Source organism: Protopterus annectens, chromosome 14.part0 (assembly GCF_019279795.1).
Source record: "Protopterus annectens isolate FY-2018-M chromosome 14.part0, PAN1.0, whole genome shotgun sequence".
NCBI classification, from domain to species: Eukaryota; Metazoa; Chordata; order Ceratodontiformes; family Protopteridae; genus Protopterus; species Protopterus annectens.
Window position 1 is genome coordinate 337,999,611 of NC_056748.1, and position 72,089 is coordinate 338,071,699.

Here is a 72,089-nt window from a genome sequence, read left to right on the forward strand (position 1 = left end):
CTTTGACACCAGGTATCTGTCTCAGTGAGGCCCTTTTGTAGTATGTCCACATTGTTAGGAGTTTCAATTATGGCTCCTAGTTTGCAGTCATCTGCAAACTTTGTTAGCCAAAGACCTTCTGTGTTAGCCTGTACTTCAGAAAGGTAGATACCAAACAGGAGAGGACCCAGTACTGAACCCTGTGATACTCCACTTGTCACTGGTCTGAAGTCGGATTTGGAATCCGCTACTTTCACAGTGTGGGTTCTGTCCGTGAGCCAGTAGGCAACCCATCTTGTGACATAGGGATTTATACCTAGTTTAGTGAGCTTATCTATAATTCCAGAGTGAGGGATGGTGTTGAAAGCCTTGGCGAGATCTAGATAAGCTGTGTGAAACACTTTACCCTCATCTATGGCTTTGGTGACTGCTTCAAAGAAGTCAATCAGGTTTAGGAGACATGATCTGCCTTTTACAAATCCGAACTGGGTAGGGTCCAGAGTTTGGAGATTACCAATGTCTTTGTTTATGAGTTCCATGATGATACATTCCATGGCCTTGCAGACCAGGCTTGTCAAGCTAATGGGGCGGTAGTTCCCGGGGTCCGTCATGGCTCCCCCTTTGTGGAGTTGGATAACCGTTGCGGTGAGCCATTCAGTGGGCACAAAGCCAGAGGTGAGGCTATGACTGAACATGGTACTTAGGTAGGGTGCCAGTTCATTCTGTAGTTCGTGTAGAACGCAGCCTGGGATACTGTCAGGTCCCATGATTACTGTGTTCTTGGCTTTGGAGAGTGTGTTTTCTACCTGTGCAGCTGTGATTACAGGAACTTTGCATTCTTCCAGTATGTAGATGGGCCCTCTAGGGAGTGAGAGGGGGGTAAAGTTAGCACTGAACCTATCTGCCAGGATGTTGGCAATATCAGTTGGTTCTGTATATTGAGTGACATTGTGCTGTAACTTAGAGCAGATCTGAGTGTTGCCATTGAGATTCTTGACATAGCTATAGAATGCTTTGTGGTTGTCTTTAGAGTCAGTGCAATTTTGTTTTCGTAACTAGCTTTGGAGGATTTTACTGAGGTTGACCAGGGAGTTCCTCCAGTCATGGGATTTTACTCTTTTTTGCAACAGTTCCTTTCTTCTGTTGTAGAGCTTGTTTATGGCAGAGGACCACCAGATTGGCTTCCTTTTTTTTGGAGGATAGCATCTTGGTTCTATTGGGGATAGCATGATCCATGCACTCGTGTAAGTGCTTATAAAGTGCATTTGTGTAGGATTCAGCAGCCATACATCTATTTTCCATCTGCATGGGTGCATGAAGTTTGCCACTTCTGTCTTAAGAAGTGTGAAGTTGGCTTTGGAGAAGTTTTTTACAGTAGTTTCCCTAATTGGGGGTGGGGGTGGGATGTGGATGTCTAGGGTGATTAGCTTGTGGTCGGATCTGACGAACGAGGAATTGACCTCTGGTGTGGAACACTGGTTGCCTATGTTGGTAATGACCAGGTCTAGGATATTGCTGCCCCTGGTGGGGGTGTGAATAAGTTGATCCAAGGAGTTGGGATTTATGAATTCCAGAAAACTTTGAGCAAAAGAGTTGGTACATGAGTAGTTTTCCCAGTTAATGTTGGAGTAGTTGAAATCGCCCATTATTATGGTGAAGGGATATACCGTAATACTTTCCAGTGTATCAAGAAATGAGGAATGGGAATCCTGGGGCATGGTGGGGGTCTGTAGCAAGCTACAATTTGGATTGCGGTCTTGCCGAGAGTTAGTTGCACTTGGATAATCTCAGATGCATTATGCTGTGCAACTAGCCTGGAGGTGTGGATATCCTTAATGAATATGGACATACCTCCACCTTTAGTGCTTCATTCCGGGTTAGGTAGCCAAAAGGTGTGGTATGAATTATAGCCTGGTAATGCAGTGGTGCTCTCTGGAGCTCTGAACCAGGTCTCTGTCACTACACGGATGTTGATGGTCTCCATTTTAAGGAGTGCCTCAAGTGAGTGCATTTTGAGGTTTAGACTTCTAGCACTGAGTAGCATTACCCTCAGATTTTGCTTGCTTGTACCTGTTATGGTGGTGAATTTGTCATTTGAACCTTGCCTAAAAAAGGCACTATAGGGGTGGTAAGAGCCTTAGCCAGTATCTGGGATCCCAAACGTGACAGGTGCAGGCCATTTCTGGCAAAGCATCGTGGTCTGTCGATCATGTTGTCCCAGGCAGACAAATACTGGATCCCCTTAGAATGACACCAGAAGCTTAGCCAATTGTTGAAGTCAATCATTTTGTCCTTGTACTGTGGTATCATTCTGGGTGATGGCAGGATGCTACTCAGGGCTAGGGTCATACCTGCCTGGGCTACAAGATCAGAGAGCTCCTCCATGTCTCTTGTCATGTAGTCCAGGGACGTACATCTCTGGTCATTCACACCAACATGGACAATGACAGTGTCATATTTGCACTTGTCATGGAGTGACCTGAGTGTGTGCATTATGTGGCGGATCCTGGCACCTGACAGGCAGCAGACAGTAACTTTCTCCTTGTTTAGCCTGGTGAGTGGAACATCAGTGTGCCTGACTATAGAGTCACCTATGACTAGAGTGTTGGGTACATTGTTATGCCTTATGGGCTGTGGTTGATTGGCACACTGAGTTTGTGGGCTATGTGTCATTTGGGTTGTGTTGGGGGTGGAGTTTGCTTGCGTTTCTGCTTTGGAGGTCCCTGATTCTTGGGCAGGTTTTTATTGAGAGCCTCCGTGAATGTAGGTGTGTGTTTTGTCTCTTTATGTGTGTGTTTTGGTGGTGTAGGTTTTGAGGGACTATGTGATGAGTGTGGTGTGGTGCAAGTGCTTACCTTCTCCTCTTGACTGTCTAGTCCAGACTTGGGTGAAGACAGCTTTGCTTCCAGTTTGGCTATATAAGTGCATCTCTCACAGGTTGTAGTGTTGGGTGGTAGGAGGAGAGGGTTGTCTGTGTACATGAGGTAATTGCTGCATTGCCCCAAGATGCCCAGATTCATCAGGTAGACAGGAGAAATTACCGTGAGCTGACTCTTAGACATGCCTGGACAGGTGCTTATTTATTAAGTACTAAAAACTGCTTTCCTCTAGACAAGTGAGGAAAGTTGAGTGCTGTAGTAATTTGCAGCTTATTTAGTGCTTACGAGTTCTGAACAAGTGCTGAGTTCAAAGAAACAGATTTGAGTGCTGAAACTAGGAAACTGGCTAGTTCTAAAAAACAAAATTAAGCTAGAAGGGTTCCCTCCAACACAGAAAGGCTTGGGGGCTCAGAAGCCTACAAACAGTCTAGACCACTTACAGGAAAGGCAGGAAACAAGCTTAAAAATTTTTTTTTTATTTCCCAGATGCTCTCTTTGTACTCAGTAGGAGTGCCTGAAATCAGAATATGATCTCACTGCACTCAGTTGAGTGAGCAAATGAGATGGGCTCAGAAGGAGTATCCAAACACAAATTTACAAGAGGGGCGGGCAGTTTCAAAGCCACCAAGATTAACACCAAAACAGAAAGAGGGAGGGTGGGTGGAGAAATAACTGAAACAACAGAGTCAAGACTTCCAGTTCAGTTAATATTCAATGCAACACAAATAAATCAATTAAAATGTTGTATTATTTGAAAAAAGTGCAGATAAAAGGTACTTAAATTCTCTTATACATCCAGTTGAATACAGCTAGATCTTAGCCAGCCAAAGCTGAGGTTTTAAGCAGAAAATATTTCAAAATGTACCACTTAAATAGGCAGTGACAGGATATCAATGATTGAGACTATCTCCCACCTGCAATCACTAACAGGCAATAAAATTCTAGCAAGCACTAACTGAAAAAACAGAGTCAAGACTTCCAGTTCAGTTAATATTCAATACAACACAAATAAATCAATTAAAATGCTGTATTATTTGAAAAAAGTGCAGATAAAAGGTACTTAAATTCTCTTATACATCCAGTTGAATACAGCTAGATCTTAGCCGGCCAAAGCTGAGGTTTTAAGCAGAAAATATTTCAAAATGTACCACTTAAATAGCCAGTGACAGGATATCAATGAATGAGACTACCCCCACCTACAATTACTAACAGGCAATAACATTCTAGCAAGCACTAACTGAAAAACAGAGTCAAGACTTCCAGTTCAGTTAATATTCAATGCAACACAAATAAATCAATTAAAATGCTGTATTATTTTAAAAAGTGCAGATAAAAGGTACTTAAATTCTCTTATACATCCAGTTGAATACAGCTAGATCTTAGCTGGCCAAAGCTGAGGTTTTAAGCAGAAAATATTATCATTGATTCAAACATCATAGATACCCATATTATCATTATTTCAGACATCCTAGATAGGGATATTATCACTGATTCAGACATCCTAGATAGTGATATCATCATTGATTCAGACATCATAGCTAACCATATTATCATTGATTCAGACCATTGATTCGGACATCCTAGATAGTGATATTATCATTGATTCAAACATCATAGATAGCCATATTATCATTGATTTAGACATCCTAGATAGTAATATCACTGATTCAAACATCATAGATAGCGATATTATCACTGATTCAGACATCCTAGATAGCCATATTATCATTGATTCAGAAATCCTAGATAGTTCAGACATCATAGATAGCCATATTATCATTGATTCAGACATCATAGATAGTGATATTATCATTGATTCAGACATCCTAGATAGTGATATTATCATTGATTCAGACATCCTAGATAGTGATATTATCGGTGATTCAGACATCCTAGATAGTGATATTATCAGTGATTCAGACATCCTAGAAGCCATATTATCATTGATTCAGGCATCCTGTATAATGATATTATCATTGATTCAGACATCCTAGATAGCCATATTATCATTGATATAATCACTGCATTGAGAGCACATACAAAACTTGGTAAAATCCTGAAGTTAGAGTTATCAAAAAGTAAAACAGCTCATTTAAGAAATGGTAGATATATCTCAATGCAGTCACAAAGAGATTACAAAAATGTGTTTAGAGTCAATAATGAGGGGGAGGGGTATGAGTACTACACACTGATACAATGACAGGAACTATTTCAGGCACTGTGATGGAAGCAGGATTAAAAGAAAGTAACTAGAGAAGGTAACAACTTAGCCTTAAGTTACCAAAGCTGTCAAGCTGATATCACTAGCAGACTGGTAGATGAAATCAAAACTGATATAATGTAATGGTAAGCAAAAGCATCAGAAAAGGTAAGGGAAGAAAAAGTTTTGTTTGTTTTGGTGCCTTTGATTGACATGCTGCTTCAGATTGCAGATAACACATTTACTGGCTCAGCTGGTCAATGAAAAGTACACATCCTCCGTTGCAGCTATATGTATTGCAGAGCAGAAAATACTTGTCTACAAAAATAACTTTGTGTTTCCAGGTGTTGTGTACCTGCACAAAGCTAATTTCCTTTTTGAGAAATCATGTTTAGAACATTTGTGTATTTGAGGGAATAGTTTTTTGCAGTTAGGGTTGAACAGGTGTGTTCTGAGGGGCCGCGGTTTGAGGTTTCTAGATAAATAGATATAATAAGGTGCCTGCCAATATTCTGAAGATGGGAAGCTAGGAACTTTAAATGCAGAATACTGAATATCCCATTACAGAATTATTAATGTTTTAATTTGCAATGTTTTGCACACTGGCAAAGCAGTTTATGTTTTCGCCTCACAACAAAAGGTCACCCAGTTTGATACTTATCTGGGATGCTTTCTGTCTGGAGTCTACATGCCCCCCCCTGTGTTCATTTGAGTTTCCTCCCACATTCCAAAGACATGCAGTAGATGGTCTGGAGACTCTGAACTGGCCACAGGTGTGAATGTGTATGCAAGTGGGTGGTATGGAAGAAAAACTGCAGCATGGTCAGCCACCTGGCAGTGTGATCCTTGGCTCTAAATGACAGTCACCATTGAAGTAACATCCCAATCCCATATGCAAAAATGTCAGGGTGTCATAATGGATCAGTATTACATTCATACGGTTCAGCACAAGGATAGAAGTTACAGTGGGACCAAAGAATGTTAAAAAGTGACAGTTGGGCCTTACCCCTCAATGTTGAGGGTCCATAGAGTTAAAGAATACAGGAAGAAGGTCTCCACAGAGGCACTGTAAGGGGTATTGTCCCTATGCAAAAGCACAAGCTGTTTCATTTTGTTTAGTTTATTTATACTGACAGCCAGTAATATATACGTTTGAGGTATGAAAAGAAGATTGGGGATTGGATTATACAGCACAAGCAGAACCACAGAAGTACACAATATGGAAAAATGACATTTGTCTATCAACCTCATTGTGGTGCATCTGTGGAGTTAGTGCATGTAATGAATCATCAATGATGAGACTGATAGAAGGAAAACACATCAAACAACTTTATCAGTGATAACCATTATCACAGGTAGAAACACTCTGACTAAAGTGATCACAAAAGTAAACCAGTGTGCGAGATTTAAATAAACAACCTCCAGCATCACACAATCATTGAGAAAGGGAAAAACATCTTGAATTATGGTGCAGTCAACCTTCTGCAATTTAGCTATAAAACAATTTGACTGATTTTACCACCAAAACAAAATTTGTTACAAATTCAGAACATGATAAATAAGTTTACTGATCAAGTATATATATATATATATATATATATATATATATATATATATATATATATATATGGATTCACTTCAGAAGCCTGAATGACCACAAGCCTGAATTTCATAGGCTAGAGGACCAAAAGCCTGAAATTTCATAAGCCTGAAAACTCAAAAACCTGAATACCATAAGACTGAAAACAGATAGAATACATATACTGACTGAAGACAACACAAAACAGATTATATTCCACCAAATATAAGCAGGGGGGCAAGCCCCCCTGCACCCCCCATGTGGGGGCTGTGCCTCCACACACCCCCTTCTACACACACATATATATATATATATATATATATATATATATATATATATATATATATATCAACTCCAAGATTGCACTTCACTACACTTAAGTGCAATCTTGGAGTTGTTGTTCTTCTTTCGGCTTTTCCCAGTTAGGGGTCGCCACAGCGGAACTCCAGTCCGCTAATGATTGGCAGTTGATTTTTTTTTTACGGGTGCTAAGGTGCCAGCTCGATGCCCAACTTTCAATGAAGGCACGCCCATTCTACGCATGTCTTTTGAGCACCACTAAACTGCGGGAAGGACATGCAGACTCCACACAGAAGGCACTCCAGCCGAGAATCGAACGAGAGAACCTGTTGCTGTGAGGTAACAATGCTACCGCTGCACCACCGCTGCTTAAAGTGTAATCTTGGAGTTGATATATTTAATTAGCAGGGGGTGTTGGGGGTGTAGGGGGGCTTGCCCCCCCCTTCTCATACTTGATGAAAACTGCTATCCTTTGTCTTGTATGTGTTTTTGTGTGTCATTTTTTGTGCTCTGTATATTTTCAGTCTTATGGGATTCAGGCTTTTGAGTTTTCAGGCTTATGAAATTTCAGGCTTTTGGTCTTCCGGCTCAGACAATTCAGACTTGTGATCATTCAGGCTTCTGAAGTGAAACCATATCTATCTATATATATATATATATATATATATATATATAGATATATATATATATATATATATATATATATATATATATATACACACACACACACACACACACACACACACACACACACACACACACACACACACACACAGATATGTGGGGTCTGCAGGGCTGCAAAAATATGTGTCTGCTTCTGTTTGGGTTGACATTTAGATGTTTACAGTGTTGTTTTCTAAATTTGTAATTTTTAGTGTTGCTAGTTTTCAGATATTGTCAGATCCCCTAAATAATATGGGCAGAGTTAAGTGATCCCGCTGGAAAATGTTCACAAAATAAAAGGAAATAGAAAAATAGAAGTTGAACTGTAAGACAGGTTAGTCCTCTTCAAAGTTATTAGTGTATTATTGTATGCATGTCTACCCTTTGCAATGTCTCTGTATAATATTCTGGTTGTCATTAAATGTTTCCAACATTTTCTGAGAGTCTGATGTAAAACTAACTTGCAATTATTTAAACCACTCAAAGAATGCTCTAATATTTTTCATAGAGAAATCTTTTTACCAGGAAATTATACTTCGTAAGGTGTCTAATAATAATACCATAGAGAGTGAGGCTTGAGAGAGTATTATTGCTATACAACTAATGAATTATAAATTTCTTGGTAACTGAGAGCAGGCTAAAATTAATCTTAGAACATCATTGGCTTTTCTCACAGCACAAATTTTAAGACTGCAGGAGAAATTGAAAAAGAAAGTTTTTTTTGTTTGTGTTTTGTTTTTTTGTTTTCTGGAAGTTGCCTATATTTAATTGCTTTACTTCCTTTCTCATTTTAACTGTCTTTTATATAGAATTGCTTATTCATCAACTTTAATTTAAAATTCTAAAGTGAAATTACTGATGCTGACTTTTAAAGCTGGTGTTTGTTTTCATTGGCATACCTGCTGCTTGTTTTGGCATATGTTTAGGTGATTCCTAGTGTCATTACGTTGTGCAGTGTACATAAACAATGCAACCTAACAAGCTGTGTTACACAATCAAATCAGCATAACAAGTCTCCAGCCCTTTAGGCTTTGTGATACAATACAAGCCATTCCTGTACTATGTAACTTAAATCGTTTCCAGTGACATTAAAGTATGTTTGCAATATGGCTGGATAATCATCACAGTGTTTTAGTATGTCCTTCAGGTGACAGATGAATAGGTATTTGTTCTCACTAGATAAGCCCTCACAATGTCTTAATTTGTTTCCAGTGTCAATTCACAGTTGTACCCAACAACATTTATTACTTTACCTTCCTCAATTTATTTTGTCATAATACTCACCAGATAGTCTACATTTGTTTCCAGTGCCACTTCATAATTCTGTCCAACATGTATTACTTTATCTTCCCTTTGTTTATTTTGCAATAATATTTACCAGAGACTACCATTTTCTCCAAGTCATTCAATACCTCTTCTACTTTCAACTTTACACTTATATATCATTAAGGAATGCCTTCTTTGTACATCATGGGTGATATTTCTAGTCACTTATGCAAATGCGATATGGGTATTCCTGATTCTTAACAAAGGCATTCATAGAGGCCATTTACACTAATGTGAAAGGTCTAAACATAATGCAAATGAGAAGTGTTGTAAAGCGTAGTATGCTAATAATGCGGTTTTGCAATTCATAGTCCAATATCCCTGTGGTACTCACATCCACTGTTAAATCTAGTGCCTCGCCACTGATATTAGAATTGCAATCCATGAACTTGTTTGTCTAAGTATGCAAAAGCACTTCCCTGATACACAAATGAATGATTTTCCCCCAGCAATCCCTTCATTAGTTTCTTCTATGTATTCCACAAGCATTAAAATATCACAATAAATGATTTTGCCCAGTGATCACATCCGGAGTCTAACCAGGTATGCAAAAGTGCTGACACACAGATTAATTATCTCCTCCAGTATCCCTTTTAGTAGCATTTTCTGGTATGCACAAGCACTGAAATGGGGCATTCTCCCAAGCAACCCTACAGTAACATGACCCAGAATACACAAGCACTAAACTAAAACATTTCACCCAAGTGACCCCTTCAGTAGTTTTTCCAAGTATACACAAGCACTAAAATAAATATATCACCTAAGCACCCCTTTAGTAATATCTCCAGGTTTGCACAAGCATCAAAATAAAACATTTACCAAAGTGAATCTCTCCGGTAATAATGTCCAGGTATGCAGAAACACCAACTCAGCTTTCCTTGCATCTCCATATTTGACTAAAAATGGCCCCTTTCTGGTGTAACTTCAGGGTGATTTACACACTTTATATGCAAATGAGTTCATTATAGATTCATGTCTACAAATCAAACTCATGCACATTTTGTCTGATTCCACTGTTATATACATTTCCATAATGTTTCAATGAAGGTACCTTTCTAAAAAGAATCTTTACTGGTAATCATTAACATAGTGCTAGCTTAAGGTGGGCAGTCAAAGTGGTATATCAGAACAAGTGAATCTGTCTAGCATATGACTGGGAGAAGTTTGGGGCTGGTATCATGCTCTGATTACTACTACAATGAGTGAGTATTAGTGTGATGTTATGACCTCCAATAACATGATCACTAACAAAGTGTGTGTGTGGGGGGTTGTCTACATGGGTGCTTATGTGGGTGTTTGAGTGTGTATCTATTGTCTGTGTGAATGTGTTTTGTGTGGGTGTGTGGCAACACTATGGGTGGAATTTAGTGGAGTTAGGCATGGGACTTCTGACTACTAATAAAAAAGGAAGAGAAGAGATTTTAATCACTTGGGCTAAGGGGCATAGACACTCACACCAGTTTATAAAGAGAGATAATGGCTCCAACTTGTGGCACTGCTTTTGAGGAAATACTGATCATTGCCAAGATGGGTAGAAGTGGAACAGAAAACACATTACTTCCAGTATATGACAGATTCTGAGAGTAACAGTCATTGTCAGTACAGGGAGGATGGATTATAGTAACTGCAACTTCTTGCCAATACTGGAGCTGCGTGTGGGGATCAGTGTGTACGTCAAACTGAACTGTGGGCTACCCTTAGTGAGGAGTATGCAGGGAGAGATTTGTATACCAAGCAACTCTGGCATAATCTGTCAGATCCTCTGCCAACAATGTAAATGAACAGAACCGGAAACCTCCACCTGTATCATATGCTTAAAGTTCATTTGTATTCTCTTAGTGCAGCCACTACAATGTATATCTAAAGGTTGTCTCTGGTTTTACACCTGGCACAAACTTGAAGTAATGGACTTTTGCAGGAATATGGAATTTGTAAATTTTAGGCCTTCTGTTCTGTGAGAACTATTATAAAATATGAGATTCTTACTAAAGTCCCCAAGTTGGATTAATTTGATGGTGATAATAAGCATTACTAATTAGACATAAGCACTGATATATTTTTGCAAGAACTGCCAGGTAAGAAATGAAATAGACAAATTATTTACTGTACCCATATAAAATCCCATATTCCTGATGCTTAATCCACTCTTTTCTCTTCGACATGAAATAGTCTCCCTATATCTGTCTTCTAACTTATTCCATTTTTCAGCTAAATAGTCTTATTTTTACTATATCTTCTTGAAACTTTTTTCTCGAATACATATTCAACCTTATATAAGCCTTCCAAAAAAATAATTCTTACTGCACTTTTATAAATTTTGCTGTTCATCTTTTTTAACTTTCTTCTCTTGCAGCATTTCATAAAAGATAAATAATGGTATTTTATAAAATTGCTTCACAGGACATCTGTCTGTAAGGGTCCTCAGTATACTTTTCAAATGCAATGATACAAGAAAAATTATGGCTTGCACCATATTCAATCTTCCTTCCATTTCTGTGGCATATAAATTCCCTTTTTTGTAAAATGGCTAGATTTTTATGTGTCTGTCTATCTATAATACACACACACACACACACACACACACACACACACACACACACACACACACACACACACACACACACACACCATCTTTGGTGTAGATGGTTGTGGGTTCTGTTCCCACACTGTAGTGCAGCAAAAAAATAAAATAAATAAATGTATATGTGTGTGTGTGTGTGTGTGTGTGTGTGTGTGTGTGTGTGTGTGTGTGTGTGTGTGTGTGTATATATATATATATATATATATATATATATATATATGTGTGTGTGTGTGTACATATGGTGCAGTGGTAGCATTGTTGCCTCAAAGCAAGAGGTTCTCCAGTTTGATTCTCGGCTGGAGTACCTTCTGTGAGGAGTCTGCATGTCCTCCCTGCATTCATGTGGGTTTCCTCTGGGTGCTCCAGTTTCCTCCCATATTACAAAGACATGCATATGGAGTGTTTCTCCCTGGGACTCCACTTAAAATTTGCTTCATTCCAAGTCGAACTTTCCCAGTAAACAAATATTAAATAAATAAATAAGTTTATATACATACATGCATATATACATAAAAAACTAAGGTGCCTTATTATATAAATACATTATGTTTACATTTATATGCTTATTAAATTATTTATACACTTGATCAAAAAAAAAATGTTTGCATAGACCACATCCCAGGGATTCAGAAAGAACTCCATTGCTGTCTGCTAGAGCTGCAGCAAAATGGGGTGATTTATACAATGCAGAAAAGTGTTTTAAGTGACAGATAATTTGCAATCAGGAAAGACCACATTATCAGCTAATATGCTCTTCTCTAAATCTCCCTTTAGTATTGTGAGTGCATGTGACACCCACGCACTGGTCCAGTAATCAAGGAGCCTCAATCCTCTGCACTAGCACCAATGAGGGCATGCACGTTGGGAGGATAACAAGTATACACACAGTAAAGTACAATTTCCGTTAAAAGCACACAGAGATCACAGTCAGCCTGGGACTGGTTTCTCCCTTTCTCTCCAAATCCCCAATAAGACTCCCCACTGGCACAGCTATAGGGTACAGATCTCAGCCTAGTGGTCAAGCCAAAACTTCCAGCACCCTCTCTGTCCCACCAGTGCGTTGTGCCCCTGCTCAAGTAGCTGACACACACACATACTTTGAGATATGAGTTATATACAAGCACACAGGCACTCCTGGTAAAGGCTGGCACAGGCTTCCCAGCTATGTTCCCTTCTCTCCAGACTATAAGGTAGAAATCACTGCCACCAACTACTAATATCAGCTACTATAAGGCCCTTCCCAAAGGGTAAGCAATTTCACTGTGTCATATTCTTGTTATCCAAATAGTAAGTGTGACTAAGCAGCAAGACTATTGGGGTAGCTTGGACAGTATCACCAAATACTGGAGGTACTCTCTAATAGCTTAAATTATCTCTACACAAAACAGCCACAGTTGAAAGTTTTAAATATATTTAATAATAGATAATAAAAACACAAGACAAATCTCATCAATTCAACACAGTGCTAATCAAGAGTTCAGAGATCACAGGAAACTTTTAATACAATATTCTAGGATAGTCTAACATAAATAAAGAAAACAGACTAATCTGGCTAAATTCCTATCTAACTCTATGAGAAATACTAAAGTCTAAGATCCTACTTACAGAGCAAAGCAAGTGCTGGTGAGCTGATGTCAACTTCAGACAACATCCAAAATGTTCAATCTTTCTCTCCGAGAAAGTCTTAAATTGAAACACCCAGTACTGCTGAGTCATTTCACATTATATCATTGTTGACACCTCTGCTGAAGTTTCACAGGCTCAGAGAACTTAAAATTTAACATTTGTTTGTAATCTTGCACCTGCCAGGAAAGCACAGCAATAAAGGACACTTTACATATAAAACCTAGTAATTAACTCTTGTCCTAATACAATAGAAAGGATTTCTTAGTCCAGACATCCTGTCTCCAAGCTTGAGATCAGTCACAACATGCTGCACGTATCAGCTTTCTTCCAGCAGGGTGCACTGTGGTTACATTTTTGAAGGTCAGAACATATATCACAGTTTTCTTACATTTAGTTTTCTTTACATTTGTAAAACAAGCCTGTGGATTATATTAATATTTACAATGACACAGAATTATCTACAAAATTCCAGCTAGCTAGGCTGGCAGCCTTCACAGTGCAAATCAGCAATTCTCTTCAGTAGTTAATACTGGCAGCCCCTGCATAACTTTGGAAGAGACACTCCCTCATTTACTCTCAAACACACAGACACATTCAGAAATAGGCATTCAGGTACAGGGTTTGATTTTGTAAGTGCCTTTAACACACAATATGAAGAGATTATACCTGGTGTTTAGAGTCTCCACCAACCCCCTAATCTTTAATGCTGCAAAACTGAAAATGTAATAAAAATACATTGCAAGTGGTTTTAAGTCACAACATCAAGAGATTATTCCAGGTGTCTATTGTTCCTTTCCCGATGTTAGAGGATTTGCTTGTTAGTCTAGTGATATGTGGAGGTATGAGAGTACTCCCATACATGCATTCATGTATACACTACAAACACATACACAAATATTGACACACACAACCCCCTTTCCTAATCACACTCACTATTAGAATCACCCACTCAGTAATACACAAACACACACACACACACATATATATATATATATATATATATATATATATATATATATATATACACCTTACCTGCCCTGTAGGTAACCCCTTTCTACTAACCCTGAGGCACACATACACTCATACATATACACCCACATGCAGTCTCACACATATACACACACACCCATAGACACCACCAATTTTGCCTGTTTGTTAAACTCCCTGACATTTAACTCTAATGTGATGGGTGAACATGAGTTTTTGGTCATGTTCACTAACACAGGTGGTCGATGTTTCCTGTGCATCTCAGCATAAATGCCTTATCGCAGGCATTTCTGAGAGACAGCACATGGCTAATTATCATAGGTCACTCCCCTGGAATGCCTCATTAACATTTGTGGTAGGCCACAGGGACACATCACCATGGTGCTGCATGTCTTCATGTTGAAACATCATGGCAGGGCTTTGCCTTCATAACCAAGCCATGGTTAAATCCAGCATTACCCACACCCAGCTACAGGTTTTTGCTATAATATTTATCGACATATTACTTTCCATATGGACCACAACAAAGATACTGATATCCTACCTACTTTTTACTTTGTCTCCAGCATTCTTTTTTTCTTTATACAATCTAGTCTAAAGCAATGTTTTTTTAACAGTACATTTTAACTATTTTAGCAATTTTCCCAAAATTTCCTTAAACATTCTACAAAATAATCACAAGTGTTTCTTTCATATTACACCCTTTTCATGTATGTAATCTTTCTTCATAACATTTATATTTCATATGTCTTTAGTTATCTCCATACAAAATCTGTCCATGTATACTCTACCTGCAAACACCTTTGTGTCCCTTACTTCCGGTCTTCTTTTCCTATAACTTTTCCCAGGAATCCACTAAATAGTAGTCCTCTTTAATTGTTTTATAACAGTCATTTCTTTTATCTTTTAAACTATGTATTTTCAAATTATTTTTTTCTTTTTCGACAACTTAGCATTTATTCTATATTTTTCCTTTCCTAACCCCAAGCCTTCCCCATATTACAATTCTTGGTTACCGTTACCATAAGCTTTCCAAGCAAAGCATCTGTCTATTTCAACACATCCTTTAATACATAATGCATATTTATAAAGCTGGGAAAGCAATCAGATTTAGTAAATCCAAACCTCCTTTCTGCCTCACCTTGTACATTATTCCTGTTAAACTTAAAGCCCATATAAATGTAAATATCTTTTGCAAGAATTTATTTTTGTATTTTCTCTTGGAACTCCTCCATAATAACTTAATATGCTTTGCAAAATACCATTTATCAATTAAATTATTTTAGCAAAAGAAAGTGTAGACACTTTCCATAATTTAATCATATATTTAACCCTTTCATAGAATTCTTGGCATATGTTCTTTGTCTTCTCCTATGGTCTATACATAACATCCAGTACTATTACATTCTCACTAAACTAAATTCCTGCTACTTGTACCTGTTCTCCAAAACCTTTACTTTTGTACTTATTCAAAGATACTCAGTTTTTAACATCCCCCACTGCTTTCACTATTGTTTATCTTACCCATCCCTTGTTTTTGTCAGTTAAAACAAATTTATATATATATATATATATATATATATATATATATATATATATATATATATATATATATACACATATATACAGTGTATATAAAAAGTGTACACACCCCTGTTAAAATGCCAGGTTTTTGTGATATAAAAAAATGAGACCACAATAAATCATTTCAAAACTTTTCCCACCTTTAATGTGACCTATAACCTGTACAATTCAAATGAAAAACAAACAAATCTGTTAGGGGAAAAATATAAAAAACGTACAATATGCTGGTTGCATAAGTGTGCACACCCTTAAACTAATATTTTGTTGTGTGTGCACACCCTTAAACTAATACTTTGTTGAATCACCTTTTGATTTAATTATAACATTCAGTATTCTTGGGTACGCACCTGCCATCACTCTGATTAACTCCAAATAAACTTCAGCTGTCCTAGTAGGATTTTCCTGAGATTTACTCAGTTGCCTGCTACAGCAAAAGCCATGGTTCGCAGAGAGCTTACAAAGCATCAAAGGGATCTCATTGTTGAAAGGTATCAGCCAGGAGAAGGGTAAAAAAAAATTTCCACAGCATTGGATATACCAAGTGGCACAGTGAAGACAGTCATTAAAAAGAAGAGAAAATATGCGACAACAGTGACGTTGCAAAGAACTGGACGTCCCTCCAAAACTGATGAAAACAGAAGACGAAAACTGGTCAGGGAGGCTGCAAAGAGACCTAAAGCAACACTGAAGGAGCTGCAGGAATTTCTGGCAAGTACTGGTTGTGTACAACATGTGACAACAATCTCTTATTCTCCATATGTCTGTATGTACTATGGGGTAGGGTTGCAAGATGGGAGCATTTTCTTCCACAGAAAAACATCCGGGCTCAGCTAAAATTTGCAAAACAATATATCAAGCCTCCCAAAAGCACGTGGGAAAATGTATTATGGTCTGATGACACCAAGGTTGAACGTTTTGGCCACAATTCCAAAAGGTATGTTTGGTGCAAAAACAACACTTCACATCACTTAAAGAACATCATCCCCATAGTGAAGCATGGTGGTGGCAGTACCATGCTTTGGGGTTGCTTTTCTTCAGTTGGAACTGGGGCTTTAGTCATGTGGGAGGAAATTATGAACAGTTCCAAATACCTTTCAGCACAATAATGACCCCGAGCATATATCCAAATCAACAAAAGAATGGCTTCACGAGAAGAAAATTAAAGTTTTAAAATGGCCCAGCCAGAGCCCAGACCTAAATCCAATAGAAAATCCTTATGTCCCACAAACTCAGCTATATTTTCATCCATTTGTAAAATATGCCAGTTCTTTCTGGCAATATTTATAATGTCATTTGTGTCACTGCTGTAAGTTAATGTAAAAGAAAAATTGCTATTTACTATTTTGTAAATACTTTATGTCTTTTATAACCTGCACATCAAGATAATCAATGCATGTGGATAAATTTCAAATAAATATCCTAAAATCTAGGAGCATAGGGATATAGCTGAATTAGTGGGACATAAATATCCTAAAATCTAGGAGCATATGGATATAGCTGAATTAGTGGGACGTAAATATCCTAAAAATCTAGGAGCATAGGGATATAGCTGAATTAGTGGGACGTAAGCCAATTTTTAGTTATAGAAATAAGAAGTCCCTTAAAAGACAACTATGTTATCCAAAAAAGAATTTAAATATGATTGGTGGGGGTATCATGGTTATGAGAAGGTGTGGAAAATATAGATATTGTGATTTTATAGATGAATCACTCTTGTTTATTACATCTGGATACTGGAAAACATATTAATATTAATACAGCAGCAGATTGTAATAAAAGAAATTTAGTATACTTGGCCCATTGTATGTTATGTAAAGGATTTTATGTGGGCAAAACTAATAGGTGCTTATGTGAACGTATAAGAGATCATTTGTATTTAATGAATAAAAGTTTAGAGTACAGTGCATTAGTGAAACATAATAAACAAGAAGGGGAACAACATAAGTTTCAATTTCAAGTTCTACAGGTGATACAGGAAGGTATAAGGCTGGGTGATTTAACAAATGTTACTAAGCATAGTGAGACACGCTAGATTTTAAGATTAAGGGCACATAAAGGGTCAGGTTTGAATGACATAGTACCTTTAAAACCTGAACTAAGAAACAGACCCTTGAGGAAATACGATCTATGTCAGGTTTTAACATTGTACTATATAAGTTAGTACTTGATATGTATATTTAATAGGCTTTTATTGTAGTTTTATCATGTGACTTTTACAGTGAAATGTTGATTGGATGGTTAGTTAATTGACTCTACCTGTAAAAAGTATTTAAGTGATTTTAGAGTACTTGGTTGTTGGTCTAAAGTAGCAATTCATAATTGTGAAAGCGCTTACCAGTCCATTAAAGTATGTCTTTATATTACGCTTGTTTGGATACATCTTTTCTCTCAGCCATGGAACAGTGCTCAGTTTTTCTTTTCTTTTCAGTAAGCATGTTGAAGAAAGCTAGAGGAGCACTTCAGTGTAAAATGTGCATTGAAACAGTACGCTTCATAATACCTGGTTACTGCAGCTAAATGCATTAAGCATTCCACTTTTTCCTTAGTTCTTGAAAAATGGACTGAGTTACTTGTTATATATTTTGAGTTGCAGGTGTACTGTATTGCAGTCTTAATGTGTGGTGTAGAAGCTTGGGTACAGTCTTTGGTTACTGGTTGCTATACAAGTTACATAGCCACCTGAGCTGCTTGTTTCAGAAACATTTCAGCTGACGACATTGGATCTTTAATTAAAATAATGGTTATTCCTATGAGAGGGAATGAAAATAGAAAAGCCATATTTTCAGTTATACCTTCATAACTGCATACATTAGTAGACCTCACAATCATCTCATTTTGTTTGTAAGAGGGGAAGGGAGAGGAAAGACAGAAGGAGAGAAAGGAAGGAAAGGAAAAAAGGGAAAAAAAGGAAAAAAGAAAGAAATCATTTCCATTTGTAATAAAAGGCAATAGTTGTTTAAACTTATATACTGAAATACATACCAGTAAATGAATGTCTTGGCAGATAACATTCCACAGTCCAACAGATAGTTTCAGTGCCCTGCCTACTAGTTTCAATGTCCTGCCTATATGAGCTATCAGTAAGTTAAGTGCATGCTAAAAGATTCATGGAAATATGGAAAGAAAGAAAAGAAAGGAATAGAGAGAGAAAAATGAAGGAAGGGTGGGAGGAGGAAATCGGCTCACATCCTCTATGAAAATAGGTCATATAGAGTTATGTAGGTACCATCTTCAGAACCTTTGGGGCAAACTCAAAGCTTTGTCTCTCTGAGTGTTCATTTTATATAAAGCTGGTTTCTGATTTGCATGTTATTACATACTAGTCAAGACTCAAGGAGTTGCTACAGGGATTTTACATGGTGTATGGGGCCGTCATTATGATACTGCCTGTTTCTGTTGTGCAGCTCACTATAAGGGATTTCATTTTCAATATATGTTTCACAACTGAATATGTGTTTTGATAATAATATCCTATTCTTATTCCTTAAATTAAAAGTGTATATACATCAAAACTCATTCTCTTTAAAGGTGATCTAATACTGAGAGTATGTTTATGCAAACAGTACATGCTAATATAGAGATAGATAGATAGATAGATAGATAGATAGATAGATAGATAGATAGATAGATATAGATTCATACACTAGTGTGTGTTTTATTTCAATGTTCACTAAAGTGTTTTAAAGATGAATAAAAAAGCTTCATAATGTAAAGTGTAATTGAAATTATGTGACGTCATGTAACTTTCATTTATGTGCTTGAATAATAGTTTTATTTAAAGCTTATAATATTGAACTGTTTTCCTTGATGAATTTTATGCTGTTTTTCTTTAGGTGTGAGACACTGTTACTATTTTATTTTTTATTGCTATCTAAATAAAAAAAAGAAAAGTAAGTCTTTATACTTAATAGATTACATAGGTAGGTACTAGGCTATTGGCCCTGGGGCCTATATAAGCCTTGCCAAAAAGGTTCCCTGGCTTTTGCCACCCAAGAAAATGATTTTCCTGTGATCCTGTCAAGCAGTACGACACAAGTGATCCTTGGGGTGAATTTTCTATTTCCCATCCAGTCAAATTTTTTTTAAAGAGGGCCAGTGAGGAGCTTTGCTTGACATGAATGGGTAGCTTGTTTCAGAGTATGAGAAGTCTCTGGGACAGGAATCTATCCCTTAAGCATGTTCTGTTTATTGTGGTGACAAGGTTTAGGTCCCTGGAGTGTGTGGTTTGGAGAGACTGGGATTTCTTTAAGTGTAGCATGTCCAACAGCTCTGGGTTTGACATAGCTTTGTATGTTAGGCAGAGATGGCCTCTGAATAGCTGATATGCAATGGAGTTCAGCTGGAGTTTTTTGAGACGGTCTGCGTATGGCAAGTGTCTTAATATAATAATGATTTATTACAAAAAAGAGTATCTTAAGATTCTTAGTTGAAATATAATATGAAGTATAAAATTGTTTTTAAAACTTAAAAGTGTGACATTATTGTAAACAGAATATCATTTATTCTTATATTTAGAAATAGCAGAGGATATTCTTGAGGTTTTTGTTATCTTTTTCTTTTTGGATAGCATAGATGGGTGGATTAGTTTGGATGGTCTTATCATTCAAACTAGGAGTTTTAGACTCTATGATGGGAAAGTCAGTTAAAAAGTAATGTATTACTTATTTATGCAATCTATTGTTTCGTAATGGTGTCTACAATGGTTACTAATATTTATTTTTTTATTACTAACAGATATGCATCTATGAAAATGAATAGGCAGAACAAACAATATAAGAGTGGCATAACTAAATTAATGCATTTAAGAGTTAGAAACATATCTACTGTTTTCTTGATTTTTAATGTAATATGACAACAAAAATGTATACCTAGTAATATTAATTAACTAAAAATGGTTGCAAAAGAAGTAATTTAAATAATTACCTATTCTTACATGTATCACAAGTTATTTTCCTAAAAGAAACACATTTATTACAAGATGATATAAACAGAGGGGTAACAATCTTTTGGAGAAATTCATTACCAATGCCTGGTATAATAAGTACATATAATGATGATAAGGGCATGGTTTGTTCAGCAATAATTTAAATTAATGGAATTCTATACACCCTTTTTAACATCTACTAGACAGCTGGTATTGGTGCTAAAACAGTTAACCAACAATTAGAAACATAATACAAGTCTTGAAAGGTAATATCATTCTGGCAGATGACTTTAATTGCATTCCAAGTGATGAGGACTCTAATTCAATTGGAAACTGAAAAGTCTTGAAAGGTAGTATTATTCTTGCTGGTGATTTTAATTGCATTCTAAATTATGAGGACTCTAATTCAATTAGAAAATGAAAAATATCAGCTTCAGTGAAGGAATAAAAATGTAAGTTCATAGAATCATATCAGATTAAAGATATAAATTAATTTTCAGATTCAAATTCCCTTTTTACACATTTCTCATATTGACACAAAACACAGTCAAGAATAGATAGAGTGTATATTTCCAATAATTTAATATCTAAATTGAGTAAAGATAATCTCATGTCCATTATCAGATCATAATGCCATCATAACTGAACTAGTATTAAACAGTAATAAAAACAATCTATAAAAAGGATCCCAGCCTACATAACTAATTTAAAAGACTTTAATATCTATGCATGTTTGATTTTTTTATTATAAAATTATTTAATTATACAAAAGACATATCTGAGATTTATGTATGGGATGCCTTAAAAGCATACTTAAATTACAGAACTAAAAACTGGTATAATCTTAAAAACAATGGGATAAGGACTTGTTAGAAATACAAGAAAAAAATTGATAGATTAAACCAGAATAGTAATTTAGGACAAGATAATATGATAAATGAAATTGATGAGTTAAAAAATATCTAAAGATCTTAAATCATAAAACCATGATAAATTTGGAAAGGTTCAAACTAATTAATTATTCAGTGAATTAGCCTCCAGAACTAAAATGATTAATAGAGCTAATTATATAAAAAAGGTACTCACCAGAATGTAAGAAAAAAGTAACAGATGTAGATGATTTTTTAAATATTCAGAAATAATTTTAATAAAGTTAACCAGGAAAATGTTGCAATGGATTCTCAAGAAATAATAAAAAATTCATTAAAATACACTATAAACAGGTTAACAGAAGATCAGAAAAAATAATAGATAAACCCATATCAATGGCTGAAATTAAAAATCAGATAAAGTAAAACCCATCAACTGGTAATAATGGCATAATCTTGGAATTATATAAGCTATTACCCAAGGAAGCCTTAAACATACTACATAAAGTATTTTTAATAGTCTAAGAATTAACAAACGTGTTGTCTTGGAAGTATACACTTATTTCTTATATACTAAACTCTGATAAAATTCCAATAGAATGTTCCTTATATAGACCAATTTCACTTTTAAATATTGATTATAATATATTTATGGCCATATATGCTTTTAGGTTAAAACAATTTCTATCATATTTGATTAATAATGATCAAATGGGATTTATAACAAACAGAAATGCTTATGATAATATTAAAAGAATATTAATCACCATAGATTATGCAGATAACACAAAACAACATTTAACATTGTTAAGTTTAGATGTGACTAGTATATTTGATACTGTCAATTGGCAATATTTATTATTGGTCTTAGAGGAGTATAATTTTTCAACATATTTTCACAACTCATAAATCTACTTTATGATAAATCTTTGGCTTGTATTAAAATTGGTTTTACATATCTGATTCGATTTCAGTTTCTAAAGGAACTAAACAAGGTTTCCACTTTCACCTCTGTTATTCACTCTGGTTATGGAACCCTTTGCTAATCTTATTAGATCAAGAATAGATATTAAAGGAATACAGAAAAATAATAAATTAAATTCCAACTGCGGTGGTGGTGCTGCGGTAGCATTGTCACCTCATAGCAAGAAGTTGTCCCGTTCGATTCTCAGCTAGAGCGTCTTCTGTGTGGATGCATACATGAATGGGGTGTGCCTTCGTTGAAGGTTGTGCATCAGAGCTGGTAACCCAGTACGTAAAAATCCACTACCAATCATTAGCGGACTGGAGTTCCGCTGTGGCGACCCCTAACAGGGAAAAGCCAAAAGACACAAACAATAAATTAAATTCCAAAAGATTATTATTTGCAGATGATGTTCTCGTGACTCAAGGTTCTCTTAAGGTTGTATTTAATGTTATAAAAACCTTCCAAAAATCTAGGCTTACATTTAATGACAATAAAACAAAAATATTACTTATAAATGAAAATATTAGTGATATGGAAGAAAGATGTTCTAAGTATGTAACTTAAGAAAACAAAATGACATATCTGGGGGTAATATTAAAAGGAAATATCAAAACACAATAGAAGAGAACTATAAAAAATAATCTGGATACCACTACAGCCCTCATTAATAAATGGAGTAAGTTTTTTTTTTATGGAAGAAAGACTTTAATAAAATGATTATACTGCCAAAAGTTTTACATTTAATGCAATTTCTGTCATTGCCCCCAGTTTTACATTTAATGCAATCTCTGACATTGCCCTATCTAAAAATATTAAAGAATTTAATTCTATGATTCACAAATTATTTAGGCATCCTAACAAACCAAGATTGGGATTAAAACACCATGTAATAGAGTGGTGATTAGGGGAGATTGGTATGCCTGAGATAGATTTATATTTGTTATCATCAATACAAGTGAACTTATGTATAGAATCAAATCAGATATTTCCCATAGAACTAAATGTAATAACAAATAATAACTTTTTATGGATCCTAAAATATTGTACATTAGAAAATAGGAAAGTTACAATCAAGTCTTGTTATATTACTACAATATTAAAGTATTTCAAAGCCTACATTTATAACAAGAACAGGTTATAAGGCTTGGTCATTTTTACTGTTTCCAATAGTATATACATAAAATAATTTATTTACATATAATTTGAATACAATTAATTAATTTAAAGAAAATAATCTAATATTCTGGTAGCAATTAATGTATAGTAATAAAATACAATATTTAGAAGAAATAAACAACAAATTCAATCTAAGAAATGATTCATGGCAAGATATACAAAATTGTAGACATTCATTAAAAAATATGCACAATTTAATGCAACCATTAATAAAAATCACTGTTCCAAATTGTATTCAATTATTAATATTATTACTACATCAGAATATAGCAGAAAAAGGACTTTTTCTAAGCTATATAAAGTTATTAAGCATGTGAGAGAATATATTAATGAGAAATACTGGGATTATTTTAAAACTATAAATTATTATCCAAGTAAGGAAGATAAAAATAAATATGTTAACATCTCCAAAACAAACTACATCTTTTATAAAATGGAGACTCTTTGCATGGAAGTGTATGCATAAATCCTTCCTAACACCACATAAGATAGAATTAATATACAAAAAAAGGTAATGATGTTTTGGAGATGTAAGACAGCTAGTAAAGCAAACTGTCAGCATATATATATATATATATATATATATATATATATATATATATATATATATATACTGGAATGCATAATTATCAAACCATTTTGGGATGAAATAAATATTTTTTGTAATCTTTATTTAAGGATAAATTTCATTTAACTAAGCCATTAATTCTGTTTTAATACACCAGCACATGAATGTATAAAAAGGTAAAAAGGTAAATTACCTACTTTTGTGGAGCCTTTTGTCAATCGCAAGATAAGTAATTACAACAAATTGGAAAAAGGAGCAAGCTCCAATAATGAAATAATTCATCAATATGGCAACCAATATTTGTCATTATGAACTTCTACTGATCAAAATGAGGACAATGAGAAGTGCCACATCTTACAGTATTTAGACAAAACATAATGGACTCCTGAGTAAACAGACACATATTTGTTAGTTTACTTTTTACTTTTATCTTTTATTTTTAATATTTAGATTACTAGATACTTAGTAGACACCTCTATAAATACTTGTTGGGTTATGTTTTATTTCTTTGTTTAAAAGTTCAAATATTCCTGTTTTTGTGTATATTTTATTGCTAACATTTGTCAACATTTTATTATTTAAAACCAATAAAAAATATTTGAAAAAAAAGGATTTACCTCTTCTTCAACAAAAACAAATGTATTCATTTTTGTTTAACTTTTTAAGGAAAGTATCTGTCTTTTAATCATGTCTCACATATTTTTGTATGTTTTCATTAATTTCTTTCCCTTTTTTAAGACAGATAGCGTTACCTTGTTATAATAAACAATCATATTAATGCATTAATGTTGTATGCTCATCTTACAGCTTTAAATTTCTCATTAAAGCCCAGAACCTTAGCTTGGTAATCTGCTTTCCTGTGTAGTTCTCCAAAATAATTACTACAGTTCTAAGATGAGGAGCATGAAATCATTAAAGACCAAAAATGTCATCTGTGCTCATATAACTGTAGCAAGCTGCTTGCTACAAATGCAGCAAACAGTATGAGATAGTTACTATGCATACTGAGCAACTCAGCTATGACTGGAAATGCAGTATCACCATTCATTTATGAAGTTGCAATATTTTTGAGACTTGACAAGTCAGTCCTGGCACTAATTACCACATAATCAACACCTGGCAACCATACCCCATTTCAGTCTGATCCCAGGCCAGCCACCCCTTTACCACAGCATAGTCACAAATCTTCTCAAGTCTAAATAATCTTTGTCTTTTGGCTTTTCCCGGTAAGAGGTCACCACAGTGGAACTCTGGTCTGCTCATGATTGGCAGTAGATTTTTATGAAACGCCGACGTGCCAGCTCGATGCTCAACTTTCAACGAAGGCACACCCATTTACGCACGCATGTCTTTCGAATGCTACCCAACCGCAGGGAGGACATGCAGACTCCACACAGAAGGCACTCCCAAGCCTAGCCGAGAATTGAATGGGAGAACCTCTTGCTGTGAGGCAACAACGCTATCACCGTACCCCTGTGGCTATGACGTACCACCGCGGCCAGTGCAACTTCTTTTTTTAGCTTCTTTGTTAGCCAACCAGTATTCATTCCTAGCCTGGTCTGTGTTTTCTTTTTCCACTTTTTCCTGCACTCCTTCTTTCTTTTGATAACCTCTTGGCCTTCTGCATTCTACCACCAGCTTTCCTTATGTACCTTATTTCCATACCTGGTTCTGCAGCATATCTGTTCTGTAGTCCTCACACATGCTGTTTTGAGGTGCTGCCATGCTTCTTCCACTCCATAAAATTTCCTCTTCTTCTAGAGGTGCTAGATCCCCGAGTAATTCCTTGAACTGTTGTGCTTTCTGTCCAGTCAAGTTCCAGGTGTTCAGCCTGGTCTCTGTTGACCCTAGAGCCTTCTGTGACAACTGCTTGTAACTGATTGTGGCAACCAGTGGTTTATGCTGTGGGCTGACTGTTTTGCTGAGGATGACTCTGTAATTGCAGATTCATACCCAAGTTGCATCTTGGACACTCTTTTATGTGTTCTGGTGACAGTCTCTCTTTCTGAACCATGTGTTGGCTACTATCTAGCCATTTGGCAGACAGAATTCTAGAATGGCCTCTCCTCTATTTCTGTTTCCCCATCCGTGTGGTCCCAGGCAGTCATCATATCCTGTTTCATCTTTTCTGATATGTGCATTCAGTTCACCCATTATCTACAGTTCCAGTTGTCTTGCTTTATCTTGTAGGTCCTGCAACTACTATCTTAATGCTGTCTTTTCCTCATTATCACAGCCCTGCTGTGGTGCGTAGGCTGATATTATGAATACTGCCCTATCATTAGGCTGGAGTTTGATTGCTATGAGTCTATCATTAATTCTGATAACATCCCTCACTGTCTTCTGAAGAGTCTCTCTCACCACAATTCCCACTCCATTTATAGTCTGTTTTCCTGAGTAGGAGAATCTAGATCACGAGTCAAGTGGCTTTGCTGCAATGCCCTACTGCAATCATAGGATCATAGGAGGTTACTAAGGTAATGGCTCTGGGGTTCTTACAAGCCTAGCCAAGAGTTTATCACCAAAAAAGAAACCTCAGTCATTCCCTGTCACCCCTGTCAGTGAAGGACAAAGGTGGAACCCCTGGGACAAATTTGTGGTTTCCCATCCACTCATCAAGGTTGCGCTTGAAGACAGTCAGCGAGATATTCTGTTTGACATGTATGGGAAATCTATTCCAGAGATGGGGCAGCCTTTGGGAGACAAACCTGTCACTCCAGCAGGTTTTGTTGATATTGCATATTAGATTTAGGCCTATTGAGTGGGTAATGTGCGAAGAATTAGACTTACAAATATGGAGCAGCCCTAGTATTTCTGCTTAAATGGCATCAGCCATGATGTCCATGATGCAAAAAAGGTCTACTTTGACAAAATGCATCTCATTTAATTGTCACGTGTTTTTTTTCAAACATAAAACATCCAAAACTTTGAGAGGTAACTAGTTAAAACAACCACACTCCTAAAGTTGTAAAACACAAAAGGCCAAATGTAGCCCTCCTGCCAACATGGGGACAAGCTCCAATACCTCTGAGACTGCACAAAGTTAGAAAGGAGGGAGAAAGCAAGGGGGAAAAAACACTTACCTTCTCACTGTTCACTGAATGTAGCGTTCATGACAGGAAACTGGTACTTGTTTTCATTTGACATTTTAAGATTGGTTAACTATCTGGCAAGAAAAAATAGACCTCCCTTTAAAAAATGCTTTGGTTATGCCATATCTTTTCCACAAGTTCCACATCTAGTTCTTTTGATTCATTCAGACTCTGGCAATTAGTGCAGAGGATTAAGTCTCTAAGTAAGCTTTTAAAGAGCTGCTTCCTGTAGTCAAGGGTATAGGAGTTAGTTCCTTCCACTTCTATTAGACCACTGTGTGACTCTTAGCAAGTCATTTAACCAACCATTTCTACAGAGTTGCCACTGAAAGGAGATACTTTGTTCAGGGCTAACCCAGCTAACAAATAGATAAAATAAATGAAATTAAAAAGGAAGCTTTTTACTCTTTTGTCTGTCTTTCTGCTAATAACGTCTATCAGGTAAATGGTCTGAAAAAAATAACTTACACCCTATATTCTAACTCACCAAACTTGAAAAATAATATGTCTCTTTTTTAACTTTTATGTGTATATCCATTCTTTTTTCCACAGATACATCTTCCATCATTATTCTTGCATATTACTAAATATCCCATTCTATGTTACCTCCTCAGTTCCTTTTATTACAACTAAAGTCACCCATCATAATTATCTACTATTACACATTTGTATTCTGCGAGTAATTCTCCCCTATGTTTACTTGTTGTGTAAACAAATACTCTGTTTAATCCTGAATGCCCTTTTTTGTTCTTATGTCAGTTGGGAGGGTGGCCTAATGGTTAAGGTGTTTGCCTTACAAACACAAGGTACAGGGTTTGAGTCTCACAAGGGATAATTGGCTAGGCTTAAAATGGCTTGCAAGGGGAAGTTAGCCTAATACTAATCTATGACCCTAATCTATGAACCTTGACGCTGCTATACCTGCCATAACTTCTGTCACATCAAGAATCATAAAACCCTTCATATTAACTAGCAGCCAAATTCCAGTTCATTTCTCTATCCCAGAAGTGTAAAATACTCATTTCACCATATCATATTAAATAAATTCACTCCTTCTTTTAAATAAGTCTCAAATCTTACAAATATATATCAATTTTAACAGTCTTATACCATAGTAATATTGCTAATCTCCTGAAATCATCTTATGCTCTTCACATTTAAGCAACCACTTGTCAATTATTTATTTATTTTTTTAGATGCTGTTCCATTATGCACACATTTTCATCTTTTCTTTTCTTTTTCTTACCTTGTCTCATATGGAAATGTTCTTCCTCTGTTTCTATTAACCTTTTTTTATATTTCATGTACTTTAAACTTATTTTCATTTATTGTTTCTTCTTCCCTTGTGCCAAACAAAATCATAGCATTATTCAAATTTGGACCCTTCCTTTACTCTTCCCCCTTGCTCATAGCCAGCATCCTGCTGCTTCCCATCATTTTAATTATTAGTATTGTATACTTTCCTTTTCCTTAACTTTTAAGGTCTTGAATGTTATCTCTGCAAATGTTCCTTTGCTTGTATAAATAATTCAGTGCACAGCTCTCAACCTTCCATCTCCAAAATGAGGAACACTAGCCCTCACAATGTGGAACAAATGGACAACATGTAGAACACATACTAACCACTTACAAACAACTTCAATCAGGAATGTCACAGGATGGTTAAAATATGCTGCTTTTAATTATAAAAAAGATATTTTAATGAATTAATATGATGTTTCAATTTACCTTGAATATCATCTAAAAAATTCCTGACACTGAATGTGTGACAGACTTTTTTATTGTGGAACTTCCAGAAACATGATCTATTTAAGATCTCAAATGAGGTATGTTCCTTGTAAAGAGGTACACTTGAGAGGCATGATTCAGTGCACCATCTGCACATCAGAACCCATAAGCTTAACCAAACTGCCAAAATACTTTGAGATATTAAACCAGGAGTAAAATTGCATTCAACGGACTAATAGTATTGTCCTTCACCCTTAGTAACATCATCTGTTGTCTTTTCAATTCCAAATGTTTTATTGCTTTAGTGTATATGTACTTCACTGACTATTATGTAGTTCTACTCCCTCCTTATTCCATTTCCTGGTCCTTCAGTTCTATATTCCCTTCCTTTCACAGCCCTTTCAATGGCAAGTGATTTTGTACATCAAAATGAATTACTCTTCTGTTCAAGTTACTGTCTTTATAAACATTTTTGTCCAAAGTAAATTTAATATAAACTGTATAATTTCAACAGAATACTGTATCATCTGATGGTTCCTCCTCAGTTATAATTCATTTAAGATATCAGTCTGTAAACCACCAGACTGCAATGGTGCCACTTTGAAAGCCTTTTCATTTAAATTAGCCTCTCTGGATGGTGTTTTTTTTTTAATAAATCACCAATCTCACTATGAGGCAGCATATTAGTTTTTCTTCATGATCCTAGAGTTCTCTTCTCTATTCTTTCATCAGGATATACTATTCTCTGCCCCCTATAAAATAGTAAGGGTATTTCTCCAGGGCTCTGGGCAAATTTCCCCAGTCAGTATGGCTATAAACATGGGCCTCCCCTAAAGATGGGGCATCAGCTTAGAGGGACTAACTTTGTCAACAAACTTAAAATAATGAATAAACACATGAACAAACAAATACAAAAGAAAAAGAAAAAAAGTTTTCCTCCCCACAACTGTCATGTAAATACTGTCCATTAAGGTATTTAAATAATACCCAGATGTTGGACCCTGTAATTGTGCTACAGTGTGAAACTTTGTTGTCATATTTTAGATGGTATAAATCTGTTATCCAGAAACCCAAAAAATCACCTACATGGAGCTCTGAAGGACTTTAAAGTAACAGACTGAAGTGGATCACTGTAAGCAAGCAACTGCCCAGCTTTCTCTGCTAATACTCTGTGTGCTGAGATACAGCTAAAGTATTAAAACTCCCTCAGTAGTCACCAGAGATGTAATCTTAAAGGATCTCCAATTCTGAGACTTGATCTGGAATTCTGGAATTTCATATTAACTTCCAAAATGTAGCCATCTCCCTCACAAGTCACATCAGAAAATGCATTTTTTCTGGACGGTATACAGTTTTAGTACTGAATAAGCTCCAGCTATGACAGGCTTAAAACAAATAAGTAAATAAATAATAATGAATAAAACATAAAAAGGTAAGCCAACAATTATGAATAGATATATAGACAAACAGATTCATTCATTTAATATTTCTTAAAAGTGTATGCCATGTTATACAAAGAATATGCCTGGTTACTCTTATGCCTCAAGCAACATGTTGAAGTGGGTATAATATACTGAAACAATAGCCAAAACAACAGAAGATAACAGTTAGAAGGCAGAACAACTACTATTCTTGGCTTTCTATTGGCTGTAATTTGGGAGAAGTTTTTTAATTGTACTTGAATTAAAAAAAAACTTTGCTAATAATTTGTTTTTGTGATATTTTTATATCTGTCCAGTACCCAACTACAGCATATTCTGTTGTCTTAACAAAACTGTTTGAGCAATTTAGTAAAACTGCCACTTTTAAGAGTAGATTTGGCTCAGACAAAAAATGAGAAAAATAAAAAAAAGTTCAGTAAGGCTTTTCAATAGCCAATAACTGCAGCCATGTTAGTGTACCGTGAGTTACAGTGGAAGTTATTTCCAACAATGGGTAGAATCATATGTGAACTCTATAGTGTGTGCTACCAGGTATTGATGTTCAGCATAGGGAGTTCCTATATTCAAATATTCCTTCTGTTGTTTTATTAATAAGCATTATTTTCCTCTTTTTCAGCGAGACATGTTTTTTATTGATAGTAATCATAATTTAGTTAAAGGATGTCTTGTAAAGTACATAAAGTTTGTTTGAGAAAAAAATAACTAATATGCTGTAATGAAACTGCAATATTATTCAAGTGCTCTGCCCAGGAACTATGCTGATTACATTTCACCGCCCATTCTGAGGAGTGCATTCATATAACACTGGTAATTTTAATCAGATGAGCATGCTCATAGTATAACTGCACAGATTTTGTAATGCAAACATCCAGAAAATTGTGGCTAAGAACATTACTGTGTGTTTGTTAATTTAAATTGAGACCACAGTAGCCTACTGATACAAGGTTATCCTGTTTTTCCACCTGAGAAATGGTTAAGAAATGACTTACAGCTTCAGAGCAGTCCTTGGTCAATTCTAATTGTTTCTTAAACACAAACTTGTCTTTGCTTGGATCTTGGCTCATTAGCAGCAGTACGAAAGAACTGCCTGCTCACACCCTTGTTCTCCCCTTCCCCCTTCCCTGTTTATTACCTTAAGCCAATCTCAAAGTTAATAAACATTACCTGTGGCAGGTACTATTTTTAAAACTACAACCACCCTTTGAGCACTTTAAGCTCAGCCCTGCCATAAAACTGACTAAAACCGCTTGAACTGGGGCAGAGCTAACTGATAGTTCATGGAAATGCAGGGTAACTACCTGAGTCTCCACATTCACTATCATATGTTCTTATATCAGTTTACTCTGTTACCTGATTATTTCCAGCCCCCTAATAAGAGCAACTAACAGGGTTTCTGCCTGCTTCACTCTCCACCCTGCTCCCAATTCCATCCCACCCCAAGTGGTCCCACCTTTATTACACATGCAAACCCCTCCCATCTTTCCAACAGCCAACCACAGCACTAAACCCAACACTACCTCCTCCATCTTCCCATTACTATCACTCCTCCTCAGCTAACATGTATAAGCATACCATACCTATGCTCACTGCATGCACTCTCCTTGCATATCTTACATCCTACCAAAACTCCATCATTCCCCCACTCAACCACTACCACTGTACTACTACTCACACCACCACTCATGTCTTACCCTCAATCAGCTCCCTTCCCACCAACTCAAGAACCATCCCTATGCACCACCCACATATTCTATCAACTATATTACTCAAACAAAAAACATCCCTACAACTTAACATAGTAACCCTCCCACCATACCCATTACCCACAGAGCACAATTATAAAGTTTCCCTAATAAACAAACACTTTCAAAAACTGAGAAAACTAAAAACCTCATGCATATCAAAACTAGCCCTAAGTGGAGACATCCACCCCAACCCTGGCATGCCATCTTCAACCCCACTCCTCATAATCAGACTAGAAACCACAACTTCTCCCAAATCACAGCCAATAGAAAGCCAAGTGACCTCCTTCTACTAAGCCTAAATATTAGACGTATATCCAACAAGGTCCATGAACTCCATGACACCATAGACTTGTACTCCCCAGATAAAGACATCCTGACAGAAACCTGACTAAAACCTCACATTACCAGTGAGCAAATCCTCCCTACTGGTTACGGCATACTAAGAGTAGACCGGCTAAACAAGAAAGGAGGCAGTATAGCTATAATATTTAAACAGCATCTAAACATCCAGATCTTAAAATCATCAGCTCCACAAATAGGCAATGAAGAAATAATATATACCGACCTCAAAATAAAATCATCAACATAATTGGGATGCTACTTCCCACCTGGCCAAAACATCCCTCCACTAGAAAACCTCCTCAGCTGGACTACCCACCATCTCCCCCAAGAAACTATAATTTTAGGTGATTTCAATATTGACTGGCAATCCTGTTCTGACAACCATCCAACCCATCATTTAAACATTCATGGCTTCACCCAACTAGTCCAGTCGTCAACCAGGATAAATAAAAACTGCAACAAGCACACTACCCTGGATTGGATACTAGTCAGTAAGAGCCCCCAGTCATATATAGCAGGCTGCTTATCGGATAGCCTCAGTGATCAGTCCCCAACATTCCTACTCAAAAAACACCTATACCAAGTTAAGCCTGTTATCTATCGTCAAATACATAAAAAACTAAACTTTAACCCACTCACATTCATCTTATCCCTCAAAGTATGTAACTGGCATCCTCTGAAATATCTCAGTGTTGATGACACAGTTGAATTTTTTAATACTATCTTCCTGAGCATCCTTAATTATCACACCCTCATAAGACTTTCCAGAACCAAAGCACAACCCTCCCCATGGCTACAGAATACCACTAAGTCAGAAATGAAAAACAGGGATAAAGCCTGGGAGTGCTGGCACAAAACCAAAACCCTCTCAACTAGACAGAAATTCCTGGAACTATGCAATAGAGTCAAAAAGCTAATAAAACAGGACAAATTCCAATACTACCAATCTGCCCTAGACTCCTCCCAACACAACCCCAAACAATTCTGGTCCTCCATAAACTCCATCCTCCACCCAGGTAAAGTCAGTACCCCTCCTCCTAACATCCCTCATTCCTCCAAAAATATCGCTACCTCATTCAACACACACTTCACACAAACCATACTATCACTAGCTAGACAACACAACCCCCCTCCACTCCAACCCACACCTTCAACTTGTAATCTCCCCATTGTCTTCTCTTTTTCTCCTGTTCCTACCTCCAACATAAAAAAACTCTTAACTAAACTTAAGCCCACCAAATTATCAGCAGACAACCTCCCAAGTGAATACCTACAAATCACAGCTGATGCTCTAGCCTACCCAGTATCCATCTTGATTAACCAATCTCTGTCAGAAAGTTATGTTCCCACACTATGGAAAGTATCACATATAATTCCCATCCACAAAGGCGGCCCCTTCACAGAACTAACCAATTACCGCCCCATAGCTATTCTCTCTCCACTCCAAAATACTAGAGAGATGCATACACTCTCAGGTCTCAGACTACCTCCTTACTAACAACCTCCTTTCCAGTACTCAGCATGGTTTCCGACCAAACCATAGCACCACCACTGCCTTACTCTCCTTTACTAACATTATCCTTCAGCATAAAAACAATGGCAATCTCTCCTCTGCTACTTTCCTAGACCTATTTAAAGCATTCAACATGGTCTCACACAAACAACTCATCTCTGTCCTCAATAGCCTATCCTTCTCTCAATCAGTCTGGTTTCAGATTTACCTGTCTGACCCCCAACAATCCATTGTATGGCAGAATGACATATCTCCCCAACTACCTGTCTCTATAGGGGTTCACTAAGGATCCATCCTTGGACCCCTACTCTTCTCTATTTTCACCAATAATCTAGCCTCTGCCACCAAACATGGCACACTCATACAATATGCAGATGACTCAACCATCATCTACTCAGCCCAGTCCCTACCCAAACTGCATGAAGTCACACAGGAAGCCTTTCCCTCTGTTGAAACTTGGTTATCCGATGCCCAATTAATACTCAACCCAAACAAAACTAAACTACTCATCTTCCAACCCACCAAACATACTCAAAACAACTCTCACTTTAACATCACAGCATAAGACAACACCACTATACACCCAACAGAATACACCAAATTGCTAGGAGTGGAAATAGACAATAAACTCAAATTTGACATTGACATATCCATGACCATAAAAAAGTACACAAAAAACTAGGAGCGTTATACAGAAATAAACAACTTCTCACCAAAGCAGAGAAAATTTCAGTAGCAAATTCCCACCTTATCTCCACCCTACTTTATGCCTCTCTAATATATACCAACCTAAGGCAATGCGATCTAAACAAGCTCAAGACCTGCAACAACAAAATTGCCAAATTTGCCACAGGGCCATCCTTTCATAGTCACCACTGTCTCTCACTTGCTGAACTGGGCTGGCTTGAACTCCCTCACCTCCTTCAATGGTATCAACTCACACTCGCCCACAAACTAGCAAACCATCCACTAAAAGTCCCATCCCTCCAGAATCTACTCCAACCCTATCGCATCACCAGACCACTAAGATCCAGCAATAAAAATCACTTACAGGTCATTAAAGCCAATAACTTTGCTAGAGAAGCACTATTCTCTTTCGCCATAGCCAAATTATGGAACTCCCTCCCACCCACAATTACCTCCATACCATCATGCACTTCAAAACTTTACTAAAAGTGCACCTAAAAACATGCTGGCTATGCCCTTGCAACTCCCCCTCTAATATCACCTACCCCATCCACCCACTACCTTTTTTCCACCCCACTAACTACCTTGATTATAGCAAGCTCAGATGCTCATAAGCCTAACTACTTATTATACAGCAGGAACTTCTTATTGTAACAATTGTTAATGTCTGTTATGTACTTCGCAGATGATAAAGATTCTAGTTGTCTACTGATGTACTATGTTCTTCATCTGTAACTATGTTTGTAATTGTTAATTGCTATGTTGATTAAATTGTTAATTGCTATGTAAATCCAATGTAACTGCTATCTGTATATTTGAACTGTGGAGCTTTTCTCTCCGGGCCTCCGCTGAAAATGGACCTACGTCCAGTTAGACACTCTCGGTCAACAAATATAAATAAATAAATGTAAATAAATAAATAAGAACTATCTGTTTAACGTAGCCCTACATTCTGCTGTAAGCTATTGCTGCAAGCTGTGTTTAAGATGTTTTTGGCAGGGTTAGATAGGTAAGAGAGAGATGTGTGATTGTTGTTGGATATGATATCAGTTACCAGGTGATTCATGACTGTGCAAGGCTGGACAGTGTCCTTTCAGAATTTGCAATTAATGTAGTCAGTTATGGTTTAAAAAAAAACGTGAAGCAGTTATGGCACAGAGAGGCTTTGGCATTTTTAAATTTTTTGTATTTAAGAAGCAAACCTAGACATGGAATGCTTCCCTTTATTTGAATTACTTGTATTTGTTTTTATTGTAAGAAGCCTTACTTTGTTTACATTTTCTTCAATATAAAAGAGATAAAAAAGTAGCATTAAACGTTTTAGACCTTAAAAGATCCAGACAATTCACTTCCATCACATTTTTCACGTTGTAAAAGTTGTTGGCAGTTCTCATTTATTATGGAACTTGCACATTGTATGTGGGGAGGGCTATGGCTTCAATTCCTCTCAGGGTTGTATATAAATATATTATTATTTCAGTAGGGTGCTTGTTTCATGATATTTGCATTACAGTAGAGGTACACTGGCTGTTGTTCATTACTGCTTTTGGTCATGTGCTTTATTTTATTACTTTTTTATTTTCAGTAACTTGAGACTGATACCTGTGGGTTTTCTGCACCTTTATCCATTGCCTTCCATATCCCTCATTTTGTCACTCCCTCCCTTTGCAGTTTTGCCTATGTTATATGTTTATTTGTGTGGTTCTACTTCGTCTTCCTTTTGACCTTAATCATAATTTCCTTACTACCTTCCATAGGTATCCACTCTGCATATATGTTTCCCTCCGTTAAAGCATAGATCAGCACACAAGTCTTTGCCTATATATGCTTATGTGGGGTGGCTACAAACCTTTCTCTTGCAGTAACTGTGTGTGCAGGATTATGCTGAATACTCCTGAGGCTTGTGCTCAACAGATGAGCAGTACTGCTCTTAGTGTTTCCCTGTGGTTACACCATAGTACTGCACAGTCTTCCTGCAGGTCTTTGCTGCAGATACAATTGCCTCGTACATTTATAGTTAGTCAGAATTGGGGATTATCTCACATGCACAGTAAGCAGAGTAGAGCTCATAGGTACAATGTTTCTGAATATACTGAAATGTATATAGAACTACAATTGTAAAAATATTATTTTCACTGTAACAATCCCTTTAAAATGAACTTTTCACATAACTGGATCATAACAGCCCAATATTATACATGTTGTTTTGTCTAAGAAAATATTAAACAACCTTGTGTTTTCTTCAACTGATGCCTCAATAAAGTGGCAGACAACATAGAAAAAGAAAAAAAAAACAGAATGTGACTTGGATAAAATAGAGCAGCACTCATACTGTTATCACCTCTGTTTTTTAAGTGAATTTATATATAGCTTATTATTATCCTGAAAGCAGATTAAGTGTCAAGCAAATGAGTGTCATGGGATTTGTAGTGTCTTTGACTTGTAAGGCAAATAAATGCGAGCAAGCTAACATGAGACATATTTTATAGAACTATAAAATTTCCAACAGGAATTGGAATAAATTACCAAGAGAATAAAAACTAAAACTCAGAAATATTTCCTAAATATTTCCTGAAGCGTGGTTAGATTCATGAGGATTTTACTTATACATTTAACCATTATATTACTAGATACTGGGGATTTATGGATAGTATATACTTTATTTATTTATTTGTTTGTTTATTTATTCCTGTATACTTTTAGGCCAAAAATGTATCTGATAGATTTTTAAAATCTGTCATATCTTTTTTTTTAGCCATGTGTTTAACCAGGTATTTGAGCAGGTCACCAATAACATGTTTAAACTATAACAAGGGCAATATAACATACAACATATATGAACAGTTTATATCAGACAAGCAATTAGCATCTATTTGAGAGATGGGATGAAGCCAGACTACCCAGCGAAGATCAGCACAGGCACAAGAAGGACATGCAAACGCCACACAGACACTGGTAATGAGGGCTGAAACCCAGACCTGTGAGGCAGTGATCTGAAACATTAAATCACAATGCTGAAATATCTTCACAATTATAAAAAATAGTAAAAAAAAGTCTGCTTAAATTGCCCATCAGATTTAATCTATCTTCAATATCAATTTATGTTGGAATGTTAGACATGATGTTATGTGTATTAAAGTTCATTATTAAGCTATTTTATTTTAGAAAATTCCAAATAAATAACATATTGATGTATGTTATCTTAAATATGGTGCTCTGTTACAGAAGTTTTAAAACACTGCATAAATCACATTATCTGTTAAATTGTGAAGTGCAGACCAAAGTTGTTGGACATTTTTGGTAAGAATTCCTGTACATTTAAAAAAAAATTGAATTCTTCTTTGGCAGCTTAAATAATAGTTTCTGAACCTGAATCCTATAGATGAAACTGTTACTAAATACTACCTGCATTTAGACTATTTTTATGTAGACACTTTAGAATCTGTTAAGAGTTTATGTTTTGATTTAGTATTTTTCAGAGAGAGAGAGACCTTTCATTAGACATTTCTTTCATATTGGTTCATATGCCAATATTGCTGTCAGCAATACTAAATATACTGCAAAATGCTATTATGCAAGTTTGTCATTGTAATGTCATTGTGATGTTGTGTGTGTCTGTGTATATGCTATCCATACTGTAGCATGGTAAGCTGATCCATGGTGCTTATGATTACTTACAGGTGCAATCTTATCTGTTATGCCTGTACCATAGCATGACATGCTACACTAACCAACTAACTTGTACTATCCACATGCTACTTATACAGTCTAGGAATCAAATTTGGGACATCTTCATGATAGCACTCCCCTGATTTTCTTTTAACTGATGCTGTTTTGTAATACATTCGGAAATGAAATATGTGGCTCTTTCTACTGTACAACAGGGCAGTTTTTTTATGGTGGGTTTAAGCTACCATGATTTTGCTATGGATTTTTGAACTAGACAAGTTTGTATTACTCAAAATTATTATATAATGGTACCTATTAGGCTGTTAACAATGAACTTGCTGCTTGGAACTGGAGTCAGGGTGGGACTAGCGAATATGATGTCGGAGGATAGTTGGGCTGTCTTAATTGCTAAATTAAGAACTTAGTAGCAGATGCAGACTATATGCCACAGTCAACACATAAGAAAGGAAACAATGCTTCTTGGTGGAATGTATATCTGAAAAATTCTTCAAAATAAAAAAAAAAATCCCTTCAGAATAAAATTATAACTATAGAAGCTTACAAGTCTGACTTGTACTACACAAATTAAGGAGGTCAAAAGGGATTATGAAAGAAGCCTTGAATATAAAGTAGTAGATAACAAAATGTTTACAATTAATATTGACTTATAAAACAATATTTAATGCAAATGCAACAATAAAACTAGATAATGTTTAGGAGAAATTATCTTAATGATATAGTTGGGATTTCGGCAAACTTTTATACAGAACAAGGAAAGGGAACTCAAGGCAGAAGGAAAAGCACAGTAGGTTTGCAGAATAGGATGTGCCCCAGCAACACAGTAGAGCTTATAAAAGTAGCCCTTAACAGAATAAGGCCCGATTGTGCATCTGGACAAGATGGGTTGAATGGATGTTTTATAAGGAAAATACATGACCAGCTAATACCCTATCTGACTGTGTATTTTTACAGATACTGCAACATGAGAATGTTCTTGAAATCTTGAAAAATGACATAATATTGCTTCTCTTTAAGGGAGGTTTAACTATTGGCCCTTCAAGTTATAGATGTGGCAAAGTGCTTGAGTGAGTAATATTACAACTACTCCTAACTACTGGTAAGGGAGACAGGGATACATATAAGCTTGGACTCAGTCATGGTAGATCATATAGTACAAACGTAAAAAACATTCTATACACCAGAAATAGACATGTTGAACATACTGTCTACATGGATTTAATGAAAGCTTATGGCACAGTTCCAAAGGGATCATAAATATTATGAATAATTGAGGTTTTAATACTTATCTAATAAAGTTGATAAGGATTTGGCTTATGAGCAGATAGTCCTATGTCAAAATCAGGGTCTATATTAGATCACCGAACGCTTAAAAAGTGAATGGTGATTAATTAACCCTATGTAAGCGAAAGCCTACAATTTCGAAATCTCAGAACAGTGATTTTTTTCCTGGGAAAAAATCGCTGTTCCAACAAATAAATAAATAAAACACTAAACATTACATTAAGTGGGGGGCAAACCCACCTATTTAAATATACCAACTCTGAGACCCCACTATAGTGCCGAAAACTACAAAGTAACGAAGCAGCCAAGCAAATTTTTTCCCAGGAAAAGAATTCACTTAAAAGCCACTTCTCTATCTTGCCATTTCAGGCTTTTGAGTTCGATCAAGACGCATTTGAAAGAATGCGTCTTCGGTCTTCTAATAGGCAACCCAATATCATAACTCTCAACCTCCTAGGACAAGAAATCTGGACAATGTCAAAACTTATGGGGTGACAAAAACTACAAAAATAGGGACAAATTTTAAATATTGCTCTTACCAACATGGAAAGGTGGTAGAATATCAGGATTTGTATCAGCATGGATTTTCTGAAGGATATGAAGTCTGTAACGCAAATGTTTGTCACTATTTAGTGATTTTAATCCCCACTGGTTTGCCAGAAAAACTAAAATTTTATGAGGAACAGACCAAAAATATGAGGCAAAAATCTGGTCATTCTGTGAAAATCTGGATAGTTGAAAGGTATGGTTAGAATTAGAAGGGGCTCAGCAATATATTTCAACAAAGAGAGATAGATATGCCACAAGGCTCTGTGCTGGACCAGCTTTATTTACATCTTTTTGTCCACAATGTCTATAGTGAGCAAATGCTGGATACAGAAACTTGACAATGATGTAAAAATAGGTGGCATGGTACCCATGATTACGGATCATTGCATATTCCAAAATTAAGAAATCCAGAGGCACACATAGTAAGTAAACACATGCTAAGGTGTATTAAAGAAAAAAGTTTTGTAACCACAAATGACAAAAAGAGATTTAATAAAACATAAGACAAAAGGGTCAACTGCTTTTATCCCTTTTGACATGAGACTTCATCAGAACCATTAGAAACACATAAAAAGAGTGTTTTATCCAAAGCAATTAAAACCATGTAACACACCACTCAATTAAAACATGCTCCTTAAAGCTGTAAACCATCTTAGAAAAATACACATACAAGACCAACTAAAGTAAACATCAGTTAATAGAGCTGAAAGCTAAAACCTATGTAAGCAGAATTTGCTAATAAAATAGGCTGCACAGAAAGAAATAAAAATAAAGGAAAAACATTTCATATTTTACAATTCTGCAGCTTTGATTTTTAAAATGGGTGCAACTGAAACATTTTCATTAACACCAGGAAGTATTGTGGCTTTCAATCTAAGCTGCCAGATGAGTTCCCTTCTCTCAGCTTCATTCTCCAAGTGACCACCCCTTGTGTCGTTTTAATAATGTCCACTATACCAAACAGAAATTTAGTGCATAGGTTGCAAGTCAGTCTATCCTTATATAATGCATTGTTAATATTTTTGTTTTGAATGGCATAAATATGTTCATATATTCTTTTACTTAGCTGTCTTTCGGTCGTGCAAATGTAGCGAAAATTGCATCCCTGGCAAACCGCTATGTATACTAATCCACTGCTACTGCAGTTTCCTACCTTCATAATTTTACAGTGTGGTGGATTACCTATTTAAGGGGTCAAAATAGATCCTAGAGGGGGTCCCTGGGAAGATTATTTAGAATTCAAGGAATTATGTTGGCAAATTAAGTTGAATGCCTTTGCCCCCTCAGGTTTCAATGACAACATTAGTATGAGCAGCCTTTTAAGGCTGCATTCTTATGTTACATAGTTCTTATTAGTTCTTATATATTTGATATGTATATTATGGCTTCTGTTTGTTGAAATGTTATTAGAACATTTATTTATTTTGTTTTATTTTACATTTGTTGACCGGGCTGGTCCAACTGGATACATGTCCATTTTCAGTGGAGGCCCGGGGAGAAAAGCTCCGCACTACAAAATAGTATTTACAAGACATAAATACATTGTAAGTTTTAGCTATTATAGAGGTATTTCCTATTGTCATATTAGTAGGATGATTCTTACTGAATAGAGCTATGAATATAGGTACAAAGATGAATAAGAAGATGTAGCACAACATTGGTAGTGTAGTAATACAGGGGAATGTTTAAAACTATGTAAGACAACAATGCACACTATTGAGCAATAAAGTCAGACCAATATAGTTTGCTAGTAGGCTAAGTTAGCTAGAAAAACACAATACAGCAATCAAGTCTCTGATTATAAACCAATACCAAAGTTAGTTATAAAAGTCACCCATATGATGTTTGTTAGTAATTCAAGTAGTTATTAAATAGTTCACTATTAATAGGTATATTGATATGCACACAATTATAAGTAAGAGGTAATTTTGCTTGTGCTGGTATGTAGAGAGGTGTCATCATATAAAGACTGGTGTTTAGTCTGGATTAGCACAAGGACATAACCAGTGAGATTTGAGGTATGTTTTAAGTTTGGTTTTAAATAGGGGAGCTGAGGAAATGGATGTAAGGTGATCTGGGAGGGAGTTCCAGGTTTTTCCCACTGCGCTGGAGAACAGAGAGTCACCAGCCAGATTGTTGGTTTTATTTATTTGCACTAGTAATTTGTTTGATGAGCGTAGGATCTTTAGGTTATAGTAGGGGAAGATTAGGTTGGTGAGTATGGGAGTCTTTGAAGGTTGGTATAGTATCTTTTGGACTATTGTTAGTTGGTTCAGTAAAATTAGATTTGACAGTTCTAACCAGCCTAGTTGTTTAAGATTGTTGCAGTGATGGGTTCTGTAGGTTGAGCCAGTTGCAAATCTTGCTATATTATTGTAGGCGATGGAAAGTTTGTTCATATTGCTTTTGTATAGTTTAGTGTAGATAGGGGATGCGTATGTAAGGGTTGAGATTAAATGGGTATGGGCAATAGTGGGATAGAACACAAATCGTTAAGCAAAAACTTTATATAATAACACACAATACAAAGCTTTCGGGCAAAACCCTTCTTCAGTGTTAAACATAAAATATTAACCAAGCAATCATGCTTTATACAAAAACCCAAAGGTCATATGACCGCAGCCAAAGTCATATGACCAACATATTTAAAGAAACATACAATTTTAAATACATGTTATATACATAACATATAAAAAATATATATAAAACATAAAAATATACCATACAATTCATATATACAAAAATTATCTAGTCATAATTTAATATGTTGTATCCTTGCTAAAATTGGTTTCAAACTGACAGTTGAATTTAAACCTGGGGTACGATCTGCATTAAGCCTAAGTATCCACTGATACTCCTTAGTCTCTAATATATTATTAATATCCCCACCCCTAATGGGTGGAGAAACTACATCTAAGACTCTAAACTTAAATCTATGTTCACCCCCATGTACTTTTATATGTTTAAATAGCGCATTAGTCTCGTACTCTCTCCTAATCTCAGACTTATGCTCAATTATCCGGTCCTTCAGTCTATGTGTGGTCTTGCGGGACATGCCACACTTAAAGCTAAATAGACCACATTATTTGTGTTGCAATTAGCTACATAATTAAATCTGTAATTCTTGTCTGTTACTGGATGATTAAGAAAGTTGGGGCTATCCGCAATGTCTACACAGCATGAACACCCCAAACACTTAAAAGTACCAAAACGAGCTAATTTATAAGAACTAATGCCAGATTGATTCCTACATTTAAAATCTTTGTAACAAATTAAACTCTTTATAGTTCTCATATTCCTATATGAGAAATATGGTCTGCTATCTAAAACTCTACTAACATCCATCGCAGCCATTAAGACAGGCCAATTCTTCTCTACAATACGCTTAATTAAATGTGTTTTATTACAGAAAGTCATAACATACCTAACTTTATCACGTCCATACCCACTAACACTCATGTTATTAGTATGTTGAACATCACTATCCATAAAATAGGGTCTATATACATGTTCCCTATTTTGTATTACAGTATTCTTAAGCTCCAATAACATTTCACGTTCATAACCATTCTCCAAAAATTCACTGAACATTTCATCCAAATGCATGTGAAACATTATATCAACAGTGTTAAGCCTACTGGCCTTAGCAAACTGAGCTTTGACCACACCCTTAAAAACATGTGAAGCATGCATACTTCCCCGATGCAAATACCTGCTTGCATGAACATCTTTCTTATGAACAACAGTCTGCAGTAACCCATTATCTAAAAAAACCTTAACATCAAGAAACACAGCTTCAACTTCAGAAATAGTCTCCTTAAATCTCAGAAAGGTAGTAGATGAATTCAAATATGTTATAAATTCTATTAAATCATTCAAAGAACCCTTCCAAATCATAAAGCAATCATCGACAAACCTTTGATAGAAACAAACATTATCATTAAGGAATTTGGAACCATCATGTATATATTTAGTTTCCCACTGATGCAGGACCAAGTTCGCATACGTGTTTGCAACTGGTGTGCCCATAGCCACACCAGTAAGCTGCAAATACAGCTGTCGATCAAACATAAAGATGTTATTACTCAACACTAGATCCAACATTAAACAAATATTCTGTGTATAATTCACAGACACAGATTTTTGTGCCGTCAAAAACTCCCTAATAGATTCTATACCATAACTGTTTGGTATAACCGTAAATAAGGAGACAATATCCATAGTTACAAACAAAAACTCACCCAATTCAATCCTCTTATCTTTCAAACCATTATACCAATGATACAGCTTAACCAAAAAATCACCAGTATCTTTCAGAATGTTACTACACCGCAACAGAAACAGATGCAACTGTTTCTGTAAATAGACAGATATAGGTTCTGTTATCCACCCATTCCCAGAAACAATGGGTCTCATGGGTGGCTTAACCAAAGACTTATGAATTTTTGGTAGACCATATAGTTGTGGAATAGTTGGACATGGTACAGTAAAGAAATGGAATAAATCCAAATCTATATCACCATTAACCTGAAGATCATATATGTGCATATTTACATCACTAATATGCTTCTTAACATCATTAGCTAGAATCTGTTGAAAAGCATTAACATCATCAAGAAAATCAGTAATGGTTGTATAATATTTATCACTATCCACGACAACTGTAACACCCCCTTTATCCGCTTGCTTAATAATAATGTTCTCATTTGATTGCAACTGCTTCAAGGCAATGTACTCATTATATGACAAATTATATTGCTGTTTTTTAAAATCAACATCAAATAATTTTCTAAACTCTATTTCACATAGATCATGAAAAGCTGTAATAATTGGTATACTAATTGGTATGTACACGCTACGTCTTCTACAAGCATTCAACACTAAAATCAGACTGCTTAAACAACACTTTTAAATTTAAATTTCTAGTAAACTGTTTCAAGTCTGTTAAGACTGAAACTAAGTCATTGCTGGCTGAAGGTATAAAACCAAGAACCTTCTTCAACAAAGAATAATGAGGTTGTCCTAATGTAATTTTTGATAAATTCAAGATACCTCCAACTATCTGCGACCCATCTTCCCTTGCCCCATCGGGCTGTTGAACTTGCGTTTGACTGAACCGGGTGTTTGTCTCGTCAACGAATTGTCCCTCAGAGTTTTCGTACCTTGCACCTTTTCCGGTTTGTCTAACTGGAAAGGTCTCTGGGAAAAATCTAAAACCGACTGTTGACTTTTCTTTGCACTTGGTTTACTAGTCACTTGTTCTCCCTGTAACGCATCTGCTGCACTTACGGACACCATGTCCCCTACTTCAGAACTCTTCTCCACCACTATGGATGACATCGGCAAAGGGGGTGTAGTGACTGCCGCTTTGTCCAGTAGCGGAGCACCCATGTTAGAATTAGGAATAATATTGTTAATCTCTGCCTCAGAAAATACATCCAAAGTACTAACAGAAGTAGAGGAACGATGCATATTTGCATTATTAGCATGAGGCACTCCAGTAAACACATTTTTAGTATCATTTCTGGGCCAAGAAAAGATATGACCCTTTTGAAAGTCAGAGATATCTCTCAACAATTTACGCTTTTTTAATGCTTCAAGGCGATCATCTAACTGATGCATCCTATTAAGCATTTGTTGATATACAGTCAACATATTAGTGTAACAGAACATATTCATAAGTTCATTTTCCATTTGCACAATCTCTTCTTTCAACTGTACTTCACTTTTCGAAAAGAAGTCATTCATTAGCAGCATGTAATCCAAACTTAATTTAATGTTTAACTGTTGCCAGCGTTTCAGTAAATCCGGGTAGGTATTGCCATGCGAGGGCATTTTAAGGATTCTTAATCCCCGTGGTACTATGCCCATTTCAAGATACGCAGAGAAACGAAACCTCTGCCATTGTAACCATTTATAGGCACCTACTTTCCTTTCAAGCAATTCCATTTTTTTAGTGAATACAACAGTACCTTCTGGACGAGAATCTGTAGACAAATCTACCTCCATAGGAGTAGTGGTAACAAGACTCAGCAAAGGGTTGGCATCCCTCACCAAAAAAGCTTTTAGTGACTCAGTCACATCCATGGCTGCGAAAAAAGGGGCTCTATACAAAAAATTGCCAACGAACCAGCAGAAATGTATCCACACCACAAAGCTGGAATCCAAGAACGTCAGATAGAACACAAATTGTTAAGCAAAAACTTTATATAATAACACACAATACAAAGCTTTCGGGCAAAACCCTTTTTCAGTGTTAAACATAAAATATTAACCAAGCAATCATGCTTTATACAAAAACCCAAAGGTCATATGACGGGCAATAGTGGACCTGGCTTTGGGAGTTAGAAAGGGTTTGATTCTGTAGAGGGAACCTAGTTTTTTGTTAATTGTTTTTATAGTGTTATTAATATGGGGCTCAAAGGAGAGGTTGTTATCAATTAGTACCCCAAGTAGTCTTGTGGTTGGTTCTGGAGATATTTCTGTACCATTAATTGAGGTGACGCTGAAGTATATTGGGTAAGTTCTGCGCATGGGAGTGAATAATAGCATTTTTGTTTTTTTGGATTGAGAATGAGGCAATGGTCAATGAGCAATTTCTCAACTATGTTAAATATGTTTTGTGTTAGAGACTGAAGTAGTGATTGCGTCTTGGCTGAGCATACTAATGTGGAATCATCTGCATACTGAATACAGGTGGCTTGAGGTATGACTGTGTGCAGGCCATTTGTGAAGATTGAAAAGAGGAGGGGACCGAGTATGAAGCCTTGAGGAACTCCGAGGGTTATTGGGAGGTGGGAAGATAGGCTATTCTGCCATAATACGGCTTGTTGCCTGTTTTGTAGGTAAGATTGAAACCACTGTATAGTGGGAGGAGCTAGTGACAAGTTTTTGAGAAAGTTTATGAGTAGCTGGTGGTTGACCATGTCAGAAAAGCTTTTGACAGATCAATAAAGAGAGCTGAGGATAGTGTATCGTTGTTACAATTTTTGTTGATGCAGTTGGTTAAGGATAACAGAGCAGAGGTGGTGCTGTGAGATGGTCTAAAGCCATGATGACAGCTAGCTAGCAAGTTGTTTTCAAGTAAGTGTTTTAAGAGCTGCTTATGAATGCACCTCTCCATGATTTTTGCTAGGGGGGATAATATGGCGATGGGTCTGTAATTAGATAGATCATTGGAGTTGCCACCTTTGTGAAGGGGAATAATATGAGAAATTTTCCAGAGTGATGGGATGGTACCCTCAGAGATAGTTCTATTGATGAGAATAGTTATGGGGTAGGCTATAGCTTTAGCAGCTTTTTGAAGGTATTCTGCAGGTAGCAGGTCTGCAGCGAGAGTGGTGGGTTTTAGTTTTTGAATTAGGGTGCGGACAAGGGATGTGGGGACAGGTTAAAATTTGAATAATGGTGGGTTGATAGTGTTATGAGAGGATGTAGAACCAGATTGGAATAAAGGTAGTGATGGATTGATAGTATTATGGGAAGAAGAAGTTGTGTTGGGTGACAACTGATTGGCAAGAGATTGAATGGTCTCTGTAAAAAAGGAATTGAAGGAATTGGCAATTTGGTTGGGTGTATTGTCTTCCGAGCCATTGGGTGTGGGTGTGACTGAGCGGCCTGGGCGTATCAGTTTATTGATGCCAGCCCAGAATTTTTGCGGTTTATTTTGGTGGGTTTGTTGGAGATGACAGTTAAAGTTTCTTTTATCTGATAGAATGGCTTTTCTGTAACATTTCTGTTACTTTTTAGGTAACTGGTTTTTGCTGTTTTACTTTAAAACTCGTCTATGAATTTAAGTGTGATATGTTAGATAGAGAAAGTCTGTTCATAATTAATGTTATAAGAAGTTTCATTGGCTTATTATGTCACGTGTTCTCATAGGTTTTAATATATTTAAGAAGAGTGTATTAAGTTTTGTTGTATTCTGATGAAGTCTTTGGTTACAACCTGACGAAAGTGCTCAATAAAAGGTTTTTTGATTATCCTGGTGGAGTTCTTGTGATACTGTGTTCCAGGTTTGCTCATCCTTTGGTGGTATTAGTCTTCTTCATGTTGGTTCCCTATCCTACAAATTACTTACAAAGCATTTCCTGTCACGATCTTTTCTAATGTCTACATCTAAATAGTTAATACCATCTTTTTTGTGTGTATAAGTGAATTTTAAAAAATCAGTGGTGTTGTTTAAATAATCAGTGAAAGTAATAATGTCTTCTCCTGTATCATTCCACAAGAAAAACAAATCAATGTAACATAAATAAACTGTCCATTTGTTGGCAAACTCTGAACTAAGCAAGTGTTTATTTTCCCGCATAAGCATAATGATGTTTGCAATCACTTGAGCACAAAAGGCCCCCATGGCGATGCCTGTCTTCTGTAGGAAATAATGCCCTTCAAAGTAGACAAAATTGCTTTTCAGTAATAATTCCATAAGGGTCACTAATGTTGCCACTTCACTATTAGTGAACATTTTACTGTCATACAAAAACTTCTCAAACCACTCCAGACCGGTAGTATGTGGAATAACATTATACAAGTTAGTAACATCCACTGTCAAAATACTCACATTATCATGAAATAGTACACCATTCAGTTTATCCAGGAAATGCCAGGAATCTATGCAAATATGCTTTTCTCCTTTTAATACATTTTTGAGAGTAAAATCAATGTATTTTCCCAAAGTGTGGATTTTTGAGCCAGTTGCACTCACAATTGGTCTCATAGGGGGGTTATAGTAACTCTTATGTATCTTTGGAATTCCGAAGATACTAGGGACTTTTGGATGTTTATTAACAAGAAATTCTGGTTGACCTGGGTCCAATTGCCCTTGGTCACAAAGATCTTGTAAAACCACATCTATCCTGTAAGAGGACAAGTTAACAAAATGCTGTGAAACCTCTTCATAGGTAGTTTCATCAAACAATAAAAAAATCATCATTTCTACATAGTCTTGTTTACACATAACAACTACCCCCCCCCCCAATCGGGTTTCATGACTAACTGTCCTGTCCTTACAAATGTCTGAAAGCAATTTCCTTTCAGCTTCAGTCATATTGTCACAATTATATTCACTTTGGTGACTCAAGAGAGCTCTGAAATCAAATTTACAATTTTTTTCAATGTTAAGACAGAAATGTTCAGGGGGGTTGTATATGCTTTTCCTACGTAAAGTCCTGCCCTAAAGGAGATTACTGGTTCACTTCCTCCGTTAAATCTACACCTTCCTCATCACCACTATTGGCTGAATTAGATTGATTGACAGCATTGGAAGTGGGATTAGGAGGTCTGGGATATGCAGTGCCTGAAATGTAGGCTTCTTTGTCCCTTTTTAGTTTGTTTTCTTTTTGGGTTTTAATCTCAGCAATGATTTTGTTAGTTGTCAAAAAGACATCCTTGTAAGCTGGAAAAGAGGGCTCAAACAACAAATCATTGTGCAGAACTTTGTCAAGTTCAACAATCTCTGCTTGCAGCGTCTCAATAGATCTGTTGTTAAACTTAATAAAAGTTTCCATAAGTTCAAACCCCTGACGATCAAACAAATCCAGCAGTTCTTTGTGCATAGGTGAATCAGCTATTAGCCCTGTTGGAAATGTTCAACGTCTTAGCCCTTTCGGCACCACCTTGCTCCTGATGCACTCCACAAAATATAAATTTTCCAGCTCCAATTTCCTACATTTAATCATTTTCCTTTCTAGACACGTAAGTGATTGACTGAAAGTCCGGACCTCAGCTATAGAGCCTGAGTTCCCATTAAATACTATATCCTGTTTCAGCCAATCTTGAATGATAAAGTTGTTATTAGCCCTCACTGGTACAGAGGGCACATCCACAGTCTGTTCTGCATTCATATTTACTGCTGTGGGCTGAGCCAATGTCAAGCCCACCTGGGTGGCTCCCAGTTGTGAAGATGCCACACCAGAGATACCCCCAGCTGCTCATTGAGAAAATTCTTGAATCAGCTGGGTTAGTAGTCCAATGTTCTCCACGGGGTCAATACCCAAGGTGATTGTTTTATTGGAAGATTCCATTCACAAGTAAGTCCCACCAACAAACAGACCAGGAACCAAAATAAAGAAGACTAATACCACCAAAGGATGAGCAAGCCTGGAACATAGAATCATAAGAACTCCACCAGTATAATCAAAAAAACTTTTATTGAGTGGATAAACCTAGAATATTTAAAAGCCTCACAATGCATGGTCTCTTTACAGGTGGTACTATTAATTATTTTGGGATGTTCAACCAAATATTTTAGGTTGTGACTGGTTTTATAAATAAAGGGTTTCTCTCTCAAAATATGAAGTCCAAACAATGTCTGAACAAAACCCAGTTTTTCAACACAATCTCTAATATCTCTGCTTCTTTCCCCAAAGTGAGCCCTCATCGAGTTTGTAAAAGACTTCGGAGCCCTTTACATTGTCAATGCTGTAACACCTATTTCATCTCCAAAAAGGGTCATTATACTTTGTACCCCACCCATCCAAAACTTCTTTCCCTATTTTAAAAAGAAAATCTTGGAGGTAGCCTCTAGCCTGAAGCTTTTGTTCCAAGTTCTAATTTAAAAGCCAAAACATGTGAACTCATCCTGGCTGCACGTACAAGTTGGTCTTTAAAATATTTTTCTTAGTATGTCTTGGACGGCAGCTTTTAAAATCCAAATAACTGTTTAAAAATGTTGGTTTTCTAAACACTCTCAAACTAAAGCTCCCATTTATAACATTCTTTAAAATAGTAAGGTCCAGGTAGTTAACAGAACCGTAGGAATGTGCATGTGTAAACTTAAAATACAGGCACCAGAAGTGAAGTCTTCCTTTACTTGTCCCCCATCTTTCCACAGGATAAAAATACCATCAAGGTATCACAAATGAGGGGTCCAATGATCTTTAAAACTTGAGATGAAAATGTTGCTTTTTCCATGCCCAGACAACCAGGTTAGTATTAATAGGGGCACAGCTTACACCCATAGCCACACCCTTCACCTGTCTAAAATATTCTTCTTCAAATGTAATAAAATCGGTGTATAAAATTACCTTCAGAACTTGCGTTACAAAGTTAACTACTGTACTGCTCAAGGTTGTAAGCTGAAATATGGCTGTGTGAAACAATTCTACGCCCTCTCTATGTGGAGTTGATATAAACAAATCCACCACATCTATAGTGGAAAAACTACAAGTGGGGCTATAAAATTCTTGTTTGATCTTGGTTAAAAAATCCCAGGAGTATTTTAATAAATAATTAATTGGTGGCAAAGCATTCTTGAGTAATCTATCAAAAAAGACTCCCAGGGGTTAAGTAGAACTGCTGTGAGCAGCCACAATAAAACAAAATTGTGGATTGTAAATATTCTTATGTACTTTGGGAATACCAAAGACAATTGGAATAAGGTGGTGTTTGTTTACCAGAAAGTTATAAATTTCTTCATTAATAGCACCTTGGAAAAGTGAATCTTCCAGAAACAGTTGTAAATATGAAGTGGTAACTAGAAATGACATTTCAGTTACTGATAGGAAAATACTAGTGTCATTCAAAAGAGCGGTGATCTGATTACTCTAGTCAGGCCTCTGTGCTATCATTATCCCACTCCCTTTATCTGACTTCATAATCCGTAAAGAGTTATTAGCCCTTAAGTCCTTCATAAGGGCCACCTCCTCCCTAGACATACTGAAGTACCTCTTTTTCTGTTCATTAAATGTGTCATAAATGACATTAGTACAAATCCTCTCAAAACTGGAAATGGTGGGGTGCAGAGAGGGATTAAAAGTACTTTTTGTTAAAATGTGTCATAACCACTGCAGAATCTATCCTTTGGTCTTTAAACATAATTTGTAAATTCAATTTTCTGGTAAATAATTTTAATTCAATAAAGACATCCACAACATCTGTTTTACACTGGGGGAGACAAACTTAAACCCTTTTTTAACTAACGAGACATGTGTACTTTTATATCTATTTCTGTATAATTAAAAATGCTGAAATAACCTGGTCATCCACACCTGAAGAATTTAATAGTTGCTCTGTCTGTTTCTTCTCCAGTATTGTCTCTGTCCTTTGAACCTTTGTGTTCAAAAAATTTTGTTGTCTGCTTTTATTATTTGAGGAAGTTACAATCATGGGTAGAGGCTAACAATATATGGTTTAACACAAGGAACTTCATTGTTCTACATGTAGGGGACAATGATGGTAATTATCCATATTCTATTAATGGGAGTAAATTATTAAAGGCAGGAGAATTTAACGATCTGGGAGTAGTGGTGTCAAATACATTATGTTTTGGCAACTTACAAATGTAATCATGAGACAATGTTCATCTGTGTTTAAATTGATTACAAGGACCATAAAATTAAGAAATAAGAAAATATTCTTTCCTCTGCTTAAGTCAATCATTAGTGCCATATTAAAATGTGGGACTTTGTTTTGCACATATTTAATTTGGTGATATATCTATATATATATATATATATATATATATATATATATATATATATACATACGGTTTCACTTCATAATCTCAAAATTCTGAAATCTCGAATTTCAGCATTCCGAGACCATGAAGCTGAAAATGCAGAATGCCGAAAATGCATAAGAGTGAATTTGAATATCTCAAATCCACACATGCATTTCCGGTAAGTTACGTGAAGTGTTTGGCTGGTATGGAGTTTGGAATTGAAGGTGAGTGAGTGTATGTGTGTGTTTTTGTACATTGTATGAGTGGGTAAGGGTAGGGAGGTGTAAGTATGAGTGTGAGTGTTAGATTTGTTGGTGTTTGTGTATGTGTGATGTGTATTGTGTGCAAGTGAGTGTAGAATGCCGTGGTGTGATTTTTTTTTTTTTCCGTTATGTGCAATCTCAGAGTTGGTATATATAAGTAGGGTGGTGCAAAAGGGTTTGCCCTCCTGCTTAGATGTAGTGTAGGTTTGTGCAGTTTGTGTGCTGTGGGTAGAATGGTGTGTGTGTTATGTGGTGTATGATGCACGTATGTTCGTGATTGTATGATTCGTGATTGTGAGTTTTGGGATTGTGAATGGTTCGGCTTCATAGTTTTGAAATGCTAAAATTCGAGATTTCAGAATTTCGAGAAGATATTTTCACTGAGGAATAAACCCTACAATGAAAAATTAGCAGCATTAAAAGTACCGTCAGTGTGTACTACAGATTGATAAGAATTTATCTAATTTGGGCAATTAAATTCAGAAATGATGAAATGTTAAGATGTACAATAGTAATGGAACTACCAGGACAGCAGAAAGAGAAAAATAATAATAATAATAATAATAATAGTAATAATAACAACATAGTATTGTATCTGGAAAAATTAAACACCAGTATCAAATAAGCTACTTTTGTGTCTGAGTAGCCAAGACTTGGAAAAAAGAAACAATAAAAATCAGGTTTAAAAATTCATACATAGTTAAAGCTTCCCCTATGACTTTCTAGATAAACAAAACATTGAAAATGCACACATTCATTGAAAATGCACAAGATACAACAATGCACATGATTTTTCATATTATTTCCTATAAGAGGCAATATTCACATTCTGCGTACTGCATACAGCATTCCATATACCCTATAATCCTCAGCCTAAACATATCCCTAAACCTATCTTTACCTCTAGCCTTAAAGGTCAAACTCAAAGTCAAAGTAAACTTTATTGTTATTTAGCCTACACAAGTGCAGTCTAAACAAAACTGTGTGCATCAGGCTTGAACTGAGAAGACATATATATACATAAATAAAACATAGAATGGATATATATTTATCACTTCACATTAGACAGATTATTCTACTACATAAAGGGGAAAAAACAAAAATGAAAAACAAACAAAATCCTCAGTCTTTATATAAAACCATACACCCATCTCTTGCCCTGCAGTCTCTAACTCTACAAGTGTTCAAGAAATACGGCAACCATATTCAGCTAGCTGACACAACTTCATTGCAACATTCACACTAAGAATTATCATTCAGAGCAACATTCTAACAAATACAATTTGACAAAAAGGACATAACCAAACTCTCTTAGAACAAGTAACATAGCTCCACCCTGAACAAGTAAATAAATAAATAAATTGTACTTGCAATGTACAATAACAAACACAAAATAAACCACAATTTAAACTTACATTAAAAAATAGCCTCTCATTCTCTACTCTTTATCCACCATACAACCATGACCTATGTGTTGTAAGACACCTGAAATGCTCCATTCCTTGGTCATATTTCCCCCCTACAGACTCCTAACATATGATAAATTCATCATGTCTAATGACTAAAACAGTGTTACTCTCACTTTAGCTACAAGCATTGATTATATTTTTTAAAGAACCTCTTTGAACTGACTGTCCTCACCACCCTCAGTGCATATCTGTAAGTACCTTTGCAAATTTAAGGTACTCACTCACACATTGCTAGTTGTTTTTCACAGCACAACAAAGATATAATCATTAAAGTAAAATCACCCATTTAATTTTGCTGATTTTGAACATGTTTTCAGTGAATAGCCATTACTGTCTTCAATAATCATTAAAAACACTACAGTTCCTATTCTGCCCATGTCAAATCTTGCAAAACTCTGTATCAGCAGAGACAAAAGGAGGTAATGTCAGCTCAGCTAGCTGGAATTTTGTAAATAAGTATACGTCATTTGTGAATATTAAACTAATTTATACAAGATGTTTGTCTTACAAATATATTAGGACTGTATGTCATATAAGATGCTTCTGTTACAAATGTGGTAGAACTGTATGTCATGTGTATATCAAACTGTTTTGTACAGATGTTTGTCTTGAAAAGGTATTTGTAAAGTGCTTGTGCTTAAAATGTATACACAATGGACCCTACTGGAAGAGAACAGAAATGTATATGCACTATTGTGACTGTTTAAATGTATATGTTAACAGAGGAAAATGGAGGGTTAACCTCAGTCTAGCAAGCTTTAAAAACATATCTCAAAATTGCGTTACTTTTTAGGCTAGGTCATAAAGATGTTTCATTGCAGCTAGAGACACGAAGTCTGTACTAGGAAGCTTTATGTATTGTCTCTGGGGTGAACTATTTGCTACTTTGGAAGCATGAAGGAACACGATTGTTTTATGACTTCCAGCACCTGCCAAAAATCTGAGCAAAAGCTCTTGTCTATGTATTTTTACAGGTAGATGCTAATTGCTACTAGCTGCCATCAATGGGGGTTTTGCCCTGGGAACCAGAAGTCAGATAAAGAGAAATTATGTAATTCTTCAAGCTATATCAACAGTAATATTTTAGCTATTATTTTGGGAATTCTCTCAGTGAGACAGAGCATTCTGTATTCTGTCTTTGACCTCTCTACAAGAACCATTCACCATATCTGCTTTGCTTTAATGAAGTAAGTTGGTAGGGAACAATATAACTCTCTTAGATACAGTCAGGAATATAGTGAAGCTTAGTTTAGAAGTTTTTCTTTATTTGTGTGAGCCTGTAATGCAATGTTATTTTAAATATTTCCTGTGGTTTTGAACTCTGTCACTGTGAATATATATTTAGTATTATCTTGTTCTTTTATTTATTAAATATATTTAAACCTTTCATTGTGGCTGACCTGTCTAGAGATATTTAAGTTTTGAGAGTACTTGCATATTTATTTGGTGAAACTGTGTGGGCCACACCTAATAGCCTTACTCTTGGTCAACCTACCATTTGTATTAGCATTAATATTACACAGTAAAATTGGACACCCTATGTTAAGGGCTGTAAAGTCCCTGATAAGTAGTGACTGGTGGCAGTGGTAACTACCTTATAGTCTAGACAGAAGGGGGCATAGCTAGCAAACCTGTGTCACCTTTTCCCAGGTGTGTGTTTGTAAATCAAACCTCAAAGAGTATGTGTGTCAGCTACTTGGGTAGGTACACAAGGCACTGGTTAGACAGAAAGGGTGCAGGAGGTCTTGGCTTGGTCACTCAGCTGAAATCTCAACTCTATAGCTGTGCTAGTGGGAACTCTTATTGGGGATGTGGAAAAAGTAGATCCAGCCCCAGACTGAATGTGGTCTCTGTGTGCTCTTATGGAAAATATCACTTGATGCAGAGAGCTGCATCTGCAAATACTCTGTGTGTACTTATTATCCTCCCAGTGAACATCCCCCAATATTGCCATGGTGAGGATTGAGGCTCCTTAACTACTGGTTGGCAGTGGTGGGTCATCACATATTAATTGGTGGGCAGTGGTGGGATATCCACATCACATATTAATTGGCTGACAGTGGTGGGATCACCACATCACATACTGGGATTCAGTGGTGTGGATACTGAACTTCTGTAGCCTGTAAATAGTGGTCACTAAAGGTGTTTGTACTCTCAAGCAGCCACATGGTAGACATTCAAGAGTTTCATATTACAATAGTTTTATCTTTTGTTAGCTTAGTCAGGGAGAGCAAACAAATGCATTTATTTATTTTATTTTACATTTGTTGACTGGAATAGACCGACTGGATACATGTCCATTTTCAGCAGAAGCCCAGGGAGAAAAGCTCCAATGTAAAACATACAGTAAAAATCACAAAATGATTACAAGTTACACACAGTATACAGGCTCCAGTTGAGCAAGCAGATACAATCATACATTTTTAAAAGTGTTGATAAATTGACTAGGCAATGTAACATGATTACAGACTATAGAGGAGGATCTAGTCAGGTTTTGAACAACAACATAGCCAGTGAGTTTTAAAGTATAGCTTGAGGCTTTTTTTGAACTAAGTAACAGAGGGTTCAAGAGTAAGATCAGCAGGAAGAGAGTTTTAAGTTTTGCCAACACAGTTAGCAAGCAGAGAGTCCCCAGCAGAGTTGTTGATTTTGGATGGTTGAACCAGTAGTTTATTAGAAGAAAGAAGTGACCTCAGGTTGCTGTAAGGGTTAATGATATTTTTAAGTGCAGGTGTATTATCAGGGTGGTTGAGAACTTTATGGGCAGTTATAAGCTGGTTGTACTGAAGTAGGCTAGGCCATTCTAGCCACCCTAGAAGATTTATATTGTGAAAGTGATAGGTCCTATAGGCCATGCCTGTTGCAAATCTAGCAATATGGTTATAACAGCTGGAGAGTTTGCAAGAGCAAATTTGTTCAAATTAGTGAGTAGAAGGGAGGCATAGAGAAGAGTGGACAGTAGATGGGAACAAGCAATAGCAGTCCTAGCAAATGGAGTAAGGAAATGTTTGATCTTATAGAGGGAGCCAAGTTTTTTTGTTAATGATTTTGATAGTTTGATTGACATGGATATCAAATTTAAGGGTATTGTTTATTGCAATTCGTAAGAATTTGGTTTGCACATCTGAGGAGATTATTAGATTTTATGGTAAAGAGTAGTGAGATAGACTTGCAAGTGGAGGAGAAAAAAAGCAACTTTGTTTTGTTAGGGTTTAATATCAGCTGATGGTTAGAGAGCCAGTTTTCAACTATATTGAAAGTATTCTGGGTTAATGTTATTAAATCTGTCGGGGAGGTGGCTTAACAAATCAAGGTGGAGCCATCCGTATATTGGATACAGGTAGCATTTGAGATGACAGTAGGATGGTCATTAATAAAGAGAGAGAAAAGAAGGGGTCCTATTATGGAGCCCTGGGGGACACCAAGGGTGATGAGTAGATGTACTGATAGTTTGTCTTGCCATAGGATGGGTTGTTGTCTACTACACAGGTAGGACTGGAGCCACTGACGTGCATGGCTATTTAGTGAGAATGCCTTAAGGGTGTGCATGAGTATTTGATGATTGACCCATATCAAAGGCCTTGAAGAGATCTAAAAAGAGGGCTGAGGAAAGCTTGCAATTATTTTGGTTATGGAATATGGTGTTAGATAAGGATAGGAGGGCTGATCTGGTACTGTAGTGTGACCTAAAAGCATCCTGAGAGTTAGCCAACAGCTTATTCTGGGTAAGATAATGCATAAGTTGTTTATGGACACACTTCTCCATAATTTTAGCCAATGGTGACAGAATATCTATGGGTCTAAAGTTTGACAGTTCAAAGGAGTTGACTCCTTTATCGAGTGGTATTACATGAGATATTTTCCAAATGGAGGGGATGGTGGCTTTAGATAAGGTTTTGTGATTATGATGGAGATGAGGTATGCTATGGCATTTGTTGCTTTTTGCAGATACTCTGGTGGGAGGCGATCTGCTGCTAGAGTAGTTGGTTTTAATTTCTTAGTTAGAGATCTGATAAATGATGTAGAAACAGGCTGAAAGCTAAAGGAGAGTGGGGGTATTAGCTAAAGGAGAGTGGGGGTATTAGCTAAAGGAGAGTGGGGTATTAGCTAAAGGAGAGTGGGGTATTAGCTAAAGGAGAGTGGGGTATTGGCTGTGGCAGAATTTGGGTTGGAGCAGCTGGGTGCCAGTTGGCTGGCTAGGGATTGGAGAGTCTTTGTGAAGAAACTAGTGAAGGTATTTGCAATATCCTCTGGGGATTTATGGTTAGAAGCTGACAGGGTAGGAGTGGAGGACTGTCCTGGGTGAAGAAGTGTGTTTATTCCTGCCCGTTTTTGTTGAAGATGGCAGTAGAAGTTTTTTTGTCTAGTGTAATACATTTTTTTGTGTGATTCCTTAGCTGTCGGTATCTGAGTTGATCTAGTGGGTCTTTTGTGGCACGCCATTTGTCCCATGCCTTATTTCTAGCTATGATTTTAGATTTGGTCTCTTTTGAGAGCCGTGGGGCAGTTTTTGTTTTGGTTCTAATGGAGCGAGCAGGAGCATGAGAATCAAGAATAGTAAGGAATATGGAATTAAAGTATGTTACCGCATCGTCCAGTGAAAGGGTACGCTACCGCATCGTCCAGTGAAAGGGTATGCTACTGCATCGTCCTGTGAAAGGTGCTTTAGGACTGACCAATTGCAAGCTTTAAGTTCATTTTGAAAATTGGTGGAATTGAAGTTTTTATTATTTCTGCTGGTTTTAAAGGTGGTCTGGTGGGGGTTGTCCACTTTGTGCTTGATAAGGTATGTAAGTAAGTGGTCACTAATCCCCTACTTAGGACGTCAGCAGGGGCTTGTGGCAGGCTGACAAGAAACCACTTGGCTGAGATGTGCCAAGGCAAAGGACTGGGGCATGCCAACCTGACTAAAAGAGAAATAATTGATGCCTTAATCAGAGCTGCATCACAGACCAGAAACCAGGAGGATAATCAGACTGGGCTTGGGGATGTACAACCCTCAGAAAATGAACAGATCAACTTTGCTTCAGAGGAAGTAAAAATCCATCTGGAGTTAAAGAGAATTGAACTGGAGGCCAAATGTTTGGAACAGGAATCAGCAGATAGACTGTGGCATTTGGAGGTTGAAGAAAAGGAGAAACAGATGGAATTAGAATCCGCAGAGAGACTGAGACATCTGGAAGCTGAAGAAAATGAGAAGCAGAGGCAACATGAAAAGGAGATGCTGACTCTTCACCAGGGTCATTGAAGTAAAGGGGAAGGGAATAGCCAAACCCCAGAAGCAATAATGGTCAATAACTTTCTTCCAAAATTTACAGAGGGTGATAATTTTGATAATTTTATTCATATGTTTGAAAGGGTACGTAAGCAGTATAATGTTGATTAAGGCCTCTAGGTACGGTTCCAGACCCCCTTACATCACGGTAAAGTTGTAACTGCTGTTTCTAAATTGTCTGATACTGATTGCTTAAATTATAATACAGTTAAAAATTGTGTAATAGAGTGTTTTAAGTTAACACCTGAAGCATATAGAAAAAGTTTTGTTGGCATAAATGCAAGGCAGGTGAACGTTTGTGTGATTATGTTGCTGGATTAAGCACTTATTTTCATAGCTGGATGTCAGGTCACCACTTTTGAAGGGCTAGCAGATGTTTTGGTCAAGGAAAAAGCCCTTAGCCCTTTGCCTGAGGACATGAGAATTTGGTTGGCAGATAGGGAATGCCATACCATGGATGAGTTGGGGAAAAAAGGACACCTATACCTAGCAAGCAGGGCATCATTGCTCAGGAAAGGGATACTCAGTTCTACACATGGTCTAAGAGAACCCATGGTGGGCAGCCTAAACAACCCCAACAGAGCCCACCAGTAACAGGGGAAGCCACTAGGTCAGGTACATAGTCAGGGTCAAGGGTTAAATGTTTTATATGTAACCAGTGGGGCCATATAGCATACAGATCTCCATGGAGGTAAGGTGTGGAATAATAGGTGGGGGAGCTAGAAAATGAGAATAACAGAATGCCAGCTGTAAGCTGTCTGGAGACAACAAGGGTACAAAACTACCACAATAAGTTATATCCTATCTTAGTAGATGGAAACAGGCCACTGCTAAGAGAGAGACAGCCTCTGACCTAACTATTGTGAAACCTGAAATGGTAAAGAGCAGCACTACTTGCTTGGGCAGTCTACTCCAGTCAGAGCTTTAGGAGGGACCCCGTTCCAAATACCTTTGGCTAGTGATCACCTGGACCGAGAGGGTGGAAAAGGAAGCAAACAAGTAGGTGTGTTTGAGGATATCCCTGCAGATGTCATGATAGGGAATGATTTTGATAAAGTGGTGCCTTGCATGCATGCAGTTGCATGCAGTCAGGCTTTGAGACAGGCATGTTGGTCTGGTAGCCTGGAGGGCACCCAGACAGACTTCACACTTGAAGTCAGGACTGGCGAGGTGGCTACATCAGGGAGGGAGCTACCCTGTAGCAGTGAAACTGAAGGTGAGCCACAGCTGCTTGTGGGTACTGATGTTCCCATGGGCAGAGTGACTGCAAGGAGAGTAGTAGTACCCCAGGCTGACAGTGAGGAACCACTGTCAGAGGATGCCAGATGTCCTGTGGAAGGGGAGCTGGGAAGGGTTGCAAATAGAGAGTTGACTCAGTCTGAATTCTCAGACTCTACATGACAAAAGTTGAGGGAGGAAGCTAGGGAGGCACCTGATTCTCAGGGAAAGGAGGAATCTGTATACTGGGACAAAGGGTTACTGTATACTGAGTGGACCTCTGAGGGAGGGCTAGAGGGTTTGAGAATACAGCAGTTGGTAGTGCCCACAGCCTACCATCTGGCACTTCTAGCCATAGCCTATGATATTTCCTTGCAAGACATATGGGCATAAAGCATACCAAGAGACATATTATGTATAACTTTTATTTTCCTGGGATTTCCAGGGATGTAACAGAGTACTGCAGTATAGCAGTGCCAAAAGGTAGGCAGAGCAGGAGACAAGTTCAAAGTTCCTTTGATGCCTTTGCCTGTGATATATTGTGGGGCCTCTGAATATCCCAATTTCCACAGGAAAGAAGTATATCCTACTGGTAGTCGATTATGCTACCAGATATCCTGAGGTGGTGGCTCTGTCCTCCGTTGAGGCAGAAAATGTGGCAAATGCTTTGTTTGAGATTTTCAGCAAGGTAGGTCTCCCAAAAGAAATACTGACTGACAGAGGTGCCAATTTCATGTCAGACCTGCTGGCTTGTCTGTGGAAGCATGTGGGGTGAAGCACCTAAAGTCCACCCCCTACCACCCCCAGACTAATGGTCTGGTGGAGAGGTTAAACTCTACACTAAAGACCATGTTATGGGCATTTGCAGATCAGTTTAAGAGGGAGTGGGACAAATAATTGCCCCACCTGTTTTTTGCTTACAGAGACGTGCCCCTGGAACCCATGGGTGTTTCACCCTTTGAGTTGCTGTATGGGCATAGAGTTAGGGGACCTCTGGATTTGATTTGCGATGAGTGGTAGGGTAAATGTGGATTCCACAATGAGTCTGTTGTGGCATATGTCCTAAACCTCAGGACAAGGATCAAATAACTCATGGGCTTGGCCCAGGGGAACCTGTCAGAAACCAAACAGCAGAAAAAGGTCTGGCATGACAGGAATGCTTAAGCCAGAGAGTATGCTGTAGGGCAGCAGGTTATGGTTCTCATTCCTGTCAGACACAACAAGGTGCAGGCAGCTGGGAGAGACCCTTCAAAGTGGTAAGGAAGGTCACTGCTGTTAACTACCTGGTAGAACTGCTAGGCAGGAGGCAGGGGCAAAACTCTACCATGTTAACATGATGAAACCTTACCATGATAGGCCTTTGTGGTAACTATCTGCAGTAGAAGGCAGGAGAAGTCTGAGGGGGATCTATGGCTACAGCAAGCCAGCCAGCAAAATCCCAAGTTACTATGATGGAGCCTACAGTTATAGGCATATAATATCACAGTGCAGCACTGTACTGGGGTCAGCAATGCCAAGGCAACTGGGATCTCAAGACAGGGTGGTGGGTAATGTATTTCTAGATAGGCTCATCCCTCTCAAGCAACATTTCTCAAAGGTCACTTGAAAATCTAGCTTGAGTATTCAATGGGGGGAAGAAGTATGACAAATGGAGGTACTGCCAGCACAGCTTGCTGGAATTTTGTAAATAACTGTATGGCATTCGAGAATATCAAACTAATTTATACAAGATGCTTGTGTTACAAATGTATTACAACTGTATGCCATATAAGATACTTGTGTTTCAAATGTATTAGAATTGTAGGTAATGTGTGTTTCAAATGTATTAGAACTGTATATCATGTGTATATCAAACTGCTTTGTACAGATGTTTGAGTTGAAAGCATATTTGTAAAGTAATTGTGCTTAAAATGTATACACAGGGGGCCCTGCTTGAAGAGAAATATAAATGCATTATTGTAAATGTTTAAATGTATATATTAACAGAGGAAACTGGAGGGTTAACCTCAGTCCAGCAAACTTTAGAAAAATAACTAAAATTATATTACTTCATAGGCTAGACCATAAAGATATTCCAATGCAGCTAGAGACCCAAAGTATATACTAAGAAGTTTTCTGTATTGTCTCTGAGGTGAACTAATTGCTCCTTTAGAAGCATGAAGGAATGCAACTGTTTTATGACTTCCAGCACCTGCAAAAGATCTGAGCAAAAGCCCTTGTCTATATATTTTTACAGGTAGATGCTAAATGCTACCAGCTGCCAGCAGTGGGGGTGTTGCCTGGGAACTAGAAGTCAGATGACGAGAAATCATGTAGTTCTGCAAGCTATCCCAGCAGTAATATTTTAGATATTATTTTGAGAAGTCTCTCAGTGAGACAGCACATTCTGTATTCTTTCTTGGACCTGACAACAGGAACCATTCACCACATCTGCCTTACTCTAATGAATTAAGTTTCGAGGGAACAGTATAACTCTCTTAGATACAGTCAGGAATATAGTGAAGCTTAGTTTAGCTGTTTTTCTTTATTTGTGTGAGCCTGTAATTCAATGTTATTTTAAATATTTCCTGTGGCTTTGAACTCTGATATCACTGTGAATATATATTTAGTATTCTCTTGTTCTTTTATTATTTATTATTAAATATATTTAAGCCTTTCATTGTGGCTGATCTGTGTAGAGATTTTTTAAGTTTTGAGAGTACTTGCATATTTATTTGGTGACACTGTGTGGGCCACTCCTAATAGCCTTGCTCTTAGTCAAACTACCATTTATTACACAGTACGATTGGACACCCTTTGTTAATGGCCCTAAAGTAGTTGATAAGGAGTTGCTGGTGGCAGTGAAAACTACATTATAGTCTCAGCAGAAAGGGGTACAGCTAGGAAATCTTTCCCAGCTTTTCCCAGGTGTGTGCATGTGTAAATCAAACCTCAAAGAGTATGTGTATCACCTACTTGGGCAGAAACACAAAGCACTGGTTAGATAGAGATGGTGCAGGAGGCCATTGCTTGGTCACTCAGCTGAGATCTCAAATCTATAGTGCCAGTGGGGAGTCTTATTCAGGATCTGGAGAAAGGGAAACCAGCCTCAGACTGACTGTGGTCTCTGTGTGCCCTTAAGGGAAATTGCGTTTGATGCAGAGAGATGCATCTAGAAATACTGAGTGTGTACTTGTTATCCTTCCAGTGGACGTCCCCTCCCCTCACAGGTGCCAGTGGTAAGGATTGAGGCTCCTTGATTACTGGTGCAGTGGAGGCTCATCACATCAACTACCCAATTATCATAATAATAGTAGCAATAATAAAAAAACAATAATAATAATAATAATAACAATAATAATAGTAATAATAATAATAAATGTTTACAGATGTGCATATTTTCCATTAATATCAACCTGCATTGATCACAGCCACCACCAATTATAGTGACACTGGGAAGGGAAATCACAGTACTGACACTCCAACTGAAGGGAATAGTGAACTTTCTGCTTATAGTTTGCTATAGCCAGAAGGAAAAAAAACAGAAGGCCTCAATTCTTATTTTCATGTAGAATAGCCCATTTGTAGCTTTTAAGCTGCCACAGATACTTAGAATCTAAAGCTGAAGAACTGCAAGTGTGGCACCTTCCTTTCTTGACAGCTCTCAACTTCTTTCCTTTTGAATCAGAGGCAGAGCCAAAATAATGTGGGACAATGTTTAAATTGTATTCAGATTCACTTAGAAAGTTAAAAGAGCAACAGTTTTATATGAATATTTATTTTCTGAAGAATGAGAAGGCTGACACACTAATTCTTGATTACTAAATAGCTGTAATGACATGTGATTTACCAAAAAATCAAAAATGTTACTATGGACAGGGCAAAATTCAAGGGTGTTCTACAACACCGAGGATGCTTGAAAGATTTAACTGTAATGTTTGGGACTGTCAATGAGTAGAGTTAAGCCTCATGATACACCTCAGTGGGTTTTCTGTGTTAGTATATAAGATCATAGTATGTACAAGGCAGGTCAGGTCATAGGCCATGCACACCCTGACAGTATCCATCATCAGACTCTACCATTTTATAATGAGGGAGATGCTTGTGATGCTTGGTGTAAATTTAAGGGCACCCATACAAGTGTCCAAGCTATGTTTAAAGGATAGCAGGCAATACAACTCATTGACATGCAGGGGGAGTGTATTCCAGAACAAGAAGAAGTGCTGAGTAATGAACCTATCTCTCCATCTATTTTTATTTATTTCTTGATGATGATTTAGATCTCTGGTTCTGGTGTTGGCAGCACAATTTCACAAGTCAAGGAAAAGGAGGTGGAGAATATCTGGATTTCTGAGGTTACTATAAGCTAGGCAGAGGTCTCCCCTCGGGAGTTTGTATGAAGGTGAGTACAAAGATAAGGAATCCAGTTTCTTTTGGTAACTAAGGTTTTGAGACCAGAAATGCTTTTTTAAGAACCTCTGTGTTTTTTTATTAATATGTCCAGCCAGAGACGTGCAAAATGGTGCATATTCATTAATAGGTCCAAATGGGGCATAGTCAATGACTTCTTTAGTTTTAAAAGAAATGCCCTTGGCATTTAGTTGTAGAATTGAGGATTTCCCAACTACAGTTACCATATGATGGTCAAAGAAGAGAAAGTTATCAACCAGTGTTGACCTAACAACCTAACAAAAGTGTAGGACAAAACTTATATAGCTACTCTCCAGCCATCCTCTGGAACAGGCTTCCCTTGACTCTAAAAAGCCTATCCCAGACTCCTACTTTCAAAATCTCTCTTAAACACTACCTTACCCACCTGACTACTTGCCCCTGTAACCTCCCCCCTTTAACCTAGTACTCATCTTTGTCTCTTCACACCTCTCTCACCATCCCTTTATCAGCTTACTATTTATCTCTTCTTCCCTCCCTATTTTCCTATCAAACCTCCTCTTCCCCTCACATCTTCCTGCCATCACTTACCTTTTACCGCATGATCTGCTCTTTCCTACCTACCTCTTTACAGTAAGATTTGTTTTAATTCTTTCTTCTGTCCTACACTTGTACAGTGTTTTTTTTTCTGATTTAAAAATATGTATAAATAGTGTGACTCATGTATTCTATAAACTGGCTGTCTGTTGTATTGTATATATCACATTATTGTGAGGAGCTTTTCTCCCCGGGCCTCCGCTCAAAATGGACATGTATCCAGTCGGACTATCCCGGTCAACAAATGTAAAATATAATAAATAAATAAATAATGTACCATAATCTCTGATCACTGATTTTTATGGTAAAGGAGTGCTCTCAGTGTAATGGGATGTAGAGTGTTTCTGTTTCCCAAAGGAGATGTTGTTGCATTTCTTTGCATTTAACCTAAGCCCTTTTACTTTGCACCAGAAATTGACTTTTATTACTTTATTTTGGAGGGTATATGTATTCAAAGAGAATTTGACAACTACACTTAGCTTGCAGACATTAACAAGCTTTGTTAACCAGAAATCTGTTAGTAAATCTGAAAAATAAATGCCAAACAGAAGGGGAACCAACACAGATCCCTGGGAACACTACTCATCACGTTCTATCTGTGGAGGCATCATCCATTTGTCAATGTGCAACGTGTCCTTAAACCCATTGGCTATACATCTTACTACATATGGATTTATGATTAAGCAATTCCATCATGCGATATGGTATTAAATCCCTTAGCCCAATTGATGTAGGTAGCATGGATGGTGTAACCACTGGGAAACACCTGAGAGACCTTCTAGAAGAAACTGACAAGATTCATCAGGCAAGACCTATCCTTTACAAAGCTAAATTTCAGTCCATCTAGCTTGATCAGGTTTTTGATGTCATGCTTTATGATGTAAGCAATGAAGTGTTCCATGGCTTTACAGATAAGATTTGTAATACTGATGAGCACAAAGTTCTCTGGGTCAGTAGTGCATCTGCCCTTGTGGAGGAGCATTACTACAACAGTACGACAAGATTCGAGGACATAGCCTGTAGCAAGGCTTAGGTTTAACAATCTGCGGAGGGTTCAATAAGCACATGTTTAGCACTGTTTATTTGGCAACCCATCATATTGTCTGGACCAATGGAAGGATGGACTGACCTAGGAAAGGTATAAGAAGGGATAGTAGTCTCAGGGAGAAAATAGCTACAAATGTGCTATCCAGTATGTTTGCCATTACATTTTGTATTTTAGTGAGGGTTTCATTATGGAGTTAAAATAACAGGCCTGAAAATATATAGTTAGACTTCTGTTTTCATGTATGCATTCAATTTCAGGGAAAGACAGTGCAGTAGAAAGGAAAAGATAATCTTGGCTAAGCATGAGACTTTCAGAAATAACAGTTCTCAGGGAGAGCTACAGAAATGTTCCTTTCTCAAGGGAAAGATGTGTGCACTTGCAATAGAATGCTAGATAAAGAACAGACTGTCAGGCACATGCAAAACAAGTCTTAGAAACTAAGGCTAAAGAGGCATGTAAACATTGCAGGGTTTTGGTATTATTAGGATATACTTCAGACATGTTCAGTTGAGTCAGGTAAGTTAGTTTTTGGACTGATATGTAAAAGGTCTTTACAGTTCAGACACTCGAGTCTGAGTACAGAAGTCAGGTCAAATATCCAAAGTATTCCGGAGGGAAAGACTTGTTTCAGTTGATATTATTCAGGAGAATCAGAATATGTGTGCAGAAGTTTTGGATATTTATCAGCACCGTTACTGTTATCCAGGATTCCAGAATTTCTACAGACTGTGATTGTTTATAAGCACTGTTACTAGAGGCAGTATTTGGATAGTGTTAACATCTAATAAAGCATTCTTAACCAAATTACAGTATGTGCAGAATTTATTCTGAAAAGTACAAAAAGCCTTGGCCCATAAAGGAGAGGCTGGCATCTCTTCAGCACAAGTTTGGGTAATTAACAGATAAAGACTTTCATTCCAGTCTCATTTCAGTTGTTTCCAGTTAATTCTAGTATGCTACAGTCTTATCAATTCTTTCAATCCTCAAAGAATGCCAGGAATATATCATGTTCATGTGGAGCCATGGAAGGTGATAGATAGCAGACTGTAAGATGGAGATTAGATTTCTCTAATGTGAGCTCTTCCTCAATAAGCTAACCGAGAAAGAGGATAGGGGTCCCTGGATATCCATTTTGAAATTACAGAATAGGTTGTAATGTAATACTTTATATTATAAGCAATGCATTTGTTTATGTGTGAGAATATGCTGGCTCAACATTTATTTGATACCCTTTCTAAATCCTATAGTTCTAGGTTACAGTCAAGCAAAAATTAAAACAGCTAACATGCACCAAGTAGAATTTTGTATAAAAATGGAATTTATTAGCACATTAAAAATAAATTATTAACCAAATTTCTAAAAGGCATCAATCAATGAAAAGGAACTTGCTGTATAGCAATGAAAGTCAGAAGAAAATGTCATATTGTTTACAGAAGTTCCTGGCAGTATGATAAGACATAAAATATATCAGTTAGTCAGCGTCCAGTCTTAAAGTCGTTTGGTCCTCAATAGGCACTGTGAAATATTTCTGCATTCTCTATCCGTTCTCTCTTTGTGAGATGCACAAAACTGATGATAATTCATTGCACTTTTGATACTGGTTTCTCTTGTGGGCTAAAGTCCAATTCAGTTGCAGGAATCCTAGTTAAATGCCCCTGTCTGGCACCCACCACTTTCCCTCACAGAGAATGGATCTACCTTTTTAGATTTGTTAGTCCCAGAGTTGGCAAGATGCAGCATCACCATTTTTGGTTCCTTTTCCAGAATGTAGAAAGCTATGTCAGTCCTTCAGCAGGGGCCTTTCAGTGTTGTTCTGCTTCATAGCTGGCAGCAAACAATCTAAGTATGGCTGCAGCAAGAAGCATAAATGAAATATGAATGTCTGCAAAAGTCTAAAGTCTCTGACTGTTCTCAAAGTCTGGCTCTGCCTGACTAAAACTCTTTGACTTGACTGCTCCAAAGTCTAAACAGAATGTCTCCAAAATAACTGACTTAAAATGACTGCCTGAGTTCAGTTCCATTGCAGTATATCCTTTTTAGGACAAACAGGGTTTGGAAATGTCTTTGTTCTTTCTCTCCAGTTGATGATTTCCAGGATTTGACTTAGCTGTTTATCTTACTACAGTGCACTATTGCTTTGATTAACAACACATCTGGAATGATAAGGGAATTGCAGAGGATAGTTTCTTTACATCCTGTGAATTTATCACTCATTTCTGACCTCTTGACACCTTAACATCCAAGATGTAGAATATTACCTAGGTTTATATATCAGGCTCAGTGGTTTTATGTGCTGATAGCATGTTTTGGGCTGTGCAGAAGATAGGATACTCGATTTAGATTCATAGGTTCATAGATTAGTACTAGGCTAACTGCCCTTGTGGGTCATTTTAAGCCTAGCCAATTATCCCTTGTGAGACTCAAACCCTGCACCTTGTGTTTGTAAGGCAAACACCTTAACCATTAGGCCACCCTCCCAACCTTATGTTAGGAAGATGTTTAGCAAATAAGGTCCTGTGTTTCAAACTCATTTGGTGCATCTGTTTCTGAACATTTCAGAGACCTCTTTGCTAGGAAAACAAACCTTAATTGCATAATTGTTGTTGAAGCTGCAGCACATCTTTTAAATGTTATGGCTTCATGTTCTCTATTTTCAGTATTTTTTTGTTACATGCCATTACATGATATACCAGGAAATAGTAAAATTAATACAGAGCCATATATAAAGGAAGAATTAATAAATACAGTCAATACACAATAACAAAGCCACTATGCATCCAATACTCAATGGCATCAACAATACAGACATAGTAATATCAATAATACTATTGATAACCACGGTCAGCAATATCACTTATACGTGTGTTTATTTTCCTTTTCATTTAAAAGGGTTATTCTTACAGAAGGGATATTTTCCCTGATGTAGACAAACACTTGACCGCCATTACTAGTGGGTCAGAAGGCAGGGAAGGCACAAAAGGGGTATTCTCTGAAATTCTGAACCATGTCTCTGCAACAATGCATACGTAAACACGTTCCAAATGCAGAACCGCTCAATGTCAGGCAGTTTATTGTTAAGATTCCTGGCATTGAGTAGAGACACTTTAATATTATACTGATTGGGACTGGAGACATTTAATAGGTCTGGATGTTTATTAGAGAACTCTACCTAAAAAGCCACAATAGGACAGAAAAAAGATTTGGGCTGTATGTGGAAGCTGTTGAATGAAAGATGTAGAATGTCTTTTGAAAACACATTGACCTGCTGATCACTTCAACCCAGGGTGATGTGTGCTGGATCCTATTGGAATGGCACCAACAACTTAGCCAATTACCAAAATAAACTGTCCAATTAGCCAATTTTTGAACTCAGTTATCTTTTCTTGTATCTACGCATCATTCTAGGTGGAGGGAGGACTCCATCAGAAAAGGTGACTTGCACTAGAGTGATAAACTAGACAAGGAGTGGTAAGCTCCAGCATATCTTTCTGCATGGTCTTGAGGGTTTTTCTGGCAGGTCATTTACCCCCACATGTACCATAATTATATTATAAACATCAATGCTGGAAGAGAGAGTATTAAGGGCCCTGGTTATATCCACTATCATGGCTCCTGAGTTAGGCCTACCAGACTTGGGAATGGTTTACTCTTGGTGAAATGTTGATGTTGGTATCATTGTGGAGGTGTAAAGAGTAGATGTAATAAAGGGCGTCTCTGATGCCTAGTCTTAAGAGTTCTGGGAGGCTTGGATAGAGACTTTTGACAGCATCAACATGTAACAAAGATTCAAAGATTTAAAAAGAATCAAAGAAGCTTTATTGTCATTTAGGACCACACAAGTGCAGCCTAAACAAAATGATAAATGTCAGCTCATGATAGAAATGCAGTGCAAATAACATAGATACAGCAGTATCAGAGAATAACATAAGAAAGTAAATAACAATACATGCAAGAGGTAGTTCACATTACAAAAACACACTCAATTCCCATTATCCAATGATAATAAGTAAATATGTACCACCAAACCCCTTCACCATTAAAACAGAGAATAAATAGAGACTTGTGAATAGCAGCTGTTTAGTTACTGTACTGTACTTGTTAACCTTACATGTGACTCAGTATAGCCATCATATTATTTATGTAATAGTAATACTGGCGGTAATTGCTCAGAGCAGCAAGATAAAAAGAATAAAGAGGCTTCAATGTATCAGGTATTATGGCTAGTGTCCAAGTTAATAAGTCTCACAGCTGTAGGATATCAACTGTTCCTGAGTCTGGTAGTCCTACATTGGAAGCTGTGGTACCTCCTTCCAGATGCAAGTTGTGAGAGCCAGTTATGGGCCGGATGGGTGGAATCAGCTAGTATTTTGTATGTTCTCTTTGTTGCTCTTGTAAAGAAAAGCTCCTAAACAGAAGGGAGGTTTGTACCCAAATTTTTCTCAGCCACCCTCACCACCCTCTGTAATTTCTTCTTCTCAGCAACTGTGCAGTTGCCAAACCGTGCTATGAAGTTGCTAGTGAGGATGGTCTTGGTAGCTCCCCTGTAAAAAGTGGTAAGAGCAGACAGTGGGAGCCTGGCCTTTTTGTGCTTTTATTTATTTTTATTTATTTATTTATTTAACATTTGTTGACCGGGAATGTCCGACTAGGTTCCACAGAGCCTGTTTTCAGCGGAGGCCCGGGGAGAAATGCTCCAGGTGCTTTCTCAGGAGGTGAAGCCTCTGTTGACTTTCTTGACTATATAGTTGGTATTAACAGTCCAGGAGAGGTCATCTGAGATGTGACGGCCCAGGAACTTATTTTTTTTTACTTTCTCTACTACCTCCCCTTTGATAGTGAGTGGTTGGTGAACTATTGCTTTCACCTTAAGTCCATAATCATTTCTTTGGTCTTATTAACATTCAGGTCCAGATTGTTCCTGTGACACCAGGCAATCAAAGTGTTTACCTCATCCCTGTAGTTATGTTCATCCCCACCACTAATGAGAATCACAACTGTGGTGTCATCAGTGAATTTTATAAAATGGTTTGAGTTATGTTTTGCAGTACAGTCATACGTGAGGATGTGGAAGAGAATAGGGCTGAGCACACAACCTTGGGGAACATCAATATTCAGGACTATGCATTGAGAGG